Raw genomic sequence first — 72,089 nt, forward strand, 5'->3', positions numbered from 1 at the left:
AACTATCTGCTGCTATTTACGCCATTGACATGGCTATCAACAAAGGTTGGCAGAAAATTTGGCTTGAAAGCGACTCAATGTATGTTGTGCAGATGTTCAAATCTAAATCTTGTTCAGTCCTTGGTTGCTTAGACAAAAATGGTTCAATTGTTTAAATCAGATCGATTCTGTGGCTTTTGTGGTGTCTCATATTTTTCGTGAAGGAAATCATGTTACGGATTCGCTTGCAAATTATGAACGGACGGCAACAGCTTCGACTTGGTGGGATGTTGTCCCAGATTTTTGTGGATCAGTCTTTTTTCATGATCGTGTAGGATGTTGCGTTTATCGCTTTTCCTAATTCTTTAGCTTCATTTTATTCTTTTTTCTTTTTGTATTATGACATTTATTTACTCTTTTAATAAATTTGGTTCGGGGCTTTTTTGGGTCTGTGGTGGCGGTGCCAGCATAGCTGGGATGTCTGCCGCTTACCATTCCTCGCTAACCAATCTTTAATCAAAAAAAGGTATACACTTATGAGAAATTTTAGTCATAACGTCTAAAATTGTGCAATTTTATCCATAATGTTGATAAGTTGGATCAACTTCAAATGTTATTAAAAGAATATTTTTTTTAATCATTAAAAGAATATTTTTACTGTTAACTAATTATTAAATTAAATTAAATAGTTCGCAAAATTTGAAATTATTAATAAAATTAAAATTATAAATAATTCTGTAATTTCAAATCATATATATAATAAAATTAATTATTGTAAATTTGGGTATAACTCTTAAAATAAATTATAGTAAAATATTTATTTTTTAAATTTCTATCTATATATAATATTTTAATATAATAATAATATTTACTAATTATTTTAAATTCATAATAATAATATAGTAAACAGTCATTCTTATAAAAAAAGATATTAATTAAGATAAGTATTTTTTTAATGGGGAATTTTTAAACTCCCCACTACATCTTATATTTTTGTGGAGAATTTCTATTCTCCCCACTAAAGCCATCTCCAACCCATTACGCTATTTTTATCTCTATTTTCTATTTTCTATACATCAAATCCTATTTTTTCTCCAATCCACTACACCATTTATTACATCAAAAAGAATATTCTCTACTTTATTCCATTCTACCTAACACTTTTATTAATATTTTATTATTATTTACCCCTAAAGTTTGTAGCCACGAGCAATTTTATCTCTAAAGTTTGTAGCCACGACCAATTTTACACATAACGTTGATGATTTTGGTCAATTTGAGAAATAATTTAGTCCCAAATTATTGACGTTAGGGGTAAAATTGCTCTTGGCTACAAACATTAGGGATAAAATTGTAACATTTTAAACATTAGGGGTAAAATTACTCATGACCCAATCAAATTGTTTTTACGTTAGGAGTATTTTTGTACCTTAACCCTACAATTTTTAATAACATTTAACTAAAAAAATTGAAAAATTAACCTAAATTAACAATTGAGAAAAACAAAATAATACTAATTTTGATCAAAACATAAAAATTACATATTCAACAAAAAAAATAATAAAATAGTTGTTCCACACCATTTGGTGGAACATCCAACTTCAACCAAAAATGGTGAGGGCTGGAATTTCCCTAATGTATTATATTTTTAGAGGCGAACTTTGAATTTCTCCATAAATATTTTACACATTTTTTTTTGTGATTAATTTATGTATAACAGACTTAGCTTTTTTATACTTTAGCAAATTGTTTATAGTATAATGAAATATTGTAGGTATTAGTTAAAAAAAATATTGTAGATATAATTTATATTTAGAAGGTTAGATGTGAAGGTTAAACAATAGTCTGTAATATCCCCGCCTTTTATTATACATTTAAAATAAAATACAAATTAGACTTTAAATAACTAGTTATTGTAAGACAAATAAAAAGAGAACGGTTATCATTGCAGCATCTTCGGTGGAGTATAATGAACCACATTATATTCCTTCATTCAAATCTTTTTTATCGTAGTGAATTTAATATATTGAGCATTTATCAACCTGTTGAATAATTTATTAAACTTTTAACTATTTTTATAATATATTTTTAATTTTCAAAATAATTTGATAGAGTTTAATTAATGGATGGATCTCTTGTGATTGGTAGATCCCTTATGATTATAGAGTTTAACATTGGAGTTAATAGTTTAATAAAATGCACTTTATTAAAATAATAAAAAAAATTCGTATAATGATGTATCATATATATTAAGTGGTTGCAAGTATGAACCATTATAGATGCTCATTATTAGAGATAAGATGCAAAAATATGCATAACGTTTACAGTTAGGAGCAATTTTACCCTAATATCCGCATCCAATAGCAATTTTACCTCTAATATTTGCAAATTGGATCAATTTCAAATGTTATTAAAACACATAAGAAAATTAAATTCGGCGAAATATTTGAATTTTTTTGTCCAACTCGTACGAAAGACAGTATCTTTCTTATTTATTTTAAAAAAATCAATTTCACGTCTAATCATATGTTTGTGATCTGTTATTAATGAGTTATAAAATGACGTACATGTGAAACGTAGTTGACAAGATTCATGACCGAGAAGATAGTTTGATGAATAATTTTTCAAATTGACCAAACTTGTGAACGTTAAAGATAAAATTACTATTAACTAATGTTATAGATAAAATTGCATTATTTTAGATGTTAAAGATAAAATTGTCTCTGATCATAAACATAACGTATTTTTGCACCTTATCTCTTATTGTCATTATTTATGTTTTCAAATGGAATGGTTGAAATTAGGTTGTGGAATATGAGTGGATATTAATGGAGATAAAAAAGCATACTTATTATGACATACAATTACATGATTTATATATTTATGGATAAGGTGTAAAAATACCCCTAACGTTTACAGTCAATAGTAGTTTTTTATTCCTAACATTTGAAATTGTGCAATTTTACCTCTAACGTTGGTTGGCGGACAATAGCAATTTTACTATTAACGTTGGCATGTTGGGTCAATTTCAGACATTCTTATAAAAAAAATAGATATTTTATTTCTTATTATTATTATGTACCAATTGCATATCAGTTGGTTCTTAAAAAAGTTTTCATATTTTTTATGATTTAATAATAGAATTGGAGAATAATATTTATAAATTCGGCAAAATATTTTAATTTTTTTTCCCAAATTGTATAAAAGACGGTATATTCACATCTAATCATATGTTTGTGATCTACTACTAATGAGTAACAAATTAATGTACATGTGAAGTGTAGACGATAAAATTCATGACAGTTTGATGAATTATTTCTCAAATCGACCCAACTTGTCAACATTAGGGTTAAAATTGCGCTTGACTACCAACAATGGGAGTAAAACTACTGTTGGTTGTAAACGTTAGATATATTTTTACATCTTATCCTATATTTATGGATTGCTCGAACCTTGAAGAAAAAACTACCTTTCTTATTCAGTCAGTTATCCCTTTCCAAAAGAAAGTCTACTTGTTGTTCTTAAACTTCGTGATCAAATTCGAACATCGACTTTGAAAGTGACCGCTTTCCATCCTAGAGGATAGTGATCGAGTCTTTGTTTAACAAAGTAGTCGCTTGGATTGAGTTCGGATTACAAGTCTAATATTTTTGTGCTCCTAACTCAGCAGAATGCTACTAAATTATAGAAAAATAGTGAATCGAGTCATTTTATTTGCCAAAATCAATATTTTAACCTTCAAATACTATTCAATTTTTTTCATAATATTTATCTTTCAAGGTTAAGGTACAAGAATTAAGGAATATAATTAATATTAACTAAAAGATTATTCCATTCTTGTATTAATTGCATCCATTAATTAATTTGTATCTATTTCTAAAATAAAAAAACAACTTAAATTGGAATATATTTGATAAAAAATTAATTAATGTACGTAAACGTCAAATATTATGGAACAAAAAAAATTATTTAGACTTTTAAAAGAAAATTTCTAAATAAAAGATAAATATTATCGAGTATTACTTTTGGTATAAATTTCATTGATTGCTTATAAATGGGACGAGTTGTTTATAATATAATGAAATATTATATGTATTGATTTGAGAAAAATATTGTAGATATAATTTATGTTTATAAGGTTGGATGTAAGGGTTAAATAATAATCCAAAATATCCCGAACTTTTATTATACATTTGAAATAAAATATAAATTAGATTTTAAATAACTAGTTGAATCACTCTATCATATTCCTTTGATGCGATTCTGTATTGTTCAACCCCATACCGATCCCTACTACCCCGATACCATTCCATTTGACGTCGCCATCTGTCAATCTCAGTTCGGAAATTCAGTGCCAGTTTTTGACTCCATGTTTGTAGCGCTTCCTGACAGGCGTTGATTTTGGTCTGTAATTCAGCAGTTCCATGGCCAGTCTTTCCCATGTCGATTTAATTACCTCGCCACAATGCTCCTCACGTAACCAACCGTTTTCAAAATGAAAACGTTTAGTTCCTTTGATTGGTATCCATGTACGTATTTCAATAAATAGAGCTGAATGATCTGATGCTACTGTTATCAGATTGTGTAATTTTGAATCTGCAAATCGTTCCTTCCAAGCCGGATTAACTAAAGCCCGATCAAGTCGCTCCTCAATCCAGCGATTCGTGTTTCTCCCTACTTCCCACGTATATGGGTGGCCATGCATATTCAAACTTGATAGCTGACAATCCGCAACAGCATTGCGAAATCCTTCAAATAACCAATTCGGATGCCGATTACCTCCACGTTTGTCATCAAGTGAGAGAAGATCGTTAAAATCTCCAATACAGCACCATACTTGATTCTGATTGGAATTTAAAGATCTCAATAAATCCCATGATTCTCGCCTTCTGTTTCTTTCAGGGAAACCATAAAAACCAGTCAACCTCCATGATTGCAATTGAGGTGTGGAGACCAATGTATCAATATAATTCTGTGTAGAGGATAAAATCTGCAGAGGTTGGAATTGCTTGTGCAGAGGCGGCACTCACGTCTTGTCTCACCGAGAAGAAAGTTGTCTTGGCGAGACAGGGGGTTGTCTCGGCGAGACAGCATGCGGCCAGGTCACAACTCTCCGAATTCAGCTCCCCGTTCGCACGATTGATGCCCGGATGTTCTTTGATGCCCCAAACTGCTCCAAGGAGGTCCAAAAAGTCCTGAAAAACAACTAATCATGTCATAAGGTAGAGAAAACATGAAACTGACCTAAAGCACGAAAATCATAATCGAAAACAGCTGAAAACAACTAAGAACTTAAAAGAAAATACCCCTAAACATCTATGAAATATGGAAATATCACCAACTACGTTAAATTAAGAAACAATGGATTAAAAAAAATAAATATTATATAATTAGAATTTCCTTATTAGTATAATTTTTAATTATTTATAAAGACCTATGTAGTGCTCGTTTCACATTTCACCCTAAAAATATCATCTTCTTGTATCCGCCGCCGCTGCCATACTCTCTTTGTTCACCGTACGTACCATTCGCTTTTTTTTTGTTCATTCCGGCCGACCGACAAGGTAAATGGTTATTATTATCATTTTATTTTTGTTATTTAATGAAATTGTTAGATATTAGTCTTTAATATTGGTGTTGTGGAAATTCCACATGAAAAGAATAAGAAGGAAATCTGTATTTTATTTTGTCTAAGAGACATCTGTATTGTCTAGAGACATCTGTATGTCTGGAGACATCTGTATGTCTGGAGACATCTGAATGTCTGGAGACATCTGTATTATCTGGAGACATCTGTATTTTGACAACCAGTTTTTTGGCTATAAATATCTTCAATCCTTCATACCTTTTCACTGACTGTTTTAATTATTCAAATACGTTCATAGGGAAATTAGTGAAATTGCTATCATTAATTTTATGTTAGGGAAATCCTAGAGGAAACTTAGTCAGAAACCCAATAGCAATTGATAGTGGGGGCTAATATTTCCTTAAGGACAGTGATTAATCACGTCCCTATTTTATGTTTGTGATCCCATATTTCTATCAATCTTAAGGAAATAGAAATGGGGTTACTAATAAAATACCAATTGTACTTACTGTAGAAGATGATCCCAAAACTTTTCAAGAAGCAATGACTTCTAGAAATTCAGCTTTTTGGAAAGAGGCAATCAATGATGAAATGGATTCATTGATATCAAACAATACTTGGTATATTACGGACTTGCCTCCAGGGTCCAAAACTGTTGGATGCAAATGGGTATTCAGGATTAAGTATAATACAGATGGATCTATAAATTCTTTCAAAGCTAGATTGGTTGCACAAGGCTTTACTCAAAAAGAAGGGGTAGATTATTTTGACACTTATGCACATGTAGCTAGAATTTCATCCATTAGAGTACTTATGGCTTTAGCTTCTATTTTTGGTCTATGTGTACATCAAATGGATGTGAAGACGGCTTTTCTAAATGGGGATTTAGAAGAAGTGTACATGAAACAACCTGAGGGTTTTGTGCTCCCTGGAAATGAAAATAAAGTTTGCAAATTGGTTAAATCCTTGTATGGATTAAAACAAGCGTCTAAACAATGGCACGAAAAATTTGATTCTGTTATTTTATCAAATGGTTTTACTTATAACTCAGCAGATAGGTGCATTTACTCTAAGTTTACAAAAGATTATGGTGTCATCATATGTTTATATGTTGATGACATGTTAATCTTTGGAACCAATATGAAAGGAATTGATGAGACAAAGACCTATTTGAGTTCATGTTTTAAAATGAAAGATTTAAATGAAGTTGATACTATCTTAGGTATCAAGGCTATAAAACATAGTGGGGGTTTTGCGTTGAGACAATCTCATTATATTGAAAAAGTGCTTAATAAATTTGAGCACTTAAAGTTTAAAGAGGCTAATTCCCCTTATGATTCATCTTGTAAACTTAGTAAAAATGAGGGAAGAGGTGTTGCTCAACTTGAGTATGCTAGTGCAATAGGAAGTATGATGTATGCATCACATAGTACTAGACCAGATATTGCATTTGCTGTCTGTAAACTTTCTAGATTTACGAGTAATCCGAGTCGTGAACATTGGAAAGCGATTGGTAGGGTTTTAGGTTACTTAAAAAGAACCAAAAACCTTGGATTATATTATAATAAATTTCCAGCAGTTCTTGAGGGTTATTCAGATGCTAGTTGGATAAATACTATCGGTGATAGTAAGTCCACAAGTGGTTGGATTTTTATGCTTGGTGGAGGAGTTGTTTCTTGGGCTTCAAAGAAACAAACTTGTATTACTCATTCCACAATGGAGGCTGAATTTTTGGCCTTAGCAGCAGCAGGAAAAGAAGCTGAATGGCTGAGGAATATGTTATTAGATATTAAGTTGTGGCCACAACCGATGTCAGCCATTTCTTTGAACTGCGATAGTGAAGCTACTTTGTCTAAAGCTTATAACAAGATATATAATGGAAAGTATAGACATATTAGCTTAAGACATTCATATGTACGACAATTAATATCAGACGGGATTATAACTGTTGTATATGTTAAGTCTTGTAATAATTTGGCAGATCCTTTCACAAAAGGACTTCCAAGGGACATAGTATATAAAATGTCCAAAGAGATTGGTTTAAGACCTATATGATTACATCAGCAACAACAGAAACCCAACCTATGTATAGTATTATCACTATGTAAAGGTTCAATGTGGTAAAAACAAGTTGTTGATAACTGATTGATATACTAACTATAATAATAAATTATATAGTATATGATTATTAGGGTGAGTCTTAGACTCTTAATGAAGCTTCATATGTTGTATTTGAACTTCACCTATATGGACAGAAGGAGTGGTGCCGCTCCTAATGAAAGTGTGGTCTACTTTTATAATTGTCCATGAAGTCTAGGATGAGCGCATGGCCATAATAGTGCTACCATTTCTATGAACGTACGTTTATATAGAAGTTATGTGTGTGATACTTCCGGTATAACAAAAGGGATTATGGCTCAAAAGCGGCAAGCCGCCATTAATTTCGTTTTTCCTTGAAGTGTTACACTAAGTGGAGGTCCAAATCGCAAGATACCGACATTTATGCATAACTCTAATGAGATTTATTTAAACACCAATACATAAAGCCTAAGTGGGGGATTGTTAGATATTAGTCTTTAATATTGGTGTTGTGGAAATTCCACATGAAAAGAATAAGAAGGAAATCTGTATTTTATTTTGTCTAAGAGACATCTGTATTGTCTAGAGACATCTGTATGTCTAGAGACATCTGTATGTCTGGAGACATCTGTATTTTGACAACCAGTTTTTTGGCTATAAATATCTTCAATCCTTCATACCTTTTCACTTACTGTTTTAATTATTCAAATACGTTCATAGGGAAATTAGTGAAATTCCTATCATTAATTTTATGTTAGGGAAATCCTAGAGGAAACTTAGTCAGAAACCCAATAGTAATTGATAGTGGGGGCTAATATTTCCTTAAGGACAGTGATTAATCACGTCCCTATTTTATGTTTGTGATCCCATATTTCTATCAGAAATGGGATTCGAAAAATTAGTTGTGTACAGTTTAAAACTTTGTAAAAACTAAGATAACATATAATGAAGTCAAAACAGAATGTCAAATGGAGCAGGACCAGACGCCTCAAATTCTTCTGCACCTATTACAATTTGCATGTTCTACAGGCTGATGGTTTCCTCCCTTCTCCAAGAAAACAAAGTGGTACTCTTCTCCCCATTTCACCAGCTTTTTTGTTTTTTTCTTAACTTGTTTGGTTACTGAGAAAATTGAATTCATCAGTTCCATAACTTCAGTTGTTTTTAGCTAGAAATCCCTTTTTTTACTAGTATGACCATAGATTTTCGCTGGGTGATCAGCCAAATTGCTTGTCTGTGTCTGTCTGTAAGATAAATGCAAATGTGTTTGGTTGCTGGGAAAAAAATTGGGAGAATTTTTCTGTACGGTTACAATTGCATTTCCCTCACTAGTTTAATATCTTTCTATTGATTCTTTTCCCTTTTGTGCATATGATCATGACATTCACATTTTCTTTCGGCACCACAAGGCTTAAAATTTTGTTTGGTTGCTGTGAAAATCTAGAATTCTATACGAAATTGGAATGTGCAAAGGAAATTATTGCATCTAGCTAATTTTCAAGTGTTGATCCTCTGTTTTGAGGATCTTCGGGCTGACATTTTTTTTTCTTCTTCAATTTGTTCTTGTCTTTTAGCTAGTGAAATGTTGTTCTGTTTTCATCAATTTATTTTTTGACCAAATCTTCCTTCCCCATTCACTGTTTGATAGGATTTTTCTTTGTTACATTTGAATGATTATCTCCTTGGAACAGACACAGATAGCATCAATTGTGTAGAACTCTCAATTATTGATGAAAACTGTTGGTCTATCATGATATGAGCTGACTTGATTTTTGGCCTACAGAAAATCCCAACAAAGTTTGTGAAGTTATATGGGAAATGATACGGATTGAAAGCGATAAATGGAGGTTTTAGTCGTAAACCAACAAAGATGTTCTTCTCAAGCTTAACTTGAAGGAGTGAATCCCGATAACAAGGTATAAACCTTAATTCTCAAAGAGAAATGATATTTGATTGATCAAAAAGTTGTTCCATTCTTACAAAATGAGGGTATAAATACATCCCCTAATGACCGACGCTACCCTTATTAAGGTTACAAAAAGGCATAAGACAAAGGGCAAAATGGATAGTCTGCTCAGACAAGGAGTACGACGGCGCAGGTACGGAATGTCAGACTGTCTGTTGGTCGACTTCCTGAGGAAGTAATCTTGGCGATCCGCCCATGCTCATATGTGGATACGCCTTCTGGCGTACTCCTAGATCCGCCTTGCTCGCATGTCTTGGGGATCCGCCCTTCCAGGTGCATCCTTTGTGAGCTTGATTCTTGAAGACCCGCTAGAGTCTGCGCGATCAGTGTGGCCAGTTCGGATGTCCGCATCATTCTCTCCTTCTTTAAAAGAGTCCGGCACTAATTCATTTTTGTTGAGCTCTAAAGGACCATCCGATTTCCATGGGCTAAGGTCACGGATGTTGAACGCTGGTGAGACTTTGCCAAGCCATTTTGGCAATGCTATATGATAGGCATTGGCGTTGATCTTTTTGGTGATTTTATATGGCCCATACCTCCTAGGCCGAAGTTTGCTGCTTGCGGTGTTGGCGAGCCTCTCCTTGCCCAAATATACCATGACCTCATCTCCAACTTCAAACTGTAGGTCCCTGCGGTGCTCATCCGCCTTAGCCTTTAACTTCTGATTTCTATCCTCAAGAGTCTCCCTTACCTCTTGGTGCATCTGCATATAGTCCTGGGCCAGCTGGTTGGCAGTCACATTTCCCTTTGGAAGGTATGCTATATCAAGGGCATGGTTTGGGGTCTTTGTGTATACTACCTCAAATGGTGATCTCCCGGTTCCCGAATGTACAGAACTGTTGTAGGCGAACTCAGCTTGGGCTAGAACCACATCCCACATCCGGGGCTTATCCTTGCACTTGCTACGCAGTAAGTTTCCCAGAGTTCTATTGACCGCTTCTGTCTGTCCGTCTATCTGAGGGTGGGCAGTGGTACTAAACTTCAGAGAAGTATCAAAAAGAGCCCACAAGGTCCGCCAGAAGTGACTCAGAAACTTCGTGTCACGATCTGAGACAATAATCTTTGGTACTCCATGTAGTCTGACGACCTCCTTGAAGAATAATTTAGCAGTTGCCGATGCATCATTGGTTTTTCGGCATGGTATGAAGTGTGCCATTTTTGAGAATCGGTCAACAACCACAAAGATGGAATCCATGCCCCTCTGAGTTCTGGGTAACCCTAGGACAAAATCCATGGACAGATCCTCCCATATAGTTTCTGGTACAGGTAGTGGTAGTTGCAAACCAGCATTAGTGGGGTGTCCCTTGGCGGTCTGGCAGATATATCATCGTTCTACTAGGTACGCCACATCTCTCCTCATCTTGGGCCAGAAATAACGGGAACTTACTGCTTCATAGGTCTTGTTTCGCCCAAAATGTCCCCCTAGGGATCCGCCATGCAGATCGCGGATAACCTTTTCGCGGATGGAAGTGCAAGGTAAACAAAGTTGGTTACCCCTCATTAGATACTCATCCGTGATGTGATACGCTCCATCTCCATGCTGGGTTTTACATTTCTCCCAAATGCTACCGAAATCGGGATCCGCCAGGTACTCTCCTCTGATATGTTCGAAGCAGTCGGTCTCCAGATTGACAGTTTTTATTAGTGCAACCCTCCGACTCAAGGCGTCCGGCACTACGTTTTGTTTTCCCGCCTTATGGATAAGCTTATAGGGGAACTTATCTATGAAGGCGGACCATCGGGCATGCATGGAGCTTCGAAGTTGCTTCTGACTTCCTAGATACTTGAGGGCCTGATGGTCAGTGTAGAGAATGAATTCTTTCCCCACTAAGTAATGCTCCCATACTTTCAATGCCCTCACTATGGCATAAAATTCTTGATCATACGTTGCCCACTTTTGCCGTGCGTCACATAGCTTCTCACTGAAGTACGCAATGGGCCTTTTCTCTTGCATCAAAACACCACCAATCCCAATTCCACTGGCATCACACTCAACTTCAAACAGTTTATCAAAATCAGGATACGCCAGCACTGGCGCTGTACTCAGTTTTTCCTTGATCAAGGCGAAGCTCTCTTCTTGGGCGTCCGCCCACTCGAACCCCTTTCCTTTCTTCAAACATTCTGTCAATGGGGCCACTATGGAACTGAAGTTCTTAATGAATCTTCGATAAAATGTTGCTAGCCCATGAAAACTCCTGATGTCCCCCACATTCCTCGGAGTCGGCCATTCTCGGATGGCTCTCACATTCTCTCCATCCACTTGGACACCATCGCCACTAACCACGAATCCAAGGAAAACCAAACTTTCCATGACAAAGTCACACTTCTTGGTGTTGGCGAATAGCTGGTGTTTCCTAAACAGATCAAATACTATCTGCAAGTGCTTCTCATGATCTGCCAAGGTCTGGCTATGAATCAAAATATCATCAAAATACACAACTACGAACTTCCCAATCACCGGGCGAAACACCTGATTCATTAGCCTCATAAAAGTACTAGGGGCATTGGTCATCCCAAATGGCATCACTAACCACTCATACAATCCATCCCTAGTCTTGAAAGCAGTCTTCCATTCATCCCCAGCTCGAATACGTATCTGGTGATAACCGCTCCTAAGATCAATCTTGGAGAAGACTTTAGATCCGCCAAGCTGGTCCAGCATATCATCCAACCTTGGAATGGGGAATTTGTACTTGATGGTGATCTTGTTGATGGCCCTACTATCAACACACATCCGCCAAGACCCATCCTTCTTCGGCGTAAGTAAAGCTGGAACGGCGCAAGGACTCATACTCTCCCTAACGTATCCCATCTCGATGAGTTCCTCCACTTTCTGTCTCATGATGTCGTTCTCCTTCGGACTCACTCGATAGTGTGGGAGGCTTGGTAAGCTAGCCCCAGGCACAAGATCGATATGATGTTGGATGTCCCTCAAAGGTGGTAACCCACTGGGTAGCTCTTCCGGGAACAGATCTTGATACTCGCCAAGTAGGCGGATCACTTCATTTGGCATTTCCTTCTTGCTCCTTTGTGCTGATTCGTGATTCGCCTTTATCATGACCACATATACCATCTGACTCTCTTCGCATTCGTTGATGAATGACTTATGTGTGGGACAGACTACCAAGGTGGACTTCTCATCGGCCTTTGATTCCCTCATCATGGGTGTGAGTACGAACTTCACCCCATCCTTTATAAATCTGTAAGTATTCCTTCTTCCGACGTGGATGGCGTCATTATCAAACTGCCAGGGTCTGCCCAATAGTAGGTGGCAGGCATCCATATCGACCACGTCACAACAGACTTCATCCTTATATTCGCCGATTTCAATAGGTACCTTACATCTCTGGCTTACTCTGAGTTCACCCACATCCTTGATCCATCCAACCCTGTAGGGGTCAGGATGTGCCTCCGCCAGCAATCCAAACTTCCGAACGGCGCTGCTACTCACAATGTTCTCCTGACTACCACTATCAATAATTACGTTGCATCACCCTTTGTTCACAAGGCAACGAGTCCGGAATAGTTGATGCCTCTGATCGCCCTCTAGTCGGCTGGAGACTAATAAGCGTCTAACCACATGAATGGCGTATCTCCCTTCATCCGCCTCATCATCATCCTCTCCCAAGGGTTCACAATATACTTCATCCCCTTCTTCATAGTCTTCTTCACATCTTTCCACCATGTTAGCACTCTTCCTCCTAGGACACTCGTTGGATCTATGGCCTGGTTCATTGCACCTGAAACATTTAAAAGGCGCGGGCCTCGCATATGGATTGTTGCTCTTAGGTGGTGTAGGTACCTCCTTGTATGGCCTAGTATCTCCAATAGATCCTCTTCCCACACTGTTAACCCTGACTCCACTGGCACTCGCCACTTGCTTGCCTTTGTCATAAGACTTCACGTTATCCCTTCCTCCAGGCGTATACTCGGTAGCGGTGGATCTCAGGGCCAAATTCCTGGCATCTTGCACTCGAACCACCATCTGTGTGCCAATACGATCCTGGATGTTGTATCTCAACCCTTCTAGGTACCTAGAGGTCTTTTGGCTTTCAGTTTCAGACAAGTTGGCCCTAGCCGATAGCCTTAAGAATTATGAGGTATACTCATGGACACTTCGGGCACCTTGAGAGCATCCTCTGTAAGAGCTGTAGATATACTGCTCATAGTCCGGCGGTAAGAACCGCTCCCTCAACATCGCCTTCATTCGTAGCCAAGATCTAATCGGATCTCAGCCCCCTCTTCTTCTTTCTTCCCTCATCTGATCCCACCAAACTGATGCGCCACCCTTCAGGCGATACGCCACCAGCCTTACTTTCCCCTCATCAGGAATCCCAGCATATTCAAAGAAGCGCTCAACTTTCGATAACCAATCTAAGAACCCCTCTATATCCAGTTCACCACCAAAAGACGGTAAGTCTATTTTTAACTTAAAGGCATCATCCCTGTCAAAGTTTCCTAGATCTGGTTCTGCCCTAGCCATACCCACACGTCTGTTATCATTCGGGCCAACACTCCTCATATTTCTAAAGGCACCATTATCCCCAATATCCTCAAAATCATCACTATCGCTATCAGCGTTATGCACAAGGACAAAGTCAGGCCTTCTTACCTCAGGATCCCTAGGACCCATTTGTAGACGTGGTTGTTCAAGGGCTCCTTCCTTTCTCTGAGTTGATCCTCCTGCTGCGGATTGGATTAAGGACCGAACCTCCAGTTTGAAGTTTTCCAGAGAGGTGGTTAACTCCAGGAACTTTTGATCGGTCTGTCTCTGCCGCTCATGGCTGGCCTGAATCTGTTCCGCGAGGTGCTCCCTTAGCTCCTCATACCTCCGGTCACTGGTTTCCATGGAATCTTGCGGTTGTCGGGGTTGAACCATTGCCAAAAGAAGTTTCGGGTCAGGAAACGATTGGCTCTGATACCAACTGATACGGATTGAAAGCGATAAATGGAGGTTTTAGTCGTAAACCAACAAAGATGTTCTTCTCAAGCTTAACTTGAAGGAGTGAATCCCGATAACAAGGTATAAACCTTAATTCTCAAAGAGAAATGATATTTGATTGATCAAAAAGTTGTTCCATTCTTACAAAATGAGGGTATAAATACATCCTCTAATGACCGACGCTACCCTTATTAGGGTTACAAAAAGGCATAAGACAAAGGGCAAAATGGATAGTCTGCTCAGACAAGGAGTACGACGGCGCAGGTACGGAATGTCAGACTGTCTGTTGGTCGACTTCCTGAGGAAGTAATCTTGGCAATCCGCCCATGCTCATATGTGGATACGCCTTCTGGCGTACTCCTAGATCCGCCTTGCTCGCATGTCTTGGGGATCCGCCCTTCCAGGTGCATCCTCTGTGAGCTTGATTCTTGAAGACCCGCTAGAGTCCGCGCGATCAGTGTGGCCAGTTCGGATGTCCGCATCAGGAAAGAACTCTCTTCTGCTGCTACACTTACCGGACCCAATGGCCGTAAATGGGCAGTGGAACTCGAAAATATTGACGGCAAGTTATGGTTTCATAATGGTTGGCATGAATTTGTAGACTACTACTCTATTCGTGCTGGACATCTCCTTGTTTTCGAATATGAAGGGGAGTCGAACTTTTATGTCCGTGTATTTGATTTGAGAGTTAGCGAGGTAAGCTATCCATGTCATTCATCCGGGAGTTTGCAAAAACCATGTCTTGATAACCAAGTGCAATTCAATGAGAGCGAGCTTACAACTCCTCCTTGTGAAGTTGTTTTGCCTATATTAGGAGAAGCAGGACCGGTAACCAGAAGAAGAAAACAGAGAACTGATTCTAGTAAGCTCTACAATCTCACATGGTCTTTTGTTTCTTTTTCTTCATTTGTACATGTTTCACTTAATCTGCTAGTATATTCAAGATGTAGATGAACCTAAGCAAAAAACCAGACAGAGATTCGACAAAGTATCTTGTCCGAGAATTGCTTCAGAAACTTGTACAAGGAGATGGAGAAGTGTGACAAAAGAAGAAAAAGAGGGAGCAATTCGTGTTGCTGAAATGTACAAGCCTGATAATCCCTTTTTCAAGGTCATCTTGCGACCTTCTTATGTATATAGGGGATTCCTTCTGGTGAGAACTTTAACTGGATGATTTAATGCTCTCAATTTTGCTTTATGATCTCAATAGATTCCTGGTTCTTTTCTTGCAGCACATCCCTACAATCTTTGCTCGGAAATATTTGTCGTCATTCTCAGAAATCATCACACTTGAGGTTTCTAAAGGAAAAAAGTGGCCGGTCAGGTGTGTTTCTGAGAATGGGAAAGCTAAATTGTCCAAGGGGTGGACCGAATTTTTATGGGGGAACAGATTGGAGGAAGGAGATGTCTGTGTGTTTGAGCTGATTAATATGAAGGATGCTATGAAAGTAACCATATTTCGGGTACTTGTAGTTATATCCTTTATTTTCTTTTTTTAGTGTGCCATTATAGTCCCAGCCAAAAGGTAGAGTCTTGTGTTGTGCAAATGACTGATTTCAGAGAATTTTTTTGTGCCATTCATCTTATTAAGTTGAATACAGCTCCTTTCTTTAATTATTCCTTCATTTGGTACTACAACAAGTTTATGGATTTTGATTATTTTTCAATCTAGTAAACAGCAAACCAAAAACAAACAATGCAAATATACTAAATAACAAATGTTAAATCTTGCTTAGTTTTTGTTCCCATTTAGAGTGGAAGAAATATGCGAGAGAAGCTGGTTATCGGTCTCGAATTTAGCCATATCTTCGTCCGTCATCGTGATCCATGCCTCTATGCATTTCCCTTCTTTCGTGTCCATGAAAGTAATAAAAACATTGTCGAGAATTGTCGCAGTCATCACTACCCATCCGGGGTTTCCCCAACCAAAATCAATTTCATATATGGGAAAATTGCACAAACTACTTATTCCGTACTTATCCACGCCTCCTTTTGCAACTTGTGCAAATGTTTCCTTCAAAAAATTCCACTGATCATCATCACTCTGAAGTTTCTTTACTGTGTCAACATTCACACTTTTAATGGAATCTTTTATTCTCCTTCCAATTTCATAACAATATTCATCTTCTTTAGCCATACCCGCAGGATTAGGATTATCAATCAGTGCTGCTCCCATCCATACGAAATTCCCAAATGACTGCTTTGAAATTGGCGGATCCACGAATGGCCGCAAGTTTATTGCATTAACCACCAACATCCTGTTCTTTTTACCAGATTCTTTCGCCTGAGAAATCGTGGCAGTCATCCGACTCAATAAGAAAACAGATAAAGCCTGCATTCGCGACAACTTCTCACCATCGCCGCTATATTTATCTTTAAGATATGATAAGGTAAAACCATCAAACACAAACGATTTAGTAATATAGTTTTCCTTAAGGTTCAATTGGCGGAAAGATGGAAGCTGAACCGATGGGAGGAAGTTCACTAAGCGTATCCCCTCGGGCAATCGCGGCCCAATTTTTTAAAAATATTAACCCCGATAAACCATCTCCAAGCATATGTGGCATGGCGACTGAAAGAGCTAATCCGCCACAGTTGAAGTAAGTAATCTGACACACAGATCCATATTGATATATACCTCTGTGAGGTTGCAGAGGACAGAACTTATATGGGTGGTTATGATATTGGTTTCGGTTTTGGAGAATATGGGAGAGTTGACAATTAGCTTTTGCCTCAATGAAGAGAGCGCCTTCGTCGTTGCAATCAGCGGAGAGTAGTTGCTAATGCGGCCGGCGAGAGGGTAGAATATGGTTAAAGCTTTTGATAATGATCTCTTCAACAAGGTGCATCTTTCTACATTGGTGAGTAAGTTGGATTTATGATAGAAGAAACTGAAAGGAGGCGAAACTGGATATTGAAATTGATCAAGAAATGAGAATTGGAGTTTGGAGAGATGATGAGGTGTTGGAGAAGATGGTTTGATTAATTCTTTTGAAATCAATTCTACTTCAATCCCCATTTTCTTCTTCTTCAAATAAGGTGAAGATTAATTGGTAGATAATTGTATTTATATACACATTAAGTGTTTTTATTTATTTATGGGTTAATTTCAAGTAAAACCATATGGTTTTATATCTTTTGTAGGTTGGTATTTGTCGTTGATAAATTTTCATTTTTTTAAATTTGACCGATATAACGACCTGAAAATGAAAATTTTCAAGAATTAAACGATATTTTAAGCAATATTAATTCTTGAACATTTTAAGTTTGAAGTCATTTAGGTGTTGTTTTTTTAGGAGAAAGAAAGATAATGTTTAGTTGGAAAACTCCAAAAATGATGATTTTGAAATATAAAAAATATGATTCCATAGTAAAAATGATACTAAACAAGTTTAATTCTTTAAAATTTTCATTTTGAGGTCGTTATCGGTTAAATTTGAAAAAATCAAAATTTTGCCAAATATAAATACCAATCTGTTAAAAATATGAAACCAAGAGATTTTATTTAAAATTAACCCTTTATTTATTTCTAGTGGTAGGCAGTAGTCATCATTTTTCAATTAATTTTTTAATGGAAAAACGTGAGATTTGTTTTTATCGTTTTTTTAAGAAGTATAAATGAATTGGTTGTTCACTACAAGAAATCGTTCATTTTGTAGGGAAATATTTCGCCACCAAATGCTATCTTTTCGCCACTAAAGCCTTTAGTGGCGAACTTAGAGTTCGTCCTCGGTTCGCCATCCTATAGGCGCCACAGTAGGTACTTATGGCGAATTGCACTTTCGCCACAATTGGATATCATATTGTGGCGAAATATATATCCCCACTCATCTCATTTTGTTTCCCCACTGATATTGTGGATTACTAAACCCAGCCATGAATTCCCACCCCTAGTCCCGTAAAAAGACCGAACTACCCTTATCCAAAATTTGAAAAAACACAAAACCTCTCAAACACCCTACACACTCTTTGATCAAATCCAGACTAATTTGTGAACCAAAACATGGAACGTAACAACAACCGTAAAGGGAAAACGAAAATGATAAGATTTACCGTTTTTGTTTTTTGATTTAAGCTTAAAAATGGAATCTGTAGGTGATTTTTAAAAAACGCCGGAATCCCAGTCGGGCGTATGAACATCATTCCCGACCTACGGTTCCGGCGTATCAATATCACGCCCGGACCATAGGTCGGGTGTGATATTCATGCGCCGGAACCGTAGGTCGGGCGTCATGTTCATACGCCCGACCTATGGTTCGGGCGTGATGTTCATACGCTCGAGGGGTTTTTGAATTTTTTTTCAAAACAGAAATTATATTTACATTTTAATTAAATGTTTAAATTAATTTGGGGTTTAATTTAACTAAATCTTTATTTTGTTAAATTTTTATTGTGTTAATAAAGGTATTTACGAGTTTAATTCAATAGTGGACTAATTTTTTTACGGGTTTAATTCAACAGCGGACTAATTTTTTTTTTACGTAACAAGTATTTACGGGTTTAATTCAATAGCGGACTATTTTTTTTGCCCTTTCGACACGTGGGCGTGTGGTTATCACGCCCAACCATGAGGTCGGGCGTGATAGCCACACGCCCGAGTGTCGAGAGAGCAAAAAAATATAGCTTTTTCCTTCCCAAAACCTATGAAAGTGCATTTTCATCCTTTCACGGGGCTAGGGCTGGGAATTTGGGGCTGGGTTTAACAACACCCTAAGTATTTCATTCGGTTTAATATTTAGTTTTGTGGGAAACAAATTCGCCTCTAAAAACTCAAATTTTGTGGGGAACATAATATATCGCCACTAATAAGTGACAATGTGTGACGAAATATTTGACATATAATTGATATATATATTATGAGAAATAACTATTTCGCCACTAATAAGTGACATTGTGTGACGAAATATTCATCACAATTGATATATATGTTATGTGGAATATATGTTTCGCCACTGATGAGTTACATTGTGTCGAAAATTTCCCCATAATTGATCTATATTTTATAGGGAATATTATAAATTCGCCACAATAAAAATGTGTAACTATGTATAAAAATCGCCACAAAACATACAAGTCATTTTATAAAAATAAAATTCCCATAAAATATAAAAATATATATTAATGAGATTATATTCATTAATTGATTTTGATTAAATTAAATTGATATTTCTAACAAAATATGATATCTTAACAAAATTATAATAAAAAAAGTTTATAAATTAAACAATAATAATAAAACAAAATTCGTCATTAATTAGCATAAAATTTGAAATTGTACAACCAATCATAAAAAGCATTTAACAACTTATAAAATGCACTAGCTAGTTATAGCCATAGTGTGTCAAAAAAATTACATCAAATTCATCTTAATATGTTAAGATAATTACAAAATATCAATGTGTCCATAAATATTAACTTTGAACTGAAAACCTAAAAAAAAATAAAAATAATAGCAAATCAAATAAGAGAAACACTTATTATTTAAGCAAACTAGAGTCTTGTTTTTTCATGCATTATTATTAACTATTCTTTTTGCAAAGAAAACTATTCAAGTTTTCTAATGAAATGCAATCATGATTCAAAAGCCAATTCATAGAATTACATAAAAGATATTTTACTTATATTGTTAAGCCTTGTGCAGTATCAGTATATAATGTGCCTATACACTTTCTTTAGTGATGTCTAAAGTATATATCAATTTTATTCGTAACAAGATCTCATCAGCCTCTTATTAAGACCAAAATTTACCTTTTATGAGTTGGCCTTCGTCAACAAGGTCAAACACATAAACTAGTAATTTCTGATAAAGTCTAATGTTCATGTGATAGCTATAAGTCCAATAATTGGTTTCACATTAGATGCCAAATTGCCTAAGAAATTATGATAAATTCATAGCAACTTGTCTAATAGATGCTAGAACTGCAATACACTAAGGCGTCATTATAGTATCCTACTCCAGCATCCAGAAATTCACACATGAAAGGGTACAGATGTTTTAGCCGATTGTTAGTTACTAGTCACGAAACAGGGCTTACATTCTTCAATTTATGCCCTGTGATATATAACAGCAAAACAGGGCTTACATTTTGGATTGAACTTCGGGGATTCCTAAAAACGAATCTCCAGGATTGGATTGAAAAATTTCGGTCCAGTCCAATTCGGAGATTCGGGGATTCGGTTCCGGTCCAATATTTGACGAGTTAAATAATAAAATACCTATAGTTTTACCAAAAATAAATTAAAAACATAATTTATAAGATAATAAATATATAAAATTCTTAATAAAAAATAAATAACATGTGTTTACAATACTAAATATTAATTTCAACCTAAATAAAGTAATTGGTGAACCGAATTGCTAAAGAACAAAAGGGTAACTTAGTTTCAAGATTAACAATTTTAATATCTTAACACGCGCAAATCTTAAGAAATGCATAACTTTAGCTAAACAACAACAAATTAAAGAACAATAAATTAAAGTACAATAGCAGAAAAAACTTGATCAGATTCTAACGAGTTAAAACTCAATTACAGAAATCAAAATTTGACTAAAGTCAAACACTACCAAATTAATTGATCTATTTTGATTGTCATATGTACACAAATTTTAGGATTTAACCAACAACCAATAGAAATAGTAGGAGAAACAATGCCTAGAATTGAAATTGCAAACAATTAGATTTCATGAACGAGGATTTTAGAATAGGAACAAAAAAGAATGAGAATAGAGAGAATAGAGACAAGAATATAGAAGAAAAAAATTCATTAACCAATTGCATAATCAATTAGTCCAGTTGATTCTCTTAAATAGAAAACGGGACAAGACTAGTACAGTTGGCCTAACAAATCATCGTCCTAATAATTCTAACATAATAGGAAATATAACATACCTTAAATAAGAATAGGAAATACAACCTACCTTAAATAAAAATAGGAAATATAACGCTTCACTAAATAGGAAAAAATAATACCTCATATAAAATATAAATTTAATATGATAAATCTTTAGTTCTTTCAATTCAGTTCGGTCCAGTATAATCCAATTCGATTATCGGTCTAGTTCTGGATAATTTCGGTCTAGTTCGGTCCAATTTTTTTGACAATAGTCCAGTTCGGTCCAATTCTTTGAAAAAAGTCAACAGTTCGGTTCAATTTTGAATCTTTTTACTCGGATATTCGGTCAAATCCAGTTTCTCCAAGATCCGTTAGAGGTAACCCTTCATCTGTAGAGTTTTTATTTTTATTATGGCAAATGAACTTCAAAGTATGACATTATGCCTCCTAAACTTTGCACTTTATTAACATAATAGCTTATGAACTTTACACTTTCCTAACATAATATTTTTTTTTTCCATTGATCAAGATGATCACTCTAATAGCAAGGCAACTCTTCATATACATAGTTGAAAGAAATTATATTCTAATCAACTTTAGTTATTGAACTTTTTGATTTTAATGTCATTTAGATGTTGTTTTGTTAAGAGAGAAAGTAGTTGTTTATAGAGAGAAAACACCGAAAATGGCGATTTGAAAAAATAAAAAATAATAACTCCATAGGAAATATGATTTTAGACAACTTTGATTCTTTTACTTTTCTATTTTGAGATCGTCATCGATCATTTTAACTTAGTCAACAGTAAAAATGGTAAGCGTATTAGTGAAATACAAAATTCAAAGACCATAGTATTCAATTTTAACATTCAGGGGTCATAATAAAAATAAATGCTAAATTCAGGTGCTATGAGTGTAATTTAACCCATTTAATTCAATGTAACTATCAGTAAATTTCATTGTAATTGTCTAAAGTTGATAACACGGGGAAAAATCCTTGATCAGAGCACGTCCCTGTGAGGCGCCGTTGGGATCGGTCGGGGACACTCCGATGCCAAAGTCAGTAAGGAAGATCAAGAGAGCAAACTGAATTGACAAGGAATAAGTGAATGTGTGTACCTTGATAGCCTAGGGATGTAGGCTATATATAGTTGGGGAATTCGTAACCTCTAGGTAACTAGAAAGTCTCCATTAATGCTCATTTAATGGCGGTTACAAGTTACTCTTAACCTGGTGGTTTAAGACTATTAATGATTCATTTAATGATCTTTATGGCCGAGTTGGCGGTTAGCCGTTACTGTGATGAATCAGGTGAAAGAGGAGATTCGCCTCATAGGTTCGCCAGCGGATCTTACTGAGCTGAACCGTGGAGATCCGCCATCTGGTTCTTCTTGCGGCGTTCTCAAGGTGAATATCCCTTTTTGCTCCTTGGGATAATATTCTTTGATCCGTCAAGGCATATGTACGCTCTCCTTGAGAGATATGGCGGGTCTCTGCTACTTGCTCTCATTGGGCGTATCTCGCCATGGTCCACGTGGCGTGGCATAGTGCTAGAAACTCCTTCTTTTTCCTCATTATTTGCATATTCTCCCCTGCATTAATTATCATTAATGCCACATTAATCATGTATAAATATCTCTTTTAGAAGGAATAATGGTTTGCCATTATTTCTATTAATTTTCCCTTATTCTTTATTCAAGAATAATTTGGTTTGTTATCAGAAGCCCCCCCTAAAGGTATAAAAAGCTCTTTAGGGCTGTCTAATCGTATTCCATGCTATTGATCTTTTAAGTGTTCAAACTTGTCATGAATTTTCCGAAGGTGTCAATCTTGTTATGAATTTTCCGAAGGTTTCAAACTTGTTATGTCTCGAGGTAGGTGGCCAACCATATCCCTAGAAGCTTATGATAAGCTTCATGGATTTCTTTCCCTAGGATCCAATATATGGAGATTTTTACGTTGTCTGTGAACTCTGACCGTTTATAAGGAGATTCGCCTTAGAGATCCGCCCGTGGATCTCATATGGCTTAGTCTTGATGATCAACTTGCTACCTATCTTTGAGTGATCTGTACAAGGCAACTTAGAGTAGGTGGCCAGCCATACCCTTGTATGAAAACCTTTGTGAAGGCTTGAACCTTGGTGAAGGTTTGTGTGCTTGGTATTCCTTTTGAGGGAATCAAGCTACCGTAAGCGTTTGATCTGCTTCCTCTCTTTGAGGTGGATCAATCTGCCATAGGTGTAGAAAACTCCTCTTTTTGAGAGGAGTTTTGAAGGATGTAAAGATCTCACGTCTGAGAAATGTTTTAATCCTGGCGGTGATCAGGGCTTGATCCGCCGTGTTTTATTTTTCTATCTTGGAGGAAAGTGGACCCGCCCTAGATGGGGCCATTTGTTCCTACCGCATAGGATTATGATTCGCCTTAGGGACTTCTTTTCTTCAGTTCTGCCATATTGAGGAGAATGACCCGCCCTTAGGGATCAGTAAGAATGATCAGCCATTTAGGGACCTTTGTGCATTTTGTGAAGGCGAGACTTTGTTATTTCTATGATGAAGATGCGGATTCATTAATTTGATGAAAACGAGACTTCATTAATTGGATAAAGACGAGGCTTTATGAATTGGATGAAGACGAGGCTTCATTACTTGGAGATGAAGACGAGGCTTCATTACTTGGAGATGAAGACGAGGCTTCATTACTTGGAGATGAAGACGAGGCTTCATTATTTGGAGATGAATCCCTTTGCTTTCCAGAACTATTTTTACTAATGCATTATATCTTTTAGCAAGTAATTTTCTAGAATCTGGTTTACGATTTCTCCGATTGTTTAGGGTAGGTGGCCAGCCGTACCCCAATGTGTGAACCTTTGTGAAGGTTTAGAAGCTGTTCTATTCCTTCTAGAGGAAGTAAAGCTGCCCAGGGGATTAACTTGCTACCTATCTTTGAGGTGAAGCGATCCGCCCGTAGGACTTGTGAACCCTTCTTTGGGAAGGGAGTGAAAGAGTGTAAAGTCCTTGCGTCCAAGGAATGTTTTAACTCGTTTATGGTGTCCGACCGAATGGTGTCCGACCGAATGGTGTCCGACCGAATGGTGATCATCTAAAGATGGATCCGCCCATGAGAGTGTTCTCCTATCTTTGAGGAGAAAGTTGAGGGTGTAATGATCTCATGTTTGAGACGATTTTAACCCGCTTTTGATGGTGGTCAATCCTTTTCCTGTCTTTGAGGAGAGAGTTGAGCTTATTTGAAAGCTCCTGAGGGTCTGTGCTTCTTACCTTTATGGAAAGGGGATCCGCCCGTGATGGGATCAATTGTCCTATCTTTGAGGTAATTGATCCACCTGTGGAACTTATGATTCGCCAGCCACCGGACGTATATCAGCACTAAAAGCTAGGCAAGTGAATATAAGAAGTATGGCGAGAAAGAATAAATTATAAAATATAGGATACTATAACAGTTTAATGCACATATAAGAATATGTAAAAATACTGATTTTAGGCCCATGGTTCCGTCTTTTCTGAGCAACTAGAACCACATCCTTAATGATGTTTAACTTATGAGTGATCATATCTGGGCTTATTCCTGTACGGATCTCATTCTCCTATGCAAATAGGCTTTCAGACTCAATGATGTTTAATCCTTTGGCGATTCGTACCCGCTTTCCACCAGCAATAAGGAGCGTTTCTGTGTCGCCCAAAGCTGTAGTGACAAGTTTATATTTCTCACATTCGTCCTCTTTAGATTGTGGGCGAATTGATAGTGACGCTGAGTAGGTCTCTTGAACCGTCTTTTGGTTCCCGCTAATCATTACTCCTCCTTTGTTGGTGAGAATGTACCTATGGTGATGATATTGCAAGAACTGCCCGTGTCTACCATTACCCGCCTCATTTCATCTTCCATCCTTCAATTGTCAACGCATCTGTATGTGGAGAGATTACTGGACCTGTTTCTGCAAAAGGAGCAATGGAGGGATGCTTTATCTAGAGCGGATATTTTTTGCTTTTTCCACGGGTGGCTGATACCCTGGTCCATCCGCCATGACATTAATGACACTTTTGAATTTATTTTTGGGATCTGTCTTCTGCTTGTCATCTTGTTATTTGTTATTCTGGACAAAGCTATCTAGTTTGCCAGCTCCCAGCAAGCTTCAGTGTGGTGGCCAACCAAAGGGTGGTAATAATCTTAGATTGGGTACCCCCTCAAATTTGACCACTGGAATATTTATATTACTTGTACTAAAGTCCTGTTTATGGAGGAAGAACCCCGATTTTTGTCTTTCTCACGATCTCGATTGTTAGATTCGCCTTTGGTTTTATGTGATGGAGATAACGATTCGCGGCGTATGTCATCTACCTCCCTGAATGCTTTGCATCGTTCAATTAGATTCGCCATATTGCGGGGTTTTCTCCGGATCAGATCCTCCTGTAAGCTTTTACATGTTGTATTTTTGGCCAATGCTTCTGCAGCTGATCCACCGCCGCCTGAACCGCCTATATGTAATCGGTCATGACCTCCTTGGTTTCCTACGGGGACATGACCAATGTCTCCTGGTCGGGAGGATGATGGTGGTGGGCCGGTACTCCGGGGTGTATCAATAGGCCTCTTACTACGTCAGCGTATTGGAGAGGGAGGTGACCTACCTCTGCGAGAAGAGCCCTGTCTTCGTGGCGAAGATGTTTTACGATGCTTCTCATTCGAAACTGACATTTGCACAGTTTTGTAGTTAGCTCAAGACATGAAAGTTTTGTTTATCCAATTTGGCAATTCATCAACTCATAATGGCCTTAATAGTTAGGGACAGTTACATGATGATCACAAATTGATTTAATATGTTCAATTCTCTTACGTCGGTAAAAGAAATTCTAATAATGTCAGATAAACAGTTTTTATATGAATAAACATCCTTGTAAAAAAGGGAATGAAATAACCGTTTGACAAAACAATATTCAAAAATATGAATTTTTGACATTAAAAGTACTAAATAGGAGAAAAGCCATATATAGATGGTGAATTGTACAAGGAAAACCAAATATGATTTTTTGCAATTTCTTCTAATAGTTATATGCATGTTCACCCAAAAGACCGACTAGATCTAAATCCTTTGCAATTACATGAGCAATTTTATGATATTTTAATATCAAATGACAAAATCACATTGAATGGATGATTTTTCCTTTTGTAAATCCCAAGATCACGGGTCTTATACATGCGTTTGTACTGGTTCAATGATAATATCATATTACACTTGTCATGCATAAGAATATGAGGGCATAGTAAGCATGCAAGGTTTAATGAAAGATTTGCGTCTATGACTTCACCTTTTACAATTTATTAGATTTATCATAATAACATGTAACTATATTCATAGCACTTTATAAGAGTGAGGGATCTCAATTTTCATTAATAAAAAATGGAATAAGAAATGGGAGGAAACTTATCTTTTTCATCATAAAATTCCAGATTTAATGTAGAAAACTCTTTCCCACCAATATATGGAGAACCGTATCTTTGGATAGATTTGTTGTACTGATTGAGCCAAAGTTGGAGATTGTGATTTCTATTCTGTTGACTCCATTGTTTTGTTCTTTGTGAAACTCTATACAATCAAGATTTTGTGATCTTCTGTTTGTTAGAGATCCACGATCACCGCACCAATTGATAACACGGGGAAAAATCCTTGATCAGAGCACGTCCCTGTGAGGCGCCGTTGGGATCGGCCGGGGACACTCCGATGCCAAAGTCAGTAAGGAAGATCAAGAGAGCAAACTGAATTGACAAGGAATAAGTGAATGTGTGTACCTTGATAGCCTAGGGATGTAGGCTATATATAGTTGGGGAATTCGTAACCTCTAGGTAACTAGAAAGTCTCCATTAATGCTCATTTAATGGCGGTTACAAGTTACTCTTAACCTGGTGGTTTAAAACTATTAATGATTCATTTAATGATCTTTATAGCCGAGTTGGCGGTTAGCCGTTACTGTGATGAATCAGGTGAAAGAGGAGATTCGCCTCATAGGTTCGCCAGCGGATCTCACTGAGCTGAACCGTGGAGATCCGCCATCTGGTTCTTCTTGCGGCGTTCTCAAGGTGAATATCCTTTTGGTCCTTGGGATAATATTCTTTGATCCGTCAAGGCATATGTACGCTCTCCTTGAGAGATATGGCGGGTCTCTGCTACTTGCTCTCATTGGGCGTATCTCGCCATGGTCCACGTGGCGTGGCATAGTGCTAGAAACTCCTTCTTTTTCCTCATTATTTGCATATTCTCCCCTGCATTAATTATCATTAATGCCACATTAATCATGTATAAATATCTCTTTTAGAAGGAATAATGGTTTGCCATTATTTCTATTAATTTTCCCTTATTCTTTATTCAAGAATAATTTGGTTTGTTATCAAAAGTAAAGAATGAAAACCCCTTCAGGTTTTACTAAATGTACCATGTGTAAATCCTTATTATATGCATCTCATCTGGATTTTACTGTAAAATCATTTCATCAGCAATATATACACTTAAAAGGGTAAAGTAAGAAGTAAAAAATAAGAAAATGTTGGCGGTTTTATCGATTTGTGAACATAGTTTAAAATCTTTTGGGCTTGGTCTCTTTTTTATTCTAACATAACCCCGTTCAATAAAAAGCAAAGAAAAGTACATCGTTAATCGTTAATGAAAGGATGGGAGTGACCACCCACACAAAATGATGGTCAGAATGAGAGTCGAACACGAACAATAAAAATAGCTATACAGTTCGCTGACCGTCTATAAAAAAAAACACTTAATAGTATCGAAAATAAACTAACAAAGATCTATATCAGATCTTTGAATCGATAAAGAGCCTCTTGATCCTGACCTTTGAAAATAAACCACTGCACGCTCAAAACTAGCCAAGGTCATTCCTAGATTGAAATGTTAGACAAAACATTTAATATTAAAATTACATTTTAACGAAAGATTGGATGGAAACGGCCAAAAGCGGAGCGGTGGTAATAAAGAAGCTGGAAAAATGAAAACATGATTATTGTTGTTGATGAGGTTAGGGTCTGTATTTTCCTCTTTCCCTTTCAATTTCCTCCAATCTACTACATTCCAGACTTCGACATACCTAGTCATGCCCGGAGTTGTTCTTCAAGTCTTTAAAATCCTTAGACCTTCCCCCGTATTAAGGTTGTTAGATCTGCCCGCACCATGAAAATCGACATCCAAATTATAAAATTCTAAATCTGAAAAGACGAAAATGAAAAAAAGAGAGATCGGAAAAAACTGACGGAGTACACCTGAACCGTAAGAAACCCACCTTGAAGGACACTAATGGAGAGAAAATAGAGCCTCTCTCACTAAAAGACTTTTCTTACAACCATCCGTACACACACAAACTTAGGTGTATGGTTTGTATAGTTACAAATTAACTAAATCACAAGTATTTATTTGTATTTTTTAAACCAATAGATTAAAAAATCACAAATCACAAATCCACAAACCCGAGTTTGCAAACTTCTAAACCACAGATTTGCGTTGTGGATGAAGGTTGATGGGTGATTAATTTCATCTGTCCTTATTCCCAAAAATTATAATGGAAATTCTATTGAAGATTACTATAGAGCAAATTCTGCATTCATTCAATTCTCTTGCTCAGTTTCTTTGGTAATTGCAGCTACTTCACTCACTTTGACCTTAGCTCCACAGCAGCCCTTTTTACCATGTCTCTCAACTTCAACTGTTCTTGATGATGTCTTCCCTATCTCTTCCCTCCTCTCCAGAAATTCTGTATTCTCCTTCCAAACTTCTCCATTAGAATAAACCTCTTTTTTCCATATTGGTACAGATGCCTTCAGCTCATCAATAAGAAATTTACAAGCATCAAGAGCATCTCCCCGGTGAACAGCTGAAACTGCCACGAATACGCTAGTTTCTCCAACTGGTACGCAGCCTAGGCGGTGTGCAACAGCAATTGAGTGAATGTTCCAAGATAATCTAGCAGAAGAGCATATGGATTTGAGCTCACGTATTGCCATTGGTATATATGCTTCGTATCTTAGCTCTATCACTGTCTTACCCTCAAACGTGTCTCTCGTAGTGCCTGAAAATGTTGCTACTGCACCTGCCTGTGGAGCACTAACATAGTTTATGAATCGAGCAAGATCAATAGGGTTATTTTCCTCTAAGATTTCAACCAGAGATTTTTCTTCATCCGCCATCTTTGTTCAGATACCTTCCTCACAAACTTGAGTTATGTTTAAATAGTCCTCTGTGACTGCCTTTACTTAGGGCAGATACTATGCTATACACCACAATTTTGTATATTTGCGATTGTTAATCTGTCCAAAAAACATACCTATATCATGATATGTTTCAAAAAGAAAAAAACATTCATATAAATGTTTCCACGGATCTAATTGGATACTTGATTCTTATGGAATAAAAGGGGGATCCTTTTTTACCTACAAATGCCTAATGTGAATAATATCAATGGCATAGTTCATCCAATAGAAAGAAATTAGAAAAATTGAAGACAGATAGCAAACCAATCAATAGCTATGAAACAAAACAGATAGCAAAAACAATCAATAGAGAATAGAAGATAAAACCAACATTATTCTGTCACGATTATTAGAGTAATTAAGGGGAGTACTTTAGGTATTATTTAGGTTGTTAATTATCTTGTTAATTAGTGTTTGATTGCTCAAATAGTTGTTATTTTAGAATGGTTTTACAGCTGTAAAAGCTGTACTATTCCAGCTGTAGGGATTTGTAACTGCTGCCACATCAGCAGTGGTTATTCCTATATAGGGTCATCCTTTTGTTATGTACGGCATTATCAGAAAATTATCAATGAAGTTTATCTTCCTTCCTTCTTTCTCTCTTCTTCTTCCCTAATTCTCTGTTCTACCTTATTTTCTATTCTTCTGCTTCCTTAAACCCTATTTCTTCTCTAATCTCTACAGTCAGAAATTCTAATCCTGACATTGGTATCAGAGAAAGCTTTCCTCCGCCCATGGAAGACTTTGAACATCAAATAGAACGTTACCGCTTGGAGTTTCACGAGCGGCAACAACGGTTTGATGAACAATGGGAACTGCTTCGCAAGAAGCAACAAGAGAAAGATGAACAAGTCTGCAAATCATTATCAAACTTGGTTCAATCGATTCGAGAATTTCGAAGAGTTACAGATCCTTCTTCAGTTGCCCCCCAACTGTTTGATGAAATTCCTGAGAGGAAATTGGAGCTGGCAGATTCCTATTTGCAAGATAAAACAGATGCACCCCAACTGTTTGATTCTCTCATTTTATTCTCAATAGATGTGACCCCTACTTTTGTCCTAATTATTTCATTACGCACCCGGTCCTTTCTCGTGTGACCACACATCCATCTCAACATACGCATCTCCGCCACCGACATCTTATGGATGTGGCAGTGTTTCACTGCCCAACACTCCGTACCATATAACAATGCTGGTCTAATTGCCGTCCGGTAGAATTTTCCCTTCAATCTATTAGGCATGCCGGGATCACAAAGGAAACCCGTAGCACTCTTCCACTTCGACCAACCAGCTTTAATCCTATGAGCAACATCTCCATCTACTTCTCCATCCGTTTGGATAATAGATCCTAAATACCGGAAGCAATCCGAGGCCTGAACAACTCTCCCATCTAGGATGATTGTCCCTGCCTCCCTACTCCTACGGCCGCTAAACTTACACTCCAAATATTCTGTCTTACTTCGACTCAACTTAAAGCCTCTAGATTCTAGAGTTTGCCTCCATAGTTCCAACTTCATCTCCACTCCTTCTTTCGTCTCCTCAACCAACACAATATCATCTGCAAACAGCATGCACCATGGTATACCATCTTGAAGTGAACTTGTTAGTTCATCCATAACGATGGCAAAAAGAAATGGGCTTAGTGCGGAACCTTGATGCACTCCAATCGTAATAGGAAACTCTTCAATCTTCCCAACACTAGTACGTACACTCGTGCATACTCCCTCATACATGTCCTTTATGATGTCAATATATTTCCGCGAAATGCCTTTCCTTATCAAGGCCCACCAAAGTACTTCCCTTGGTACCTTATCATATGCTTTCTCCAAGTCAATGAAAACCATATGCAAGTCTTTCTTCTTATTTCGATAGTGCTCCATTAATTGTCTCATTAGATGGATGGCTTCCATAGTTGATCTTCCCGGCATAAAGCCAAACTGGTTTTCCGAGATCTTCACCGTCCTCCTTAGCCTTTGTTCAATCACTCGCTCCCAAAGTTTCATAGTGTGACTCATTAATTTGATTCCCCGATAGTTGGCACAATCTTGGACATCGCCTTTGTTCTTATACAAAGGGATTAAGGTACTTTTCCTCCATTGTGATGGCATCTTATTGTTTCTCCAAATTTTGTTGAAGAACGTCGTCAACCATTAACCAGTGGAAATAGTGGAGCACACTACTATAGGTCAGTTTGACAATCTTACTGACTCTTATTTCATTAACCAGTGGAAACCTAAAAACCGATATGAATCAAGATTATATCAAACCATAGATTTCTATAAGCCTGCTACGTTTCAGAACATTCATCTCAAGGATGTGAGTGAGGCTCCTAAGCCCAATCCTACATTCATATCTCCCCTGGTTCCAAAGCAATGGCCCCAAACTAACCATTCCTACCACAAAACCTCAACCCAAAAGACCCCAAACAACCTAGAACCTCACCCCAGTTTCATATCACCAATCATCACTTCACCTTGGTCCCAAAACACCCCAAACAATCTGAAACCTAACCAAATCCTTAGAAATCCAATGACTACATATTCCTCAACTGTTTCTGGCATGAATTCAGCAATAAATGGTGTTATTCATGAAAAAAATCGACGTCTGCCAACAGAGAAGTATCGCAAAAGAAATCAAGCTATTCCATCCCGTGTAAAGGGTGCTATTGTGATTGGGAGGTATGAGTTTCAGCCCCAACAAATTAAGACAAGAGAGCCGCAACAACAGCTACAAATGCAGCAGTTGCAACGAAGGGACCCTAACCATCCACCTCTTACCGGGTCTATCAATACAAGAGATCCTAAGGACATCAAAAGGAAGACCAACTTGGACCCATCTCAGAAGAGTTCACATATGGATTCTTCATGCATCTATGCACAATCAATTTTACATTCCAAGTCTGGATTATGTGACATCCCAGTTAATTGTTACATTCTTGGGGACAAGAATGGCTTAAAGGGGGGAGCAATTCCATTGGTGAAGCTAATGGATGAGGTCTCAGGAGCCGTTAGCATCTTAGTGATTCCATGGTTCATACTTCAACACTATATCTTTATTGAAGTTTCTTTTCACAGGGAAATACATCAAGCACTAATGGAGTTAGGGGATAAAGACCCTTATTTTGTTGGTTTGACTTCCAAGATCATAAATGCAAGATTAGGAGCTGAGCTTTCTAAAAAATGTAGAGAGCTGGCCATGCACTTTGAGAATCAAGTGATTAGTGGTGGTGTGCTTGCATATACCCTTTTGGGCGTTGATTATGGTGAAGGTAGTGGAGGTTGTGCACTCCTAAAAGTTGAGCTGCGTCGACGATGGAATGGTGCAATGCTTCCTTATTGGGTTTTTGACATGACAATGAGGAGTGTTGGAAATGCTCTTCGGGAACCTTTTGCTGATCCGTTGTATCTCCAATACATATGGAGTCTTGATTATATCGTTGCCTTGCTCGTTGCACTTAATGGCTCTTCAATGGATAGGACTTACTTAGGTATCACCATTGGGAAGCTTGTTTGTTTAACTCACTGTGCTGGAGCATTCCCAACAGATCAGAGCACTATTGATGATTTCTGTCAACATGTCCTTAAATGTTCTACATCTGATGACTGTCATTTGTTGTCATTTTATCACGGAGGGACATTAAAACAAACAGGATTGAGTCATTTTTCACCTATTAGTGGTTACCATGCTGGAAGAGACATGACATTGACTTTGAATGTTGCACGGTTCAAGTACCCTCCACATTGTGTTCTTGTACAACTTTTTTGGCAAGCTATGCATAAAGTTGATGAGGCAACTATGCAACACAGAGGACTTATGCTTATATCAAGACCTCACGTTGAGTCGGGGCTGCTTAATACCATGAGCTGCGGACATGAGAGTTGGGCTAGTGTTGCAAAGTATTTAGTGGATGAGGGTCCTCTTCTCTTAAAGTTAGGAGACGTGAAAGACATCTCCAACTTGTTCTAAGTAGTTTTTACATCTCTCCCATCATATTTTGGAGAATTTATTACGAGGGTTGCAGAAGTTCGGAGACAAGAAGATAGTGGTATAAGTGTAAGCCAAGAGGAAAGGGGAAAGCTTGCTATCAAGGAACAAATGTTAAAACAGGTGCAAGAAGCTAGACTTTTTAAACATGCAGCTGGATTTCTGTCTTCAGCAAATTCATGTTGCAGTGACATGCCAATTCTGAGTCAAGAAGATGATCTTCCTCCTATTGTTGCTAGCGTCTGTTGTCAAGGGGCAAAGATTTTGGCAGGGAAGTCTGGCTCTTCAAGTCACTGCTGTAGTAAAACGTGCAAGAGATGCATAACGACCAATGGAGACAAACACGTTCCTTTGCTTGGGTTTCATACTACTTGTTTTGGGCTCTTTCTCATCTCACAGATCATTATATGGCTCTCCTATGGGAAGAAGATTTATAACAAATCATCATGGTTGTTATGGAAATCCTGCCTTTGTTGGTGTGTCGAATCCTCGATGTCACTTGGAAGGACTGGTCTCCAAACTTTCTACATTCTTGGGGACAAGAATGTTCTTAAGGAGGGGGTATTGTCACGATTATTAGAGTAATTAAGGGGAGTACTTTAGGTATTATTTAGGTTGTTAATTATCTTGTTAATTAGTGTTTGATTGCTCAAATAGTTGTTATTTTAGAATGGTTTTACAGCTGTAAAAGCTGTACTATTCCAGCTGTAGGGATTTGTAACTGCTGCCACATCAGCAGTGGTTATTCCTATATAGGGTCATCCTTTTGTTATGTACGGCATTATCAGAAAATTATCAATGAAGTTTATCTTCCTTCCTTCTTTCTCTCTTCTTCTTCCCTAATTCTCTGTTCTACCTTATTTTCTATTCTTCTGCTTCCTTAAACCCTATTTCTTCTCTAATCTCTACAGTCAGAAATTCTAATCCTGACATATTCAGAGATTTAGATTAGGAGAATTTCATTTTTCTGATTCAAAGGTCTACAAACAAGAGTCGAAAACAGAACGGAAAACAAACAAGAATGAAAATTATATCCTATTCAGCCCTTAGGTTAGGAGATTTTTACAAAAAAACTGATGGATTCTCGATCTCTATTGTATCTGTCTCTCAATGCATTTACAATAATAAAAATAAGCTTATAGTCAGAGAGTAGAAAACCAACCTATTAAGGAGTGGAGAGGGTATTATAGCATTGAATATGACGTTGCCGTCCATCTGAGCTGTGTTTAGAAGCGATGGTAGGTCCAGAAATATGCAAGGTAAAGGAGCAGCAGATCTAACAACTTTTTTATCAATTATTATTAACTAGATAGATTCTATTAATTCGTTGGATGTTGTTTCACATCTTTTTAACGACTTTCTTTCCAATTAAACTTTTACTATAACAAATGTAAGTTCCAGAACTCTAACTTAACAACTTTATTCTTATCACTCAAATCAACTTAAACCAACTTTAATTGTTGTTTTTTTAATCTCAATATCAAACCATGCCAAATTACATAGAAACAAAACAAAATAACATAATAATACATTTACTGGTGACGGATCCACGATTCACAGGGAGTGCTCGAGCTCCCTTCCAATTCCCTTAGATCCGACCTTGATCAAGCATGTCAGATGATGACATCTGACACTAAATTAGGTAATATTTGGAGCAGGTATTTTGAACATCGGTTTTGTACGCCTCTGATCATCTCTTGCGCAATATCAATCAAATTTAAATGTCTGTTTGACCTTTCTTCATCTTTCGAGGGAAATAAGCAAGAATCGGCCTAGGAAATAGAGATTCGACTTCCTTAGATAGATCAAGTTTCTTATTAATTTCTAATCATCAACTTGGGATATTCCTATTCTAATACATAAGTTCTAATACTATGTAGAAATTAGAAGTTTATCCCAAATAAGAATGCAAATTCAGATTTTGATTCTAAATCCTAACAACACATAAAGTTCAGACCCAAACCGAAGTACTAGCTTGATGAATGAGAAAAATAAAACTAAATATGCCAACTTAGTTCCAAAACGTATAGAAGTTGCAAGACTTCTCTGAGCTATTATAATTCCTAGTATGTTATATGGGATAATTCCTACAACAAACTACCTTTTTGTTTGTATTACGGATAAATTGCTTAAGAACAAGTATCATAGAAGTAAGCAGATGTAATTTACCTCATACAAACAAAAAGTGGTCCAAATCTAACAATTATTTTTTCTCAATCACTTAATTCTTGAAGAAATCAGTCTCAAGTTTCAAATTAAAAGTGATGAAATTCAACACAAAATGACAAGCCATTATTAGCCTAAAATTGTGATAAATGACAAAAATCGAAAATAGTTTACAGAGTTACAGGAAGCAATTGATTATTTTCAATTTAAAATAGTTTGCAGAGTTGCATCTTTTTCAATTTATCCATATTGGCAATTGAAAATAGTTTATAGAGTTACAGGGAGCAAATAGAGTCTAAAAGGAAGCAACAAAAATTGAAAATAGCAATTGGCAATTGAAATTAGCCATGGTAACAACCATTATGATCAACAAATTAACAAATTAATAAATTAGAAATTGAAAATACCTTTACGGATAGCGTTTGCATACCTGATACCTTGAAAGTTGAAATTGGGAAGCGAAATTATTAGAATTTCTCTAAAGTTGATTGTTGAAATTGGTTCTACTAGACACGAAGAACTTGTCCTGGCCGGCGACGGAGTGACGGATTCCTCTGTGTGAAGGCGTGAAGCATAAACGAAATTTGGTTAAGTGAAGGCGTGAAGCAGGGAGGAAATTGGGGATTGGGTCTGAGGGATTTCTCTGCCTTTGTTTCTATAAGTTACCAAATCAAGTTGAGGTCTAAATTGGTACCCATTTTTAAACATTAACTCTACATTAGTGCTATTTTATATATAGAAAGTAAATTGATATTTTCCTAAAAACCTTTAACTTATTTTAGTATATTATCCATTCTTTGATCCGATTAAAGTTTTACTTTATTATTATTATCAAAAGATCAACTTAAATATAATTGGCTTAATACATCATTTGCTCCCTAAAGTTATCCAAAAACTTTGATTGTTCCTAAACTTTTAAAGTGTCTCCATAGCTTTCTGAACTTGCATAAAATATTCAGTTAACTCCCTGAATTTGTATAAAATGTAATCATTTAATCACCCAGTTACAAAAAAAAAAAGTTAAATACAACATGTATTGCACATGTTTTAAAAAAGTAAATATGACCAATATCGGGTATGCGATTCTAATATTAGAGAAAATACAATTGAGCAAGTAAGGACTTCATTTTAAATATATTATGTGGATTAAATATGTATGTACACATCTTCCGCATGCAGTATATTTTGTTGCAATTGATTCATTAATTATATTTTACGCAAGTTCAAGGGGTTAATTAGGTATATTATATAAGTTTAGAAGGCTATCGGGTCACTTTAAAAGTTCAGATGACCAATCAAGTTTTTTTTGGACAAATTCAGTGCCAAATAATATATTAAGCAAATATAACTATTCATTTTAATGGTTCTCCTACTAATATTGTTGATGTTTGTCAGGTTAGTGGCCCGAAGAGTGATGAATTTGAGAGTAGAAGGAGATGAGAGAAAGAAAGAGAGAGAAAGGAATAGAAAATAGAAAGAAATAATTTGATAATTCATTGATTGTTTGACCATGGCCATGTGCTCAGTGTAAGGGGGGATTATCTTTGTAATCAAACTATGTAACAATGGGGAGAGACTTACTCTATTGTGTTATATGGAGCTTTGTAATAGCCATTGTCAGTAGGACTCAAGTTGGTATAAGAAACACTATAGGAGGGAGTGACCTGTCATACTGGACAGTCACTCGGTTGTTGGTAGTCTACCATCTCTAGTAGTTGCCCCCCTACTACTATGAGATGGGACCCGTGGTGTAACATTGTTGCTTATCTATGAATAACATCATCCGCGTATTGTTCCTTCTTGAGTGTCCTATATGTTATCCATGTGTGTGCCTGATTGAGATGCTTGTCCTTATGTTGCTATCGTATGTATGCTATTATATTCACTACATGTGGTTCCTATCTAACCCTTGCATGTGATCTTTGCAGCTAGAGTGATCTAGTTCCCTTGGCTGGCTTACTTCGGGGGAGACAAGTAAGCGCCGCACGGGTCCGGACGGTAGGCCCCGTGACATTTGGTATCAGAGCCCAGGTTTGACGATACTTGGAGGAACCATGACGATTGCAAACGCCAAACGCATGGATGCCATAGAAAAGCGAATTGAGGATCTCGATCTTGATAATCTTTCTATAGCAGTGATAGAAAATTGCAGGCAGATCGAGCGTATGGAAGAAGCCATTATAAGACTCCAAGATGAAAATGGAGGAGGCCTGGGGGCCAATACAAATGAAATTTTTCTACGCATTGATAGCCTTGAAGAGGCAATGTCGAAACTCCAGGGCGGAGATGAAAATAAAAATCCGGCAGGGGCCGAGGCCGTGATGGCTAATATAAATCCGGCAAGAGCTGAGGCCTTGAGGGCTAATGAAAATCCTGCAGGGGCCGAGGCCTGGAGGGCTAATATAAATCCGGCAGGGGCCGAGGCCTTGATGGCTAATATTGAACTGTTCCAAGCCGTGGTGGCTAATGCTGATATCTTTAGGGCAATGATTGCCCGAACAGAAATTTTTGAGTTCGTGATGACGAATGCAAAGGCTATTAGAGATGTAATAGCGAAAAACAATCCCCTTCCCGGTTAACCACCTGGGAGTGGTGTGGCTCGAGGAAAAGGGACAAACAGAATTAATGAGAATGCTCATTTTGCAGGTGAAGAAGAGATAGACAGGCTGAGAATAGCCATGAACCATGTCGAAGCAGATCAAAGAAGATTATTCGAGGGTATAGAGAAAACTCAAAATCAAACAGGAGATGGGTTTGATGCCCTCAAACAGGAGCTGGATGAACTACAGAGGAAGGTGGAATCTCTGTCCCTAAATGGGGGAAGTCATCAAGGAGCCGTAAAAATCAAAATTCGAGATCCAAAACCTTTTGTAGGAACTCGGGACTCCAAGGAAGTGGACAACTTCTTGTTCGATGTGGAGAGTTATTTTACAGCTACAAAGACAAGCCTCGATGCGGATCGACTAGCAGTCATACCGATGTACTTAGAGGGGGATGCCAAGCTATGGTGGAGACACCAGACCAGTTCAGGGTCAGTAAACACATGGGAAGACTTCAAACGAGAGCTGAAGTCTCAATTCTCTCCTGTAAATGCGTAGTTCTCAGCCAGAAATAGGCTAAGCGAACTACGTCAGACTGGCGATATCCGAGAATATGTTCGAAGCTTCCAAGCCATTACCTTAGAAATTCCGGACATGCAAAAGGATGAAAAGTTCTTTGGCTTTTTGAAGGGGTTGAAACCTTGGGTTCATAGTGAGGTGATCAGAAGGGGAGCCACAGATCATCTCTCAGCAATTGCAGCAGCTGAAAGCATAGCTGATTTTAGTAGCACCATGAAGAGAAAGTTTCCGGTCGGAGCAGACTCAGACTCCAGGACTAACAAATGGAGCAGGCCATGGAATGGCCGAGGTGATCGAAATTACTCCTCGTCCGGAAGCGAAAGACGGCCGTGGAACGCCAACAACTCTGAACGTCGACCCTACCTGGGGAACTACTCAGAAAGGAGGAATCCTCCACCTAGGACAACAAGTCCCTACTCACAGACCCAAGGAAGCCTTCCACAAAGGAACCAGTCATATACACCGAGGCCGATGTCATGCTTGCTCTGCACAGGATCGCACAAGGCAGCAGATTGCCCAAAGAGATCATCTCTGGCCTCACTACTTACGACCCAGGAAGAAGGGAGCATCGTAAGGGAAAGGCAACGGGAACCTTCTGAACCCTCGGTAATGGGATCCCTTCGATTCATGGGAGCTCTGGCAAAAAAAATAAAGGAGACAGGAGACAATTCAGAGAAGGGACTCATGTATGTAGAGATGATAATCAATGGCAAGAACACGAGAGCCATGATCGACACCGGAGCGACAGACAACTTCATAACAGACTCCAAAGCCTCCCGCTTAGGACTCCATGTGTTGAGGGAGACAGGAATGATTAAGGCTGTGAACTCACCTGCTCAGTCGATTAGCGGAACAGCCCAACATGTACCTTGCAAGTTGGGACCCTGGACAGGGACGATCGGGTTCACAATAGCACCCATGGATGACTTTGATGTCGTATTGGGGTTGGAGTTTCTGAAACAGAGTTTCGCAGTACCCATGGCGTCAGCAGGTTGTCTTTTGTTCTTGAACCAGGATCCGTGCATGGTCCCGATAACGTTAAGCATAGTCCGAGGGAAGAAATGCATTTCAGCAATACAGTTCAAGAAAGGTATAAAGAGGGGGGAACAATCATATATAGTTGTCCCTAAAGGTGACGACTCAGAAGGTAGTGTCATCGTCCCTCGGATATTGGAAGGGGTGATGAGGGAGTTCCAAGATGTTATGCCAGAGACATTGCCACAGACATTACCTCCACAACGAGATGTTGACCATGCTATTGATCTGCTGCCAGGCACGAAGGCCCCAGTAAAAGCACCATATCGAATGGCTCCCCCTGAGTTGGCAGAGTTGAGGAAACAACTAGATGAGTTGCTGGAGGCAGGTTTCATCCGGCCATCGAAGGCCCCATATGGCGCCCCGGTACTGTTCCAGAAGAAAGCAGATGGAAGTCTGCGGCTGTGTGTTGATTATCGAGCACTCAATAAGATTACGGTGCGCAACAAATACCCCATTCCTATGATATCTGACTTGTTTGATCAACTCAGTGGAGCCAAATACTTCACTAAGCTCGACCTACGCTCCGGGTATTACCAAGTCAGAGTAAGGGAGGAGGATGTTCCAAAAACTGCTTGCGTAACTCGGTATGGGTCCTTCGAATATCTTGTTATGCCCTTTGGACTAACAAACGCTCCGGCGACTTTTTGTACTTTAATGAACCAGGTATTCAGGGACTATCTTGACAAATTTGTGGTGGTCTACCTAGACGACATCGTCATATATAGTTCCACCCTCAAGGAGCATCAGGAGCACTTACGTCTAGTTTTTCAGAAACTGCGGGAGAATCAACTTTTCCTCAAGTTATCCAAATGTGCATTTGGTCAGACGAGCATCAAATTCCTTGGCCACATTATTGAGGAAGGGAGGATAAGCATGGACAAGAGTAAAGTACGGGCTATAGTTGATTGGAAGGTCCCTATGAATACAACAGAACTGCGATCCTTCTTGGGATTGGCTAACTACTATCGGAAGTTCATCAGAAGCTACTCAGAGAGAGTTGTCGACCTTACGGATCTGCTGAAGAAAGACAACAAGTGGGAGTGGACAGACCAATGTCAAAAATCCTTCGAAAACTTAAAACAAGCTGTCATTGCAGACCCTGTGTTAGCCATCCCGGATATGAGCAAGCCATTCGAAGTTCACACAGACGCATCCGATTTTGCCTTAGGAGGAGTCATAATGCAAGAGGGTCGAGCAATAGCTTTTGAAAGCATGAAGCTCAACAATGCAGAGCGACGATATTCCACACATGAGAAAGAGTTACTAGCAGTCGTACATTGCCTGCGGGTATGGCGCCACTATCTGTTGGGATCCAGGTTCATAGTAAAGACAGACAACACAGCGGTTAGTCATTTCCTGACTCAACAGGGATTGACATCCAAACAGGCCCGATGGCAAAGCTTGTTAGCAGAATTTGACTTTGTACTGGAGTATCACTCAGGGAAAATTAATCAAGTGGCAGACGCATTAAGTCGGAAGTCAGAATTAGCAGAGTTGACAAGAATAGCCTCTTTGTCCAACAGTCAACTATCATCCCCATTGCGACAACAGATCCGGGACAACCTACAGAAAGACCCTCAGGCAACTTCTATCATCAACCTGGCAAAGCAAGGGAAAACCAGACAGTTCTGGATGAGCGATGACTTGTTAATAACAATCAAGGAAAGAGTGTATGTACCAACCGCCGCTAATCTGAGGAAGACACTGATGAAGGAATGTCACGACACACTATGGGCAGGCCATCCGGGGTGGCACCGCATGCTAGCTCTCCTCCAGTGAAACTATTACTGGCCAAGGATGGAAGATGATGTGAGAGAATATACAAAAACGTGTCTAATCTGCCAACAAGACAAGGCCGAAAGAAAGAAACCTGCAGGGCTGCTGCAGCCACTGCCAGTACCAGACCGACCATGGGAAAGTGTCTCCCTCGACTTCATCTCCAGCCTCCCCCGAGTGGGCGACTTCGATTCCATCTTGGTGGTGGTTGACAGGTTTTCCAAATATGGAACTTTCATTCCGATGCCAAAATATTCAACTGCGGAAGTGACGGCACAGGCTTTCTTCAAGCAGGTAGTCAAGTATTGGGGAATCCCAAAGAGTATTGTCAGCGACAGAGATGGTCGGTTTGTGGGAACCTTTTGGGCCGAATTATTTCGACTCTTGGGGTCGAGCCTCGATATGTCCACTAGTTATCACCCTCAGACTGATGGTCAAACAGAGCGATTTAACAGCATGTTGGAAGAGTACCTTCGGCACTTTGTCAATGCCAGTCAACGAAATTGGCCTTCCTTGTTGGATGTGGCGCAATTCTGCTTTAATAGCCAGAAAAGTTCTGCTACTAATAAATCACCTTTTGAAATTGTTACAGGTCAACAGCCGCTGGTGCCTCATTCAGTTGACATTCCATACACAGGCAAAAATCCAAAAGCGTACCTATTCACCAAAGAGTGGAAACAGAACGAGGAGATCGCGAAGGCGCATTTGACAAAGGCATTAAGGAGGATGAAGAAATGGGCGGACACAAGCCGACGTCCACAAGAGTTCCAAGTGGGAGACATGGTCCTGCTCAAACTTCGACCTGAACAACTTCGCTGCCTACGGAACAGAGATAGATGACTTGTCAGGAAGTACGAGGGACCCCTCCCAGTCCTAGCTAAAGTGGGACCCGTAGCCTACAAACTGGATCTCCCACAGTGGATGTCATTCCACCCAGTGTTCCATGTCAGCAACTTGAAGGAGTACCACCCAGACACAGTAGACGATCAGCGCAACAAATCAAAGCGACCTCCAATTACAAAGAAAGCACCTGCGAGCAAAGAAGTGGAAGAAATCCTTGCAGAACGCACAGCAACGGCATGTCACCGCCGCCCGCACACAGAATACCTTGTCAAGTGGAAAGCTCAAGGAATAGAAGAAACAAGCTGGGAGAAAGCAACCGACCTCCAACCTTTCCAAAACAAGATTGAAGACTTCATCAAGACCCGTTCGACAGGGACGTCGAACCTCTGAGTGGGGGAGAGTGTAAGGGGGGATTATCTTTGTAATCAAACTATGTAACAATGGGGAGAGACTTACTCTATTGTGTTATATGGAGCTTTGTAATAGCCATTGTCAGTAGGACTCAAGTTGGTATAAGAAACACTATAGGGGGAGTGACCTGTCATACTGGACAGTCACTCGGTTGTTGGTAGTCTACCATCTCTAGTAGTTGCCCCCCTACTACTATGAGATGGGACCCGTGGTGTAACACTGTTGCTTATCTATGAATAACATCATCCGCGTATTGTTCCTTCTTGAGTGTCCTATATGTTATCCATGTGTGTGCCTGATTGAGATGCTTGTCCTTATGTTGCTATCGTATGTATGCTATTATATTCACTACATGTGGTTCCTATCTAACCCTTGCATGTGATCTTTGCAGCTAGAGTGATCTAGTTCCCTTGGCTGGCTTACTTCGGGGGAGACAAGTAAGCGCCGCACGGGTCCGGATGGTAGGCCCCGTGACATGCTCAGCTCTAAATAGAGTGAGTACAAATTTGGGTACAAGGAACAGCTGTGATGGTACACTGCTGTATAACAACCTTACTAAATGACAAAATAGCATAACAAATTCTTTAGGGATTCACATAACCTTAAATGGCTACAATCCACCTAATCAATCCAAATATGGAATACAAATAATAGCAAAGCAAACAAAATAACTAAATAAGCTGGAAATAACTGATAACTGACTTGAATGGTAAATAACCAATTCAGTCCTTCTTCTTTTTCCTCTGATACGTGACAATGCCTCCTCCTTTGGCACATTCTTATCCCCAAGAATGAATAAAATCTGGAAATTGACCTGTCAGGTGGTCATAATCTTCCCAAGTGGCATCTAGAGCAGACATTCATGTCCACAAGATAAGCAACTGATGCACTGCCTTGCCCTGCATAATTGCGTTTCTGGTGTTGATGACCTTGAGAGGTTGAACTACAATCAGTCCATCATCAATAGGAGGAATAGTAGTTAATGGAGCTTGTTGAGGATCAGGTTTCTTCTTAAGAAGAGAAACATGAAATACTGGATGCACTCTGCAATGTTGGGGCAGGTGTAACTTGTAGGCAAACTTTCCCATTCTGGCAATGATCTTGAAGGCCCCATAATATTTTGTTGAAAGCTTCTGTGAACTTCGAATGGCAATGGTAGATTGCCTATAGGGCTGCAACTTAAGGAAAACCCAGTCACCAACCTTGAATTCCATATCAGACCTTTTCTTGTCAGCAAACTGCTTCATGCGGTTCTGAGCTCGTGTTAAGCAATCCTTGAGTGCCATATTCATTTCCTGCCGAAGTTGTAGCATATCACCCACAGCAGCAACAGTTGACTCAGTTGAAGGAAGAATGGGCAATTGAGGTGCAATTCCATATAGAGCTTGGAATGGAGTCATCTTAAAAGCACTATGGAAGGTACAGTTGTACCAGTATTCAGCCAAACTTAACTAGTGAGCCCATTTCTTAGGAGTGAGGAAACACATGCTCTGTAAGTACCCTTCCAGACATTGATTCAATCGTTCTGATTGGCCATCTGTTTGAGGATGGTAGGCACTACTAAATAGCAATTCAGTGCCTAGCATCTTCATCAATTCTCTCCAAAAAAATCCAGTAAAAATTATGTCTCTATTTGAAACTATAGTTCGAGGCATACCGTGCAGTTTGAATATGTCACTGAGAAAGGCCTTGACAACTGTAGTTGCAAAAAATGGATGTGTCAAAGGTATGAAGTGGCCTGTTTTAGTGAATCTGTCCACCACCACCAAAATAGTGTCATACCCTGCTGATTTAGGAAGGCCTTCCACAAAGTCCAAGGCAATGTCCTTCCAAGCTGATTCAGGAACTGGTAAAGGTTGCAGGAGACCCGGGTATGGTGCATGATCGGCTTTGCATCTGTGACAAGTGTCACAAGCAGTCACCCAAGTTGTGACAGGACATCTTTGGCCAATAAAAGTGTTGTTGAAGCATGGGTAGGGTTCCCCTGATCCCTGAATGACCTCCCACGGGTGAATTGTTGCAAAGTTTGACCAATTTGCTTCGTAGAGGAGTATGACCACCAATATAGATCATGTGTTTATAATATAAAACTCCATTAGTATAAGAATAGTTATGTATAGCATATTGTTGCACCAATCTAGTTGCTTTTGCATCACTCTGGTATGAGGCTTGCACTTCTTCCAACCAAGTAGGAACCACCATAGATAGGGCTAGTATCTCTGACTCATTAGGTTCATGCTGCCTAGACAAGGCATTTGCAACTCTATTTTCACTTCCCTTCTTCTACTGAATTGTGTATTCAAGTGCAAGTAACTTGGAGATTCCCTTATGTTGTATAGCTGTGTGAAGTCTCTGCTCGAGTAAGTGCTTGATACTCTGGTGATCAGTCTTGATTACAAATGGGGTGTTCTCTAGGTAAGGCCTCCATGTGGTAATTGCTTGAACAATGGCCAATAATTCCCTCTCATAGGCTGAAAGCTTCTGGTTCCTTGGACACAAGGATTTAGATAAATAGCATATTGGTCTTTGGTGCTACATCAAGACTGCACCAATTCCTATTCCACTGGCATCACATTCAAGTGTGAAGGGTTGACTGAAGTCGGGTAGTGCTAGCACTAGAGCTTGGGTCATCCGCTGCTTAAGACAATTGAAAGTTGTAGTGGTTGCTTCAGTCCAGTTGAATTGATCTTTCTTCAATAGGTCTGTCAATGGTCTACTTACTGCTCCATATCCTTTAACAAATCGTCTATAATACCCTGTCAGTCTGAGAAATCCTCTCAAGCTCTTAAGAGTAGTAGGTAAGGGCCAATGCACCATAACTGAGATCTTCTCAGGGTCAGTAGCTACTCCTTCTTTGGAAATGATATGGCCCAAATAAGCAATATGACTCATTCCAAAATCACACTTGGAGGCCTTAGCAAACAACTGGTGTTGGGTTAGCAGCTGAAATACCAGAGTCAATTGCTCCAAATGAGACGTTAAGTCAGGGCTGTATATAAGTATGTCGTCGAAAAAGACTAATACAAATTTCCTTAAATAGGGTATGAAGATGGTGTTCATGAGAAATTGGAAGGTAGCAGGGGCATTGGTAAGGCCAAAAGGCATTACTACAAACTCATAATGCCCAGAATGAGTTCTAAAAGCAGTTTTGCATATGTCTTCTTCCTTCATTCTTATCTGGTGGTAACCAGCTCTGAGATCAATCTTAGAAAAGATTGTAGCTCCTTGCAGCTCATCTATCAACTCCTGAATAACAGGAATGGGGAATTTGTCCTTAATGGTTGACTTATTCAATTCCCTAAAGTCCACACAAAACCTCCATGTTCCATCTTTCTTCTTTACCAACAGAATAGGAGAGGCATAAGGACTATTGTTGGGCCTTATCACTCCATTTTCCAGCATTTCTTCAACCAATCTCTCTATTTCATTCTTCTGATGATGAGAGTAATGATAAGGTCTTATATTAACTAGTTCTATGGCATTCTTGAGGGGTATGTAGTGATCATGGGTTCTTTGAGGTGGTAAGCTTACTGGTGGTTGGAACATGTGGTCATTTTTGGCTAAGAGAGCTTGGATAGGTGCAGGGGTTGGTGAATGAGTGATAAGGGTGTCAGATGGTTCCATGTCTGACTCCTGGTCACTTCTAGACAACATAAGGAAGAGTTTAGAGGTGATCCCCTTCCACCCTCTAGTCACTAATTTGTTAACAGACTTTAGGGACATCATTTTTAAGGTCATTTCCTCCTTCATACCCTTCAACTCAATTTGTTTTCCTTGCTTGTTCACCAATAGACTGTTATCCTCAAAATCAAAGGTTACTGGAGTATGATTCCTCATCCAATCCACTCCTAGGATTATATCATAATCACCTAAGTCAAGAACCCTTAAAGTAAAACAAAACTTAGTGTTCTGCATAACCCAATTACAATTGTTAGATTTGGAGGTAACTGACAGTTGCCTTCCAGCTGCTACTGTCACAGTAACAAGTTTGATCTCAATTAAGGGTAACTTTACTTCCTTAGTTAAATTTGCATCCACAAAGCTATGAGTACTACCACTATCAATGAGAATCATTATTGGTTTTCTATTGAGAGTACCTCTTAGCTTCATAGTAGTGTCAGTGAAACCTCCATCCAAGGCATTGATAGACACCAATATTTGCTCCTTTGCAACTTGGTCTTCATTTGAGTTCTTTCTTTCTTGCTCAATGTCTTGGTCACCATCTTCTTCATCCTCTCCTTCTGTTGTAATGGCAATAAGCTTCTTGCATTGGTGACCTGAAAAATAACGATCTCCACATTTGTAGCATGTCTCAGGGGTTCTCTTCATTCCTGCAGGGTTAGGAGCAGACTTGCCTTCCATAGGGTTTGATGAGGGAAATGTGTTTGAAGGGGACTTAGGGTTAGATGAATTACTAGGAATACAGGGTTTGGTATTTTGAGGGGGTCGAAATGTGGGTTTTGGCTTCAGGACCTCCATCAAATCCTTTAAATGTGACTCTTGGGGCTTGATTGGATGAAGGATATGGAAGAGTTAGTAAGGGAAGGGTAGAGAAGGGTAGGGAAAGGTAAGGAAAGGGAAGTAAGGGGAAGGAAGGGTAATTTCTAACCCTTCCAAACCCACCAAATTGGAGGGTTGAAAATTGGATGGAATTTTTTAAAAAGAAACCCTCCAAAACCCCTCCAAACCCTTACCCTTCTAATTTTTTTGTGTTCCAAACATGGATTTGTAGAAACCCTTACTAACCCTTCCCCCTACCAAACAAGGGTTTCTATCAACCCTTACTAACCCTTCCCTTACTAACCCCTCTAAACCCTCCATCCAATCAAGCCCTTGAAGTTTGGCAGACTTGATGGCTGCATAGAGGCTAGTAGGGTCAGATTTCCTCATAGATGGTCTAATTTCTGGTTTCAATCCTGTTATGAAACTGGAAATGTAATAGGCCTCAGTGGACCTTCTCCATTTTCAGCTTAATGGATTCAAACTGATCTTGGTATGCATCCACAGTGGAATCTTGCTTGAGCTGCTCTATTTGTTGCACCACATCTTCTATTGCAGTTCCTCTAAACCTCTTCTCTATTTCCACCAAGAAATCTTCCCAAGAAACTAATGGATTAGTAGGAATCCAGTTTCTGTACCATTTTTCAGCCTTACCTTGCAAGTAAAGGCCTTGTACCATTTTTCAACCTTACCTTGCAAGTAAAGGCCTGCTAGCTCCACCTTCTTCTCTTGAGCTACTTCAAAGAGCTGAAAATATCTGAGGCATTTACTGATCCACAGATCCACATATGTGCCATCAAAGGAAGGTAAATCACATTTTGGAAGAAGTTTGTTGAAGAAAGGTGCCTTGTTGTTGGTTGCTGGTTCTTTAGTGATTGTTCCTTGTGGTCCGCTGCCTAATATTCCCCTCTCTTGATGGTCTCCATAGGCAGCAGTGTTTCTGTTGATATGATAAGTTTGTGGGGTGATGACTTAGGAGGAAGAAATTCCTTGGTTGGTTGTATGGAGTGAACCAGGGTTTGCTGGTTGGGGGTTAGATAACTTGGCCAAGATATGGCACATTTTATCCTCCAAAGACTCTTGAGAGTCCATTTGAGTCTTACGGAGTTGGTTTTGCTCTAAACGTAAGTTGATGAGTTGATTTTGCTGGGCAGTCTGGACGTCTGGAAGTTGGGCTTGCGTTTTCTCTGCCTTCTCAGCAGCTGCCTCAAATCTGTTGTTGAAATGTTCAGTGAGCTTTTGAAGTTGTTGTTCAAGAGCTTCCATGGCTGTCTGGGCTTTTCTGGCCGCTGCTCGAGTTCGTCTTTTGATGGAGTTACTGACCATAAACGGTGGCCGGAGGATAGAATATCTCTGATACCAATGTCAGGTTAGTGACCTGAAGAATGATGAATTTGAGAGTAGAAGGAGATGAGAGAAAAAAAGAGAGAGAAAGGAGTAGAAAATAGAAAGGAATAATTTGATAATTTCATTGATTATTTGGTCATGGCCATGTGCTCAGCTCTAAATAGAGTGAGTACAAATTTGGGTACAAGGGACAACTGTGATGGTACACTATTGTATAACAACCTTACTAAATGACAAAATAGCATAACAAATTGTCTAAGGATTCACATAACCTTAAATGACTACAATCCACCTAATCAATCCAAATATGGAATATAAATAACAGTAAAACAAACAAAATAACTAAATAAGTTGGAAATAACTAATAACTGACTTGAATGGTAAATAACCAATTCAGTCCTTTTTCTTTTTCCTCTGATACATGACAATGTTCAGCAAGATTTAATATAATGATTCTCCATTCAGTAAAAAAAATAAAAATAAAAAGCATACAAGTCAATCTAATTTGAACTCCCATAAATTTATAAAAACATTTAGAGAATTTAGAGATATATTATAAATTTAGGGGTAATTAATTTATTAGTCCTTATACTTTGACAAAACACACTGTTTAGTCCCTGTATTTTTAAAAACACACGGTAAAGTCCCTAAAGTTTTTCTCGGTGAACTGTTTAGTCCCTAACGTTTTTCTCGGTAAACTGTTTAGTCCCCGTCGTTAGACTCTCATAAAGATTTTGTTAGTCAATTTGGATTTGCGTTCTTCTTTTCCTTTATTTTCCTTTCCTTTAAACTCTAATGCATCAGAAATCAACTTTGAGTGTTCTTCTTCTTGATTTTCTTCTTAATCGTTCAAATTCGTAAGCATGGGGTCTGTTCTTTTTTTTGTTCTCCATACAAATAGCTTCTTCTTCTAAATTGGATTTTTTCTTCTGAAGTTTGAAGGTAAATAGTGAAGGGTAATTTAGTCATTTTCGAAGTCATAAACGGTAAAAAAATCTAACAAACAGACGGAATGACTAAACAGTTCACTGAGAAAAAGGTTAGAAACCTTACCATGTATTTTTGAAAATATAGGGACTAAACAGTGTGTTTTGTTAAAATATAGAGACTAATAAATTAATTACCCTAACTTTAGGCTTATGGTTATGATTGTAGAGGGAGCGGAATTTGCCTCAACATTAAAAACAATCCGATCTTAAGTGTAATGTTTTCCGATTCATCAATTTCAAATCTCATTTCTAGCTATCCTAACTATTAGGGTCTGTATTTGGGTCTGTTTGGATGAAAATTTGATAAGGTTCATTAAAGGGAGGGGAAGAAATGTTATTTAATGAACCTTCAGATCTCACTAATTTGGTAAGACTAAAATTGAGGTTATTTCAAGATTTTCTAATCTTCATTTAATCCCACCTCCATTTAAACTCTTTTTCAAGCAAGGTTAGGAAAATAACCTCTTTTTAATTAATCTCTTCTAACCCCAAAACAAGCATATTCTTAGAGTTGAATTGAGCCTTCAAATCCTACTAAAACCCCTTATCATGTTCAATTTAGACTCTTTCATGAATCGAGCCTTAAAATCGTACTAAAACTCAACTAGTTTATAAATCGAGTCTAATACAATCAAGTTTTTATCGAGCTAAATGATGAACCGTGAGTCACTCCACTCATTTATAACCCTGATTATATTCTCTGTTATATTAAAAAAAATGAAATGGAAATTTGAAATCTGAAATCTAAAAAGTATTTATAAAATATAGGTTAACCAATTATATGGTCTTTGTACTTTTTAACCAATACATTAAGTCCTATGTGATCGAGTCCGGTATCGTAATCTAAAAGACGGGTCCCAACGTCTCGCAGCTAACGTTTATCTGTTTAGGCCAATTATATAGGATTTCGATATTCATTTGGGATGTAATCTATAATTCCGAATTTATTTATAGTTTTCATCAAGTTGTGTGGTGAATGTATATGAACCGAAAATGATATAGAAATATTTGATATTTTAACAGAAAACAAGTCTAGGATTTTATTAATGAAACCCTTTAAAAAATTTAATTCACGAACCTAATTTTGAAGAGATGGCATAGTGTGAGCTCGTATGTCATCTAATTTATATGTTCCCGAACATTAATTCCGAGTGGCGACTCTGACATATCGAATTAGCCTAAAAACATGATAGAAAGGCGAAGTAATACATGCACCGGAAGGGACACACTTCGTGTCATCCTTAAAAACGTTAAGTGACGATGCAATGTAAAAACGGACCTTTCCAACTAAAGGACCGAACGCTCACAATAGTTTATAAAACTTAGGGTACCCTTTATCATTTACCTTTAATGTTTTTAAATAATATCAATTTTACTCTTAAAAAAATCAACAGACTGTTCTAATATTATTTGACTCGTTATTTAATTGTCACATCGAACATTTTGAACATCAATTACGTCTAAAATATTTATTCTGTTATAAACATGTCAAAAATATCAATATTTAAAGCTTCCAAATACAACTTAATCACAAAAAATGCCTAAACTATGCTATTAAAACAGTTATAAACAACATGTAAAAAATATACAAAAATGCTTAGTTTATAAACAAACTTGTTTGGAAAATTCGACTAGCTGGTTCAAATTTTCTATTAGATATTGGATCAGGTTGTTACAAATGGTATTAGATCCAACAAATCCGACTCTTCATGCATGATGATGTGTGGTTCAGAGACAAGTCAGTCGGAAGTTGATGGACATATAATAATCCAATCTGGAATCGGTAACGCCGAGATAAGACTCGAACAAAAAAGCGCCATAAAGATGGAGATAGAGACGGAAATGAAAAAAATCTCACATTGAAAATAGAAGAAAAGTAACTATTATATTATAATTAGTATCAGAACCGACTCTCTGGTTTAGGAAGGAACGACAATATTAACACAGTATTCGACAGGCTGTTACACCCGCAAAGCCCCCTATGCAGAGGTAAGTAATAGAAATTAAATACAAAGACTACTAGGACTTTATTACATTACAAGAGTCCATATAAATACCACTAGGGACGTGGCAAAAGCATATTACACAAAGAGTTAAAAGAGTAAAGTAGAAGCAAATCAATCCATTTAAGCCAAGAGAAGAGAAGAACATGTATGCACTGCACATGGAATTTCAAGTTAATTTATAGCTTGTTTTTCATCTCCATTGCAAAAGCAAAACAATCAACCACTCGTTTGATTGATTGACTTCTTCTTCACATTGCATACACAATCTCTCCACTGCTATCCATGTCAAGTTCCGGGTCACTCTCTAAATCGTCGTCCATCTCATCATCAATGTCCAGACTACCTGTTAAATACTGATTCAGATTCCGGGCACCTGGTGCTGGTATGGTGGCTTCTGATATTATCTGCATTATCTCATCATTGCTCTGCATCGGCTGATCTGGCTCCTCGTTCATTGCGTTTTCGTCCATAAGATCAGCTGGAAGATTCTTCAGAAACCACTCGTGATTCTGAATCTCAGGAATGCTTATCCTCTGTTGCAGAAACTTTTTTCAAATCAGCAAAATCTCTCATCTTTACCTCACTATCTCCGCACACCAAAATAATCATAATTTCATGTATCGGAGCTTGCTAAGAGAGAGGAATGAATCAAGAAGGATACACTGACCTGTGCAGGGTCAGCTACGAAAATTCTCGAGATGAGATGCCGGCACTCGGGAGATATATGAACATAATCAGGAATTGAGTATTGGACATTCAAAATTCGCTGTAACAAACGAGCAACGAACTACATTAATTATCTTGGCAAAAGATCAATCATAAGGTAATGCCTTGAGAAGGATATAAATAGAATATATTACATGTATCGTCTTGCGGAAGTTTTTAGGCTCGTCAGGGTCCTCAAAAGGGTATGCTCCCACCAACATCACATATAAAGTTACCCCACAAGACCACACATCTGCAATCTGAATAATGGAAAATATGCAAAAAGAGTTAAGTGTACATCCTAATCTAAATACAGGTACTATAAATATAGAGTTTTTTTTTTTTTTTTTTTTTTTTGCTACAAGTCAGCGACAGTATCCCTTACAATTGCGATTACCCGATACATTTGAATATTTCAAAAATATTGCCATGAGAATTGATTTCTATAACTGAAGTTTCTCAGTGTAAAACAACTTCATATCTTGCCTTAACCTGCAACATTTATTTCCTAACTGCTTGGGCAGGCACACGAGGGACGTAATCATCTATGTGGCAAAGCCAATTAATTGCTTCTGATCTATCCGTTACCTCAAAACGAATAAAAGCAATATTTTCCTCTCCTTTCTTTTCCCTAACCGGTTGCCCGATTAATCATATAAAATGGTAAAACTCTCAAAGCCCATTCATAGCTCAACAAATTCCCTTATTTTCTTCACAAAAGCCAGTTGGATATAGATGCCACACAACTGAACTCAAAGTTCCTTCGGAGTTCATTATACCAACATAGAAAGCCCGTACTCAATCTTTTAGTCCAACTGCAGCTCTTTTTTTATAGTGTTTCACATCTACTGCAGTTACAAATTCAAATTCAACTGATATTTTCTTTTAGTCATGGTAATTTATGTTGTCTTTGTGACTCAATATGCAAGTTTGATTAGCTGTCTCTCTCTCTTCTAAGTTGAAGTTGTAGTCAAATTTTGAAATTGGAGATGTTTTCATCCTACATAATGTTCGTTCTACAGGATTTATTTATTTAGGATGTGCACCGTGAATGCAATCCCCACTCGTTTCTTTTACTTCCATTTAAGATCTACTTCCTAATTCTACCAGATTTTATCTTGCAACATGAAGCATTATTTTATTCTTACATTTATCAAGCTTCAGACTACCAATAATAGCAGGTATATTATCGTTTCTGCCTGAGATTTTGCAAGTTCAGTTGAAGCATTAACGATAGAGGGCAACTTCAGACAGGTAAGTCAATCATTTACCTAATGACCTCATAGCATCACATAAGTTGATAGAAGGTGCATAACTAACACAAAGGTTTCTAAGCTGACATGAGATAATAATTATATAAATAACTCAAAAGACGAACATGATCCCAGAAGGGGAGGCTCTAGCTACCAAGTTATATAAGACCACAAAATTGAGATCTCTGAAATAATTTTACATGATATTAGTTCCACGACTTTAAGAGTTCAAACCAAATTTCTAACTAGAAACGGGGAGAATTTTATTACCTTGCCATCATATTCCTTCTTAAGCAACACTTCTGGTGCTATATATGCAGGAGTCCCAACAGTAGATTTTGGTTGTGAATGGAGAACTGATGACTGCTCAAAGTATGAAACACGGGAGAATATCAAGAATAATGATAGCACACACCAAAACAAAAGCAACGTAAAATTACAAAATAAACAGAACGATGTTGTACATTAAACATATGAGCTCACATGAAGACCAGAAAATTCCAAATACATTGCTTAGTCGTCATGAAAAAATCTCCAAAATGTCGTCCAACTATATATGGATTCACGAAATTGCTATATGGATTATGTCTTAATAATTAAGAGCAAAAACAAGAACGAAGTGTTGTACCTTGGAGTAACCAAAGTCACAAATCTTGAGACGGGGTGCTGGGCTTCCATCCAACAATGTATTCTCCAGCTTTAAGTCGCGGTGACATATTTGCTTCACAAAGGAGCAAATAAAAAGAAATGAAACCAAGTCAGTTTGTAACCATCCGGATAAGTAACATCAATCATCCAAGACAATAACGTACTATTACTAACCATTGCATGACAGTAGCTAACTCCTGATATAAGTTGTTGGAAGAAGAATCGTGCCTGCATCGAATGTCAGAGAACAATAAGCAAATCCGAAAGACCACTAAAATAATATATTGATAATAAGTACCTCATCTTCACTGAAGCGCCCCGCATTGCATATCCGCTCAAAAAGCTCCCCACCAGATGCATACTCCATCACAATAGCCAGGTGTGTTGGTGTTAATATAACCTGTATATGCATTATTGAACATAAGAATCAGAAGTCTTCCTCTGGAAAAAAAGAAATCGGCATAACGGGAATTGACTAACCTCTTTGAATCTGACAATGTTTGGATGCCTCAATGACCTGTGGTTAATAATTTCCCTTTGTACGTTTTCATCTATCTGTTACAGATAAAAATCAACATACATGAGCTTCAAATTCTGTTCTTTGGCAAATTAATAACGGTCCACATTCAGCTATGGGAAATCAATCCACCATCACTCAGATGTAGAAACTTGCAATTTCAATAACTAATAGCCTACGTTGCACGGAATATGGAAATGGATACGGAAACGGAAGCGGAAACAGACACCAGGAGACGTAATTTCTAAAAACATAGGAAACGGAAACGTGGGAAACGTTTAAAAATAAAAAATATATGGGAATATTTATAAATATTAAAAAAAACAAGAAGGAAGAAGAAAATGAACAAGTCCAAGCTCAATCGGGTTCAAGAGATATGAGTTAAATAGGAAGTTTCAATTTTTCTAATCTTAGACTGAATAGTAATTGCAAATGCAAAATAGAAAGTTTGAATTTCTAGAATTTTAGTGAAATAGGCAGAGAAACCGTTAAAAACTGAGAGGATCATTTCATATTTTAGGTATAATTATAGAAACCTGCCCCAAAAACGTTTCATATCAGTTTCTTAGAGTTTCCTTTCCCCACATCTGGCGGAAACGCTGAAATGCGTGCTATGATGAGTTTCCATGCATCATATGCATCATAGGTAATAGCAAAATTCAAATCCAAATTACATTTCCCATGGAGTTCAGAACTTGTTGAACTTCTCAACAAATGCTACAAACGACATCCTAATTCTTTTTGAAACAAAAACCAAATAGAAAAACCCTATCAAAATGGGCCAAATGCATATATAAGTTAATTAAGTAGTTGCACAGACAACAAACAGAGCAATACTTGTAAACCTAAAGCAGAGATAAATCAGCCATTAATTTTGCTACTAAACTAAATGTTCCCAACTTCCTATTCATAAAAATAAACTAAAGATCAAGCTCAATAGCCGCTAAGTTCCAAGAACTTCTATCATTAACCAGAAAACAAACTCAAAACTTCACTTTGAAAAAAGGGGGGGAAATCAGAAAAACACTAACCTTCTCACCTCTCTCGATATACTTGACAGCAACAAGTTCATCAGTCTGCTTGTCTCTCATCAACCTCGCTACACCGAAATTCCCCGCACCGATATCTCGGACAAGCTCGTATCGGTCACTATCATGCATAATCGGCATATCCATACCCGGACCAACTGTTACAGCTGATCGATCCATTTCAATTGAAAAAAAGAAAAACCCAAATCGTAGCAGAAAAACACTAGTAAATTAAATGGTTCACATTATCATGATCATGAAGAGGAATGGAATCGAATCGAAGGGAGAAGAAGAAGAAGAAGAAGATGAAGTGGCGAGACGTGAACCAGTGGATTGGATGGTAAAGGAAAAAGACTAAAGATAGGCGTAACCTCGTGAAAAGCTCACCCACCCATATGGGTTTTTCTCTGCTTATTAGGGATTTTTTTTGGATAACAGAGAAAGAGTTGCAGTGCAAGAAAGAAAGAAAGGTAGCTCGTGAAAGCTGCTTTTACCGCACTATAATATCTGACAACACTAAAACAAAACCCCCAAAAAGACTCAAAACTTTGATTTAATTTAACATGGTTCCCCTTCTCAATAAGGAAACCTAACGAAAGAAATTTAGTTACTGTAGCTCTCTCTCTGCTTTTTCTATCCAAAACCGTTGGAGAGAGAGAGTGTGTTTTTTTAAAAAATATTTCCTTTTTGGACAATGGTGTATTATTTGTCTCAAAGTCAGTGATGTTTTGAAATGACTGAATTGCCCTTGCCTCTTCACTGAATAGGAGTAAGATGTAATGACCTTTGGGGGAATTAAGTTGGATAAGGTTTCGCAAATCACGAGGAGGGGAACATCATTATTATATGCTACGGTCTTGGTCTTTCGTTCTTCTTGCCTTGATGTGATCAACATTTTCTTTTTTATTTATTCTTTCATAGTTAAATCTAAAGTTTCTTTTTTTTTTGTTCTGAACTTTTTTAATTATTTTGTTTTAAGACTCTTTGTAATTTGAAAATCTAATAAAGTTCTAATAGTTGTATTGGATAAAAAGAAAAAGGTTTGAAAGAGCTTTGATGTAATAATGTGTTATTTTCTAGAACTTTTTTGATGATTTGAAATTGGAATGCTATTTGGTTTGGTTAGTGAGTCATCGACTTCTGGTGAACCCACACTGATGCTTAAGTTAATAAAAAGTTGAAGATAATAGGAATATTGACAATTATAGTGTTTATATATTTCATGTGTTTTTTTTTTTTTGTTATAGTGGTTGTCAACAGTAACTGCTGTAATCTTGAAAATGTGTCCTACTTACTCATCGGACACATATCAGCTTTCGGTTGGCTCTGCAACATTTAGATTGTAATGACGTCAGATGGTGACTATCATGTAGCAAACGTGATGTTAGGTGTCATCGTTTCATTGGGTCTAAGGCCTTCAGATCGTTATGGTGTCAGACGACACATTCTATCATGTACCTTATATCTTTTGCGTAATCGTATATCATGATCTAATGGTTTCCCTTCCTTTGTCGTACTACTATTGGAACATACGGTAGATATCGCTTCATATGGTCGGAGGGTACCGTTTGCATCTTTAGGGAATATTTCTTACTTCAGATCGGACGGTATATATGTGAATCCTCATTATTCGAATGGTGATATTGACCCACGTGTAAAATATGATTCTATGAAATATTTCTTAAGGTACCAAGCTTATTAGATTCAAACCTCTGATTTGGAAAATGCTAGTTTTAGTAGTTTTTTCAATTAGTTTATTGCATTATCTATTTTAAATGACTTTTTTTTATCTCTAATTATTACCTTTTACCTAAATAAATTTTATTTTTTCATTTACTAAAAGTAAACCAACAATATGAAAAATATTCATTTAACTACATTTTAGTGGTATATTAATTAAGTGATTTACTAAACCCAGCCCTAAATTTATACTTCTAGCCCCGTGAATAGATCGAAATACCCTTTGCACTAAATTTCAAAAAACTCAAAACCTCTCAAGAAGCTGAAACGATTTTTGCTCAAATCCGGACAAATTAGTGAACCGAATCATGGATGGTGATAGAAACCGTAAAGGAAAAGCTAAAATGGTAAGATTTACCGTTTTATTTCGTTGATTTTTGCATCGAATTGAATCTGTTGTAGTTTTTAAAAATTCGACCGGAATCGCAGTCGGGCGTATGAACATCACGCCCGATCTGCGGTTCGGGCGTATGAGTATCACGCCCGACCAGTGGTGCGGGCGTGATAGCCACATGCCCGAACCACTGGGAGGGCGTGATACGCATACGCCCTAACCACTGGTCGGGCGTGATACGCATACGCCCACACCACTGATAGGGCGTGATGCGCATACGCCCGACCAATGGTTCGGGCGTGATTCTCTTACGCCCACGTTTTTTTTAATAAAAATTAATATTTTTTAAAATTTTAGTAATTTAGTGTAATTTTAGTTTAATTTTAGTAAACATTTTAGTAATTTAGTGTAATTTTAGTATAATTTAGTATAAATTGAGTATAACTTTAGTATAATTTATTATAATTTTATTAATTTAGTAGTATTTTAGCATAATTTTATAAATTTAGTATAATTTAAATTATTTACAATTTTATTAATTTAGTGTAATTTTTTTTGTAGACGGAGCGGCCTACTAGGGGTGGGAAATCCATCCCGTCATCTGCTCATCGTCTAGATATGGACGACGAGGATGATACACCACGGCATACGAGATTGCGTGGTATAGATATATTTGGTCGTAGGCGGAGAGGGGCTGCGACGGAGCAGGTGAGGAGGGGGCCGATTGCGGATCAGGCCGATATTCATGGATCAGAGGGGGCGACTGATTTTGATGACAGAGAGCCCGATAGCGATTCTTTTCAGGACTATCTGGATGTGGCAGCCCGGGCAGTGCGACAGTCCGCTGTTGCACATGATCACGAGGTTGAGGAGAGCGATGAGCAGCCGACCCCGGGGAGACAGCCGACCCAGCGCGTAGGAGGTCGTTTTGCGAGTACAGGTATTTTAGTATTTTTTAGTATTTTTTAATATTATTTAGTATAATTTTAGTATAATTTAGTATTTTTTAGTATAATTTTTTAGTATTTTTTAGTATAATCTAGTATAATTTTAGTATAATTTAGTATAATTTAGTATTTTTTAGTATACTTTTAGTATAATTTAGTATTTTTTAGTATTTTTTAATATTTTTCAGTATAATTTTAGTATAATTTAGTATAATTTAGTATAATCTAGTATAATTTTAGTATTTTTTAGTGTTTTTTAGTATAATTTTAGTATAATCGAGTATAATTTTAGTATAATTTAGTATTTTTTAGTATAATTTTAGTATAATTTAGTATAACTTTTTTAGTATAATTTAGTATAATTTTATAATTTTCAAGGACAAGCAAACGTCCCAAAGCTAGTGAGGACGAGAGCTGGGTAGTTACTGCACCGGTTGATGGTGGTCCCGTTGATGGTTCCGTGATTCCTAGTTTTCTAGGACATGTTGCCTCACGGATGTTGGGAGGAGAGATTCGGTCGTTTCTGACATGCTACAACAGATCAGCAACATGCCGAGATTTGTGTTAGTGGTTTTCTGGTGCGTCAACCGAGGTAAGAATAATATAGTGTGTCAACATTTATTGTAATTTGTATTTTTAACTATAAACATAAAAAACATTCAGTAATTGTATAAATTGTATATGTGTCATTTTACAGCTAAGGGAGATGATCGAGAGGACTGGTTTGTCTCACCTTCCACATGCCATGTTCAGGAACCTCGACACTCCGTTGTTGACTGCGTTCGTGGAGCGGTGGCAGCCTGATACGAACTCCTTCCACATGCCGTTCGGGGAGATGACTATCCAGCTGCATGATGTGTGGCAGATTCTTCGGATCCCGATCGACGGTCCGATGGTGTCCCAGTCTCCCCCTACTGACTCGCTTCATTCCATGTGCATGATGATGTTTGGGTGAGTCAGGCTGAGCTTCTGTTGCCGACTAGTCATTTATGGGCAGGTGGAGGTGTATTTGTTGGGGCTGTACAGGGGCTTCTCGCTGAGGGTAGGGATGACGCCACTCGGGCCACAGCGTGGATGTAGAGGAGATAGGATTAGGCCGGCCCATCTTGCTGAGGTTTACAGCGGTGTCAGCGGGGCAGGTGGACTATCATGGGGGTCTGCTACACTAGCCATGTTGTACCGGCAGCTGGGGATAGCGAGCAGAGGAGACTGTTCAGGTATATGCGGATGTTTGACCCTACTGCAGGCATGGATATATGAGTATTTTCCGGTTTTCCGGCCGCATAGAGGAGCTCACTTGATCCCAGCTGACCATGCCCGTGCACTGAGATGGGAGGTCGGGGTACCAGGCAAGACGACCACCCGACTAGATACCATACGCGGGCAGCTGGACCGTATGACGACGGCAGAGGTATTTTAATAAATTTTAGAATTAATTTGAGTATTATTTATAGTATATTATTATTTTTTATTGAGTATTACTTTTTTTTAGGTTACGTGGTTGCCTTATGGTCCTGTCGCCGATGATGATCGGATTCGAGTGTCCTACGCCGGTTGGATACGGTGTAGAGACATCGTCGAGCCGTATATGCCCGATCGAGCGTTGCGACAGGTCGGATATACTCAGCCTATCCCAGCTGAGCGTATTAGACCTGATAAAGCAGTATGACCATGGAAGTCGTTATCGTACAGGCTCATGCATTCCTTAGTCACAGTTGAGGACACCTGGCGGAGATTTCCATCGGCTCGGGTCATTGATCGGATGAGATGCTGACCAGTTGGATACGATCCCACTGCCTGTGATCCTGCTTATATGGATTGGTATAGGCGATATTCGCATCCCCATCTCCTTCATGCACCACAGGCTGGACCGGTACAGCATGCTCGCGCCAACAGCGAATTTGTAAGTTTATTATTATTTAATATTATTATTTAGTATTAGTTTATATGTGTTTAATTTTTAATATTTATTTGTTACTTTTTTTTTTTATTTTTTTTCAGTGGGTTAGCTGGTTGTGGCGTGTCACCCAACTATCGGCTACCCACCGATCTGACGAGGATGTTCTACGCATTAAGAGGGAGATGGATGAGTTTATGGATGCGTGGCGTCGGGCGAGCTGATTTTTTGTTGTAGACATTCATACATTTAAACACTTTTTGTTGTAGATATTGAATTTACTCTTTTACGTTTATAAATATTTATGTTTATTAATGTTTATTTTAATTTTTATGTTTTTAAATTTTATTTGTTAAGTACATTTATGTAGTTACGGGCTTAACGGACTATTTACGGGTTTAACGGCCTATTTACGGGATACAGAAGCTATTTTTTTTGCTCTCTCGACACACGGGCGTGTGAATATCACGCCTCACCATATGGTCGGGCGTGATAGCCCCACGCCTCACTGTGTGGTCGGACGTGATAGTCCCACGTCCGACCACACGGTGAGGCATAGGGCTATCACGCCCGACCACACGGTGAGGCGTGATGTTCACACGCCCCACCATGAGGTGAGGCGTGATGTCCATACGCCCGTGTATCGAGAGAGCAAAAAAATAGCTTTTTCCACCCCAAAACCCATGAAAGGGTAATTTCGTCCTTTCACGGGGCTAGAGGTGGGGAATTGGGGCTGGGTTTAACAACACCCTTAATTAATCAATCTAAATTTACTATTATGTTTTTGGAAATCATATTTCTAATCAAAATTATATGGAGTAAAATTAACAATTAAACTAATGAACATTATTGAAAACTTTGAAAAGAATATAAAAGTGTTAGGTTTTTTTAGAAAAATTCTAAATTATCAATTATAAATTAATAGATTTGCGTTAGAAAATATATTATATAATCCAAAATATTATTAGCAATTCAAGTTTAAATTTGTCAAAACCTCCATCAGATAATTAGTCTTGTTCATTAAGTTTATTCATTTTATTTTACAATTATTAGATATTAGTAACGTGAGTTTATATTTACATGTTGCTTACCAACAAACACCTCATTTCGTGAACAGCCGTGTTCGTCGTGAATAATTGTGTTCGTACATGAATAGTCGTGTCTGTCCATGTACAATCGTGTTCGTTCGTAAAAATACATATCCTTTCGAGTTATATTTATATAGAATGGATTGTCAAATTCATAAGTAGTTGAAAAAGTTGTTGAAAAAACTATTTGTTTGTTCATAATGTTCTTGTTTTTCTGCTCCGGTGATAACGAGCCTACACACGGTTTGAGATCGCTTGCGTAATATGTTGTATCCTGGAAGACGATCGCCAACAGTGACGACATCGTCTTAAGAAAACTGCTAATACAGGCCTCAGATTTGTCTAACTCATTCCTTTTAATTTCTAATTTTATTGTTCATATGTTTTTCTGTGTTCGTTTTTTTTTGTTAATCACATTTAACATTCTTAAGACAGACGTAATTGTTTGTCTAACACATGTTTAGATAAATATTACTTGGCAGATAAATGATATCTCGTAAGGGAATGATATTTGACGCCCTACCACGAGATAATGTATCATCAATCGAAATTTCATGGTGCAAATCCAAGTGGGTCTAAAAAAATATTAATCATGCACATTATTCTTTAAGAAGTTTATTAAAAGTGCATTTGTCATTTTGAAGACACAATGAAAAATATTAGAGAAAGTGCCCAAATACTTGTTGCAAGATCAAAATATAATAGTTTATATTGCATTTGCATTGCATAACTACATAAGATTAAGCAAAATTTTGAGTCGATGAAGACAACCCTAGCGGCGATTTGGCAACCTGTGAAAGGAGTAACAATCACCGAAACAGACATGGAGGGTAGATATCTGTTCCAATTCTACCATGAACTTGACATGAAGAGAGTCTTAAACGACGACCCTTGGACTTTTAACCAGAACCTGTTGATCGTTAAAAGATTGGAGCCAGCAGAACAAGCATTGCAACCTACCTTAATCAATCTTATAATATGGGTTCAGCTTTCTGACCTACCTATCCGCTTCCAGACAGAGGCAGTTTGCAAGGCCATAGGTAATCAAATCGGTACTTATATCGAATCTGACCCGAAAAATTTTACAGGTCTCCGGCGCAGTTATCTCAGGGTCAAAGTCACTATTGATGTACGAAAAGCTCTGAAAATAGGTCAAAAGATCAAGAGAAGTGGTGGGGACTAGCTTTGGGTCAATGTGAGATACGAAAGACTCCCGCAATTTTGTTTTTTCTGCGGAATCATCGAACATGCAAACAAGTTCTGTCCGCTGCTGTTCGACAGTCCGGAAACATCGAATGATCGAAAATTTGGCAGTTGGTTACGTGCGTCTATAAGGAAGAATGGAATACATAGAGGGAAGGAATGGCTTCGAGACCCGACTGATGATACAGACTCAGCCAAATTTGCAAAGGCCTCTCATCCGAACCCTGTTAACATGGCCTCAGGCACCAGTGGCGCAGCAAATCCGAATAAGACGCCAATTAAGCAGACATTAAATAAAACGAAAGCACACGAATCAAAGGTGGGCTCTCATATAACAAAAATTGGTCAGATTGATGACATCCTTATATTGGACCCAAAACGCCCGCGGTTAACAGAAAGTCAGACAGGAGAATTCAGTTGTACCGTTCAACAAAAAGACGGAGGAGAGGCGAGACCTGGAGACCAGGTCCGCCCAGGCGCATGAGTTTGTTTAGTTGGAACTACCGAGGGTTGGGCAACTCTCGGACAGTCAGGGTCCTACGGGACCTGGTTCGTGCCCATAGGCCTTTAATCATATTTCTGATGGAAACGATGATCAAAGAGGCAAAAGTTTTACTTGTATGTAAGAAGTTGGGATTCGAGAATTATCACATTATGGATGGCAGATGCCATGGGGGTGGAATTGCTATGTTCTGGCGCAGCCAAATCAATATAAACATCTTATCTGATTCAACAAACTTCATTGATACGGTTGTTACAATTCCTCAAATTCAACCATGGAGGCTTACGGGTTTCTACGGGTATCTTGAGAGAAGCCGAAGACGGGAATCATGGCAACTACTACAATCCCTACAACCTGCGTTTAACGGGGCTTGGTGTTGTATAGGGGATTTTAATGACATCATAAGTTTTGACGACAAAAAGGGAGGCCCTTTGAGACCTTATTGGTTAATCGAAGGTTTCCAATCGACATTAGAAGACTGCGGGTTAGCAAGCTTAATCATGAAGGGGCATTAGTACACTTGGGAAACAGGCAGAGGAACGAATCCGTGGATTGAAGAAAAATTAGACCGGGCAATTGTTAATACATCATAGAAAGAGCAGTTCGGTCAGTCAATTTTGAAAAATCTAATAGCAGCATGCTCCGACCACTCCGCACTTCTCTTACAATTTAAGGTATGGATTCGAGCTCCTAAAAATCATAGATTCCGGTTTAAGAACTCATGGATCAGGGAAGGAGGTTGTGCTGCTACAATACGATCGACATGGGAAGTAAACGTTGGTAAACCGATGTCATTGAAATTTACTGATTGTGTAACAGCGCTTCAACAGTGGAGTAAAACTGTCGTGGGAAACTTTACTGAGCAGATTAAATCTTTCAATCAACAGATGGAGGTACTACGGATGCGGACAGATCGCCTTGGTATGGAGTTGTATCGGAAGGCCATGAATGATTATGTCAAAATCCTCCAACAATAGGAGGATTTTTGGAAACAAAGAGCCAAGCTCCATTGGCTCCAGGAAGGGGATACTAATTCCCGGTACTTTCATGCCTATGCAACCTCTAGGAAAAAACATAATGCATTCACATAACTTCAGAATGAAGATGGAATTCCTTGCGGCTGGGGTGAGGGACTTGAGAACATCCTATATGACTATTTTCACTAGATTTTCACCAGCAACGGCAGTGATGCGGGTGTTATTCTGACACAAGTGCATTCTCGGGTTTCAGAAAGGGACAACCAATTCCTATCTAAGCCTTTCGATGAAGCAGAAGTAAAAGCCGCGTGTTTTAGTATGCACCCTGATAAAAGTCCTGGCCCCGACGGACTGAACCCCGCCTTCTTTCAAAAATTCTGGGACATCATCGGCAAAGATGTCATGGAGCATTGCTTAAATATTCTCCAAACAGGTCAGCTCCCTAACAGTTTGAATGAGACATTACTTGTGTTGATACCAAAGAAGACAAATGTGGAAAAGGTCACAGATCTAAGACCAATAGCACTATGCAACATCATGTTCAAAATCAACTCAAAAATGTTGGCAAACCGATTCAAGGAAGTCCTACCATCAGTCATCTCTCACTGTCAAAGTGCATTCATCAAAGGAAGATTGATCTCGGATAATGTCATTGCAGCGTATGAAGTAATCCACCATCTGAAGAATAAAAGATAAGGGAAAAATGGCATTGCTGCATTAAAACTCGACATGAGTAAGGCATATGATCGGGTGGATTGAAGTTCTTATGGGATATGTTGCACAAGATGGGATTTTCAGACGTCTGGATCAATTGGATGCAGATGTGCATGGAATCAGTTAGTTACACAATAGTGCAAGTGGGGAGAGAAGTAGGCCCGATTACTCCGACCCGCGGGATAAGGCAAGGAGACCCGTTGAGCCCCTTTCTCTTCTTAATTTACGCAGAGGGCCTATTTGCACTTCTCACGGCAAAGGAAAGAGCAGGACATATTCATGGTTGTAAAATTGCACGACTTGCACCGAGCATAACTCATCTTTTCTTCGCTGATGACAGCTACCTATTCTTTCGAGCTAATCAGGATGAATCGGTAGTAATCCATCATTGCCTTCAAGACTACGAACGGGCGTCTGGTCAGCATATCAATTTGAGTAAATCGACCTTTTTTTTCAGTTCAAACACAAGTGAGTCGGCAAAAAGGAACTCTTGTGCTTCATTGGGAATTCAGGAGGTTCAAGATCTTGGTTTCTATCTAGGTGCACCTGCCTTTGTCGGACGTAATAGGAACATGATGTTTGGATACCTTAAGGATAGGATCCGTTCTCTGTTAAATAACTGGAAGGAGAAATATCTCTCCCGTGCAGGAAAAGAAGTTCTGATCAAGTCAGTCCTTTAATCTATACCAACATACACTATGAGCGTTTTTCTCCTGCGATCACAATTCTGTGAGGATGTTGAACGCATTCTGAACCAATTTTGGTGGAGAAATGACAACAATGCACCATTAGGAATACATTGGCTGAGCTGCGACAAACATTGCAATCCAAAACAATTTGGGGGCCTTGGCTTCTGTCGTTTACGGGATTTCAATTTAGCGCTGCTAGCAAAGCAGGCATGGCGTCTAATCCAAAATCCGACTTCTTTGGATGCTCGTTTGTTAAAAGCCTGTTACTTCCCTGTAACTAATTTCCAACAAGCAGTGACCGGACACAATCCTTCATTCATCTGGCGTAGCATCCTCTCAAGCAGACATCTACTACTTAAAGGATTGAGATGAAAAGTCAATGATGGCCATATGACACGTATTTGGGACGATCCTTGGATCCCTGATCAGGTAAATCCTAAGATTTCCTCTCCAATTAACACTGATTTACCTATAGGAAGTGTTAATGATCTTCTCCTAGAGGACAACAAATGGAACCGACCTCTAATCCAAACCATCTTCAACTCTCGAGATCAACAGTTGATATTCTCCATCCCACGACGTAGAACCACATCGGAGGATAATTGGTATTGGGATGCTGAAGCTTCTGGCAACTACATAGTGAAATCGGGGTATCAACTTCTGAATGATAATATCCAAAACCAACAAGAGATGGATAACATCAGATGGAAAGTTGTTTGGCAATTAAAAATTGCTCCCAAGATCAAAAATTTTATATGGAGATGTTTGAAGGGTTGCTTACCAGTTATGATGAATTTACAGCTTCGTCATAGCAGTCTATCCCCCCTCTGTCCGGTATGCGACCCAACGTTCGAAAGTGAAACTCATGTATTCACTCACTGCTCATATGCCAAACAGGCATGGTTCACTTTCTTTGGTGATAATCGGATGGATGAAGTGCGGGATATAACAAGCTGGTTAGGAAGGATCTTACTCAGAGCGGGCACCAATTTTGCAGGCGCTGAACTTTTTGTATTCTGGTGGCTCTGGAAAAATAGTAACGGTAAGGTTTGGCAAAATTCTCTTATTGCTATACCGGAACTTTTACGAAATGCATAAAGAGAAGCTGCAGAATGGCAAATAGCGTGGGAATTAAGGAATACAACATCAGTCCCAGTAGAAAGAAATGTGGACGTTTGGAGAAAACCAGCTCTAGGCAACTCTGCCTGCAATATTGATGCGGGGATTTTTAAAGATAAAGGCTTCTCCTCATACGGTTTCATAATAAGAGATGATAGAGGATTATGTATGTCCGCCTGTCATGGGGCCCTATTTGGTTGTTTTAAACCAATTATAACAGAGGTTATGGCGATAAAAGAGGCATTATCGTGGATAAAAAGCAAAAGACTAAGTAACATTAAGCTTCGTTCAAATTGTCTCTCAGTAGTATAAGCAATTCAAGGGGGAAATCGTGCATTATCATACCTTTCCGACATTATTTCTGATTGTATTCTATTAATTAACGAGCTAGATAATATATCTATCTCTTTTATCAAGCGTTCAGCGAATTGCGCTGCTCATTGTCTAGCAAGAGCTGTCAATTCTGAGTTTATACACGAGGAGTGGTCTTGTGCTCCTCCTTTCCTTTTTCCTATTCTTTCTGCTGATATCAGCCAATAAAGTTTTAATTTATCGTCAAAAAAAAACAAATTTTTTGATCCAACATTTAATATCATAGATGAAGATCCCACCTTTATTCCCCCTTATAAGTATTTTCAGATGTTGAATATAGTTCCACATAAGAAGTTCACCGTATAAGTACTAATGAAATGACAAAAGTTTGTAATGACATTACTATTAGTTTGATGAGAAGTAAGCGACATCAATGTGCATCTCAAAACATTTGTTTACTTGTACGAATAGACATATATTTGCTATTTTTTCTTTAATTTTTATGTATTAATAAAAACCTAAGAATAGTTTTCATTGTTTAAATATATTTTTATGTATTAATAAAGTTATAACATGTGTATATGACATTAGAAGGTGATTAAACATATGAATTATTAAAAAAGAAAATAACATCCATAAAATACTAATGTCCTTGTTTGTCATTTTACACAATCAGCTAAGTTGTACTAAACAGCCAGCCTCAGTTATGAAGGTCATCCAGCCAGCTTAGTCGTTCACCACATGAGGGATAGACATAGTGGGAGCCTTGCCCGAAGTATCTCGCCAGAGAAAATAAATGATCGTCTCAATAGACCACTTCGGTAAGTGGGTAGAAGTAGAGCTAGCATCCAAAATTACTTCGACTCAGATCATCAACTTTATTAACTAGAAAATCCTAAACAGGTTTGACATCCCTCTATACTTATTGACAATGGAAATCAATTTGATTATATGGCTTTCAGAACCTACTACAAAAACCTACAGGTCAAACTCCATTTTCCTTTGTCTCACACCCCCAAACGAACAGAATGATCGATGTCACAAATAGAACCATCATGCAAGGCCTCAAGAAAAGGCTAGAAAGGCTTGACTCTGACTAGCTTAAACAGCTACACACTATCTTATGGGCCTATATGGCAACACTTAGGATAGCTACAAGTGAAATGCTTTTCTCACTCACATCCGGGACTGAAGCCTTCATCCTAGTTGAGATAGGAGTGGCCGGTCCTCTTCAAACTTTCTACACCAAAGCAAATAACAAGACCAACATTAAGCATTATTTGGATCTCCTCGAAGAAAAAAGAGAAAGAGCCCCCGTACACATGAAGGCATACATGTATAACATTAAATCCGTCCATAACAAGAAAGTCAGGTCGCGACAATTCTTCTTGGACGATCTTGTGATACGCTGCACTAAGGCATTACAATCTAAAAAAGGCAAGGGCAAACTAGGAGCTTGTTGGGAAGGCCCGTATCAAATAACATAATGTGTAAACTTGCACACATACAAGTTAAAAGAGTTGGATTGCACGCCAGTCCCCCGAAACTGAAATGCCAATACACTCAAAAAATTCTACCAATGAAGACCATTCTCAACCGCCTCATGCTTCTCAAATAAAGATTCAATTGTAATTGTTATTTCAACTTCCTATCTACACAGATAGAGGAAAACAAATAATAAAAATTACATCATTTTTTTACCTTCGCTTCGGCTTTAGTGTGACTGTTAAACTTTCTTTAGATTATACTAAAGGTCAATCTTATGCATGCTACAAGGATTTGGATCACGATCTTTGGTCGAGTAGACTCTAACAAAACCCTCTTGAATACATAAATGACTTCAACTCTCTGAGGCTCACATTTACATCTACTCGATTAAAATAAAATCATAGCACAAAGATCAAACCAAAAACTTGGAATGTTTAATCAAACATTGACAAGAGAAACAACTAAATCAAAACTACTTTGTATTTATTAAAGTATAGAATTTCTATACAAAAAAAAAGAAAAAACAACAACACAAAGTTATTCTACAGGATGGTCATTATCGCGCGGCTCATCTTCGTGTAGAGGATGACGATTTAGAGAAGAAATTCACTAAAAATCAGGGAACTCATCGACGACTTGATCATTGGCTTGAGGGTAAAGGTTCACATAAAACTGGAAGTCCATATTATGATAGCTTTTGCAAAGAGTATACAAGAAAATAATCTAGTAGTGGTTCATACAGCGGTAGCCCATCTCACTCTCAACTTCCACTGCGGAAGAAGTTGGAAAGGACATATCAATCGACTTTTACCTAGAATATTTAGCAGTTAACAACCTTTGCTCAAGTTGAGATACAAAGCACTGAAGAGATTGAGAAAGTAAAAGTTCTTGATCCAAAGCTTTTTTAGCATCCACAAGAAAATGACACTCTCTATGCAAGTTCTCTTCCACCTCCTAGGAATAAGCCTGCACCATGGAATGGGCCTTGTCCCACAACATGCGGTTCACACTCTCTTCCTCCACTTTTTCCCCCATACAAGAAATTTAGGCACGAACCTAAATGACCTCTTCCTTTATGCACCATATCTCATCATCATTTACGCTCACGACATTGGAAAAAGAAGTCATGGAATTTTTAGCACCTTATAGCCTACTCTACACCCATACAATTAGCATGGAAGGAAGCCTCCTACTCCTACGTACGAGCATATTCCTTAGTGTTTCAAGCTTGAGCAATAAAATCGGTTGGTTCCTTAGCTCGCACTTCATCTTCAGCCATTTAGACCTTAGCTTTAGCTGCCCTAGCTTTGGCTTTAGCTGGTCGAGCCTTAGCCTGGGCTTGGCTCAACTCTCTCTCTCCAACTCCTCCACTCAGAGGGCATAAGCTTCATGGTCATATGGTGACCTCTCTAGCCTTATCTCGAGCCTCACGTACTGCTTAATAATGAAGTTATATTACTGACTCACCTCCTCTCTCGATGCCAAATCCTGAGCAAAAGCATAAGGTTACTGATAGCTCCTATTTGTATAGTGTTTTTAGGATCATTTTCCCTTGATTTCTATTTAATTTCAGTATCGTTTTATTACTTTTTAGTTAAAATTAGTAATTTCCTTTATTTTTGGCATTTTTGGTGTTTTCAGGGATTTTCAGGGACTTTTCGTGCATTTCCGAACCAGACCAAAGCCCATTGGGGAATTACCAAACTTTTTAGGGACCATCGAAGCACTTTTGGGATTCATCAGGGACCATTAGAGCATCTTTCAGAAGCCTGGAGACTCAAAAGGATAAAAACCGAAGTTTAATCCCCCAAATGGGACCTGTCTCGGCGAGACACATGCTGTCTCATCGAGATAGGCCCTCGTCTCATCGAGACAGGCCTTGTCTCGACGAGACGAGGCGGAGGAAGGCGCACCAGCGCCTTCCCCTTTGTTGAAATCCGTGAAATTAAGCCCATGGCCCACATTGGACAACACCAATTGCCTTTTTTGCCCCCGGTTGCATTAGGGTTTCTCCCTAACTCTATAAATAGGGAGCTAATCTTACTTTTCTAGGGGGGATTAGCCATTCAATAAATCAGAGAGCCGCTAGGGCTTTTTCTCCTCCACTATGTAGGTTTATATTCTCGTTTAGATTAGATTTCCTGCTTTCTAGATTAGGTTTATTTTCAGTTTTTATTTCTTTCAAAAACAATTAATGGGAGAAGCTCTTCATCTTTTATTTTTGTAATCAGAATCGACAAGCGGGTTTTGGATTTCTATCTCTCCCTCTTATCTATTCCTTTTATATTTAATTGAAGTTTTTTCCATTATTCATATATGCCTATTGCTCTGATTGGTTTGTCTATGAACTGATCCCCATCCAATTTGGGATGGGGATGAAATTGACTATATGAATATGTATGATTAGGGATCTAGGACCTTTGATTGATCAGTTTATGCATGCTTAATGCCTAGAAATTGTTAGGAACATGATTTATGCTAGAATGAACATTGATAATGATCAACTAGCCTGTTGATAGGGGTCAAAAATCCCTATCTTTGGGTACGGTTTTACGACGATTTTTAGCGTTATTTCATGAATAAGCGAGCAATTCTCGCATTTATATGCTTTTGTGTGAGTTAGTTAGAAATTGGAGATGTTTTATTTACTTTTCATTGTTTAGGCTCGTTTTCTGGTTATTTTAGGCAAATATGGCCAAAATAGCATTGTGTGTTAAATTTCCATTACCTTTTATAGCTAATTGATCCGCCAAAAGTCGCACCAAACGGAGTGTTTACTCAAAATAAGCAATTGGCGGGTCAATTTAGCCTCGGGACTAATGCTATTTGGAGTTTTTGTGCATGTGTAGGAATGAGTTTGGGTAAAAGTTGCGTTTTGGGACATCCAACAGTCGCGCAAGGCGTTCTGGGCAATCCCGCTCGTCGAAATGGCCTTTTTGGGGCTAGATCGGCGAGCTGGCACTGCCAGCCCGTCGAGCATGCCTTTAAGGGGCCAGCTCGGCCGAATTGGCCCCTGAAGGCCAGCTCGCCGAGCTGGCCCTCAGGGGCCTGCTCGGGCGAGCCGGCATGGCCAGCTCGCGTCGAGTTGGCCTTCGTAGGTCAGCTCG

At 38.3% G+C, this 72,089-nt stretch overlaps 4 protein-coding genes across 6 annotated transcripts; 2 read left to right on the plus strand and 2 right to left on the minus strand.

Annotated features, from left to right (window-relative positions):
* The first annotated feature begins 14,779 nt into the window (after positions 1 to 14,779).
* Positions 14,780 to 16,107, plus strand: LOC136208093 (B3 domain-containing transcription factor VRN1-like). The gene is made up of 5 exons (XM_065998927.1): positions 14,780 to 14,817; positions 14,988 to 15,415; positions 15,504 to 15,706; positions 15,786 to 16,016; positions 16,066 to 16,107. Exons 1-5 carry the CDS (start codon positions 14,780 to 14,782, stop codon positions 16,105 to 16,107), a joined length of 942 nt encoding a protein of 313 aa, XP_065854999.1.
* A 12,526-nt stretch (positions 16,108 to 28,633) lies between these two features.
* LOC136208974 (molybdopterin synthase catalytic subunit) lies at positions 28,634 to 36,471 on the minus strand. Of its 3 annotated transcripts, none has more exons than XM_066000291.1 (3): positions 36,223 to 36,471; positions 34,789 to 35,398; positions 28,634 to 29,700 (listed from the first exon to the last, which is right to left on the minus strand). In XM_066000291.1, the coding sequence occupies exon 3, from the start codon at positions 29,578 to 29,580 to the stop codon at positions 29,002 to 29,004; it is 579 nt and encodes a 192-aa protein (XP_065856363.1). In that variant the 5' UTR covers positions 29,581 to 29,700; positions 34,789 to 35,398; positions 36,223 to 36,471; the 3' UTR covers positions 28,634 to 29,001. The 3 variants fall into 3 exon arrangements, with proteins under 3 accessions (XP_065856363.1, XP_065856364.1, XP_065856362.1); XM_066000292.1 differs by having other exon boundaries at positions 36,200 to 36,471; XM_066000290.1 differs by lacking the exon at positions 34,789 to 35,398.
* LOC136208094 (uncharacterized) lies at positions 32,172 to 34,418 on the plus strand. Its single transcript, XM_065998928.1, has one exon. It carries the CDS (start codon positions 32,172 to 32,174, stop codon positions 33,606 to 33,608), a length of 1,437 nt encoding a protein of 478 aa, XP_065855000.1. The 3' UTR covers positions 33,609 to 34,418.
* A 15,210-nt stretch (positions 36,472 to 51,681) lies between the features above and the next one.
* Positions 51,682 to 56,630, minus strand: LOC136208849 (serine/threonine-protein kinase SRK2E). The gene is made up of 9 exons (XM_066000103.1): positions 55,976 to 56,630; positions 54,908 to 54,982; positions 54,726 to 54,827; positions 54,602 to 54,655; positions 54,408 to 54,500; positions 54,050 to 54,142; positions 52,682 to 52,786; positions 52,489 to 52,587; positions 51,682 to 52,354 (listed from the first exon to the last, which is right to left on the minus strand). Exons 1-9 carry the CDS (start codon positions 56,150 to 56,152, stop codon positions 52,070 to 52,072), a joined length of 1,083 nt encoding a protein of 360 aa, XP_065856175.1. The 5' UTR covers positions 56,153 to 56,630; the 3' UTR covers positions 51,682 to 52,069.
* Positions 56,631 to 72,089: the final 15,459 nt, after the last annotated feature.

Source organism: Euphorbia lathyris, chromosome 10 (assembly GCF_963576675.1).
Source record: "Euphorbia lathyris chromosome 10, ddEupLath1.1, whole genome shotgun sequence".
Taxonomy (NCBI): domain Eukaryota; kingdom Viridiplantae; phylum Streptophyta; class Magnoliopsida; order Malpighiales; family Euphorbiaceae; genus Euphorbia; species Euphorbia lathyris.

What these genes read in the sequence shown, in the direction of transcription:
- LOC136208093 (XM_065998927.1), top strand. Translation starts at nt 14,780, where the DNA reads ATGGATAGTCTGCTCAGACAAGGAGTACGACGGCGCAG. An exon ending in AAAACAGAGAACTGATTCTA is followed by an intron (nt 15,416 to 15,503) that starts GTAAGCTCTACA and finishes TTCAAGATGTAG; the next exon opens with ATGAACCTAAGCAAAAAACC. An exon ending in TATATAGGGGATTCCTTCTG is followed by an intron (nt 15,707 to 15,785) that starts GTGAGAACTTTA and finishes CTTTTCTTGCAG; the next exon opens with CACATCCCTACAATCTTTGC.
- LOC136208974 (XM_066000290.1), bottom strand. Translation starts at nt 29,580, where the DNA reads ATGGCGGATGAAGAAAAATCTCTGGTTGAAATCTTAGAGGAAAATAAC.
- LOC136208094 (XM_065998928.1), top strand. Translation starts at nt 32,172, where the DNA reads ATGACTACATATTCCTCAACTGTTTCTGGCATGAATTCAGCAATAAAT.
- LOC136208849 (XM_066000103.1), bottom strand. Translation starts at nt 56,152, where the DNA reads ATGGATCGATCAGCTGTAACAGTTGGTCCGGGTATGGATATGCCGATT. An exon ending in ACATTGTCAGATTCAAAGAG is followed by an intron (nt 54,828 to 54,907) that starts GTTAGTCAATTC and finishes ATGCATATACAG; the next exon opens with GTTATATTAACACCAACACA. An exon ending in AGAAGGAATATGATGGCAAG is followed by an intron (nt 52,787 to 54,049) that starts GTAATAAAATTC and finishes TCCATTATTCAG; the next exon opens with ATTGCAGATGTGTGGTCTTG.